This window comes from Callorhinus ursinus, unplaced genomic scaffold (genome assembly GCF_003265705.2).
Source record: "Callorhinus ursinus isolate GAN/ISIS: 27379988/994484 unplaced genomic scaffold, GSC_fseal_2.0 scaffold14, whole genome shotgun sequence".
Classification (NCBI taxonomy): Eukaryota; Metazoa; Chordata; class Mammalia; order Carnivora; family Otariidae; genus Callorhinus; species Callorhinus ursinus.
This window is the reverse complement of record NW_027397076.1, coordinates 36,590,115-36,662,203: the sequence shown is the minus strand read 5'-3', so window position 1 is coordinate 36,662,203 and position 72,089 is coordinate 36,590,115. Positions and strand designations below refer to the sequence as shown.

General features: G+C 40.6%; 1 long non-coding RNA gene across 1 annotated transcript; it reads left to right on the top strand.

The window, feature by feature from the left end:
- The first annotated feature begins 17,827 nt into the window (after positions 1–17,827).
- On the top strand, positions 17,828–38,835 carry LOC141374167 (uncharacterized). The gene is made up of 3 exons (XR_012380819.1): positions 17,828–17,932; positions 19,711–19,812; positions 35,385–38,835. It is a non-coding gene; the product is annotated as an uncharacterized lncRNA (long non-coding RNA).
- Positions 38,836–72,089: the final 33,254 nt, after the last annotated feature.

Genomic DNA, 72,089 nt, shown 5'->3' with positions numbered 1-72,089 from the left:
TTACCCTGTTAGCATTTTGTTCTCTCATTCATTTATTCTCCTCTGGACAAGATGGAAAAAATCACCTCAACAAAAAGAACAAGAGGTAGTACTGACTGCCAGGGACCTACTCAATACAGACATTAGCACAATGTCGGACCTAGAGTTCAGAATCATGACTTTAAAGATACGAGCTGGGCTTGAAAAAAGCGTGGAAGTTATTAGAGAAACACTTTCTGGAGAAATAAAAGAACTAAAATCTAACCAAGTCAAAATCAAAAAGGCTATTAATGAGGTGCAATAAAAAATGGGGGTGTTAACTGCGAGGATAAATGAGGCAGAAGAGAGAATCACTGATATAGAAGACCAAATGATGGAAAATAAAGAAGCTGAGAAAAAGAGAGATAAACAACTACTGGATCACGAGGGCAGAATTCTAGAGAGAAGCCATACCATAAGATGAAACAACATTAGAATAATTGGGATCCCAGAAGAAGAAGAGAGAGAGGGGCAGAAGGTATATTGGAGCAAATTATAGCAGAGAACTTCCCTAATGTGGGGAAGGAAACAGGCATCAAAATCCAGGAGGCACAGAGAACCCCTCTCAAAATCAATAAAAATAGGTCAACACCCCGACATCGAATAGTAAAACTTAGGAGTCTCAGAGACAAAGAGAAAATCCTGAAAGCAGCTCGGGAGAAGAGATCTGTAACCTACAATGATAGAAACATTAGACTGGCAACTGATCTATCCACAGAGACCTGGCAGGCCAGAAAGGACTGGCATGATACATTCAGAGCAGTACACAGAAAAATATGCAGCCAAGAATACTATATCCAGCTAGGCTGCCATTGAAAATAGAAGGAGAGATAAAAAGCCTCCAGGACAAACAAAACTAAAGGAATTTGCAAACACGAAACCAGCCCTCCAAGAAATATTGAAAGGGGTCCTCTAAGCAAAGAGAGAGCCTAAAAGCAACATAGACCAGAAAGGAACAGAGACAATATACAGTAACAGTCACCTTGCAGGCAATACAATGGCACTAAGTTCATATCTTTCGATAGTTACCCTGAATGGAAATGGGCTCAATGCCCCAATCAAAAGACACAGGCTATCAGATTGGATTAAAAAACAAGACCCATCCATATGCTGTCTACAAGAGACTCATTTTAGACCCAAAGACACCCCCACATTGAAAGTGAAGGGGTGGAAAACCATTTACCATGCTAACGGGCACCAAAAGAAAGCTGGGGTGGCAATCCTTATATCAGACAAATTAGATTTTAAACCAAAGACTGTAATAAGAGATGAAATAGGACACTATATCCTGCTTAAAGGGTCTATCCAACAAGAAGATCTAACAATTGTAAATATCTATGCCCCGAACATGGGAGCAGCCAATTATATAAGGCAATTAATAACAAAAGCAAAGAAACACATTGACAACAATACAATAATAGTGGGGGACTTTAACACCCCCCTGACTGAAATGGACAGATCATCTAAGCAAAAGATCAACAAGGAAATAGACTTTAAATGACACACTGGACCAAATGGACTTCACAGACATATTCAGAACATTCCATCCCAAAGCAACGGAATACACATTCTTCTCTAGTGCCCATGGAACATTCTGCAGAATAGATCACATCCTAGGTCACAAATCAGGTCTCAACCGGTACCAAAAGATTGGGATTATTCCCTGCATATTTTCAGACCACAATGCTTTGAAACTAGAACTCAATCATAAGAGGAAAGTCGGAAAGAACTCAAATACATGGAAGCTAAAGAGCATCCTACTAAAGAATGAATGGGTCAACCAGGAAATTAAAGAAGAATTAAAAATATTCATGGAAACCAACGAAAATGAAAACACAACTGTTCAAAATCTTTGGGATGCAGCAAAGGCAGTACTAAGAGGAAAGTATATAGCAATGCAAGCCTTTCTCAAGAAACAAGAAAGGTCTCAAATACACAACCTAACCCTACCTGAAGGAGCTAGAGAAAAAGACACCTTGCTTCCCTTGCCTTTGGAGCAGAGCCCAGAAAAGTTCTTGCACAATACACATTTAAGAGGGTTTCTTTGGGCAAAGATAGTTACATGGTGAATTCTATTCTCTACCCCAAAGATACAAATGTAGGGATCCGAAAGGGTACATGCACCCCAATGTTTATAGCCGCAATGTCCACAAAAGCCAAACTGTGGAAAGAGCCAAGATGTCCATCGACAGATGAATGGATAAAGAAGGTGTGGTATATATATACAATGGAATATTATGCAGCCATCAAAAGGAATGAGATCTTGCCATTTGCAACGACATGGATGGAACTGGAGGGTGTTATGCTGAGCGAAATAAGTCAATCAGAGAAAGACATGTATCATATGACCTCACTGATATGAGGAACTCTTAATCTCAGGAAACAAACGGAAGGTTGCTAGAGTGGGGGCGGGGTGAGAGGAATGGGGTGGCTGGGTGATAGACACTGGGGAGGGTATGTGCTATGGTGAGCGCTGTGAATTGTGCAAGACTGTTGAATCACAGATCTGTACTTCTGAAACAAATAATGCAATATATGTTAAGAAAAAAAAGAAGAAGATAGCAGGAGGGGAAGAATGAAGGGGGGAAATTGGAGGGGGAGATGAACCATGAAAGACGATGGACTCTGAAAAACAAACTGAAGGTTCTAGAGGGGAGGGGGTTGGGAGGATGGGTTAACCTGGGGATGGGTATTAAAGAGGGCATGTTCTGCATGGAGCAATGGGTGTTATGCACAAACAATGAATCATGGAACACTACATCAAAAACTAATGATGTAATGTATGGTGATTAACATAATAAAAAATTTAAAAAAATACATAAAGAGAGTAGGAGAGGTTTTGTTTTGTTTGCTTGTTCGGTTTTTATAATTGTTATGGTTGTGTAACTGTGATGAGAAGGAAGATAGGTCTCCTGGGAAATTTCTGGGCAGTGAATGCATGATCCAAAATTCTAATATTTTACCAATAGTGAAGATATAATTTTTTTGTGAGTTATGCAGACTGACTTGTGTTTCCTTTGAATGTGACTTTGTGAATGTGGCTGTCCTATCCCTTAGAATTTACTAGGACTACACATGAAAGGTCATTATCAATGCAATTAAATAATGATATGTAAGACACTATTTTAAGTAATGTGTGGGAAAGAGTATAAAGTCGACAAGTTCTTAAGCTATTGATAATTTAGTGGGGAACCTAAGAAATATATTTAAGTATGTTAACAGAATATCATAGCAGAACGTCATAGCTAAAGCAAGAGGCTTGAGAGCTCATATTCATGAAACTGGTGGCTTTATGACTTCTCTGACAGCATGAGTGAATGCACATTGACTTTCTATTTCTAGGGGAAGAGTAAGAAAAATGTTTGTTTGTTTTTCCTTATTACTCAGAAGAGCTCCTGATAGAGAAGAAAGGGATAAGACCAGTTGAGTAGAATGCTTTTCTCCTCTGCCTTTGCTACTGGACTGGTTTTGAATCTCTGCTCAATGAGAGGTAAGTTAAAATTAAAGAAAGTTGTTTTGTAAAGACCTTTCCAAAATTCTTGGCCCATGCAGTGCCACTTAGGGGCCTGAATGGCAGTGTATGGCCAAGATATGTGGAGGGTGCCATAGTGCCTGGAACTAGTGCCACAGGGTCTGGAAAACAGTGGGCTCTCAGGAAATACCTGATGAGCAAACCAACTCTGGAATATTTGGATTGTTCACTTCAGGACCTGTGGGAACTCGTGCCCTTGACCTGGATATTGCTGGTCACAATAGGCACCATTAACATTGGTAAAAAAATGAAAAGTTCTTAAATGGCTTTAGGGGAAGAGGACAAGAGGGATGGGGGGGAAGGAAGGAAAACCATCCCACATAGGGATCGGAGGTGCCAACTTGTTCAGGGAGCATATGAGAAACCTGGGAACTCAAAGAATGTGTGGTGATGGGTGGGAGGGAAAATGGCAGAGAGGAAGTTGATTAGCATATACCAGCAGCTGTGGGCAAGAGCAGGACACTTATTTCATAAATACTAAAATGATCTCATTTGTATCCACTTTCTGGCAGAGCCTGAAAATGTTTGGGGTACACAAGGTACAATGTCTTAGTGAACCTAAAGGTTTTCTGCGCGATGGAAGCAAAGAACAAAGGTAGACTAATTCAAACAGGAAGAAACATTACATCTGGTTGTGGTACGGTTGTGTTTTATAATGTTGTACAGGTTGGGATGTGGAAAAGTTAATGCCAAAGGGAATGGGTCAGTTTTCATATTATCGACTTCCAGTTTCAATAAGTGACCTCTTTTAACAGTGAGCACCATGTGTTTGGAAAAACGCTCACTCTGGGGTGGGGAAGGAGGGGCTGTTTTCATTGTGCTGGATAGCTCCTCCAGTGATCCAAGGTTCTGATTTATTGTCTAGCCTTAAACACTTGTCAGTGCACCCCATGAAAATCTAAGCCAATTTACTTTGAAGCAGAGCCCAGAAAAGTTCTTGCACAATACACATTTAAGAGGATTTCTTTGGGTAAAGATAGTTACATGGTGAATTCTATTCTCAAAGACATCCTTTCCTTCCAAGGTTATGTGGTGGTGATTCCACTTGGCAGTTCCTCTACACTCCGGATCAAACTCTAAAGTGATACAAAAGCCCAGGCAAAGAAGTCATATCACTTTCTTAGGAAAAAAAGAAGATAGCAGGAGGGGAAGAATGAAGGGGGGGAAATCGGAGGGGGAGACGAACCACGAGAGACGATGGACTCTGAGAAACAAACTGAGGGTTCTAGAGGGGAGGGGGTGGGGGGATGGGTTAGCCCGGTGATGGGTATTAAAGAGGGCACGTTCTGCGTGGAGCACTGGGTGTTATACGCAAACAGTGAATCATGGAACACTACATCCAAAACTAATGATGTAATGTATGGTGATTAACATAACATAATAATAATAAAAAAAAAGAAAAATGAGATACACAAATATCCTTAGGGCATCAATTAGAGAGAAGCTACACTCTCAAAACAAGAAACACCCAAACCAAAGTTCCTGCAGCAAAACTTATTTGTTTGTACTGTTATATTAATTATATAATAAAGTGTATTAAAATGGCCACACAATAAAAGCATGTGATATGCTAATAACACTTCAAGTGCTTTACTATGTGGATATGTGGGTGAGAACCTTATTTGGCTTGTTTCTCCTTTTTCAGATCTGTCGGTCTCCTCTGCCTTTCTTCACTTTATTTCCCTCTTTGTGTTCCCCCGGAACCATCTGAGTTACCTGACATGTGGTTCTCTGTCTTGCAGAGCCACAGAGCTGAAAAGCCACTGTCAATGCCTTCTGTGTTGGGACACCCAGGTTACATCTTCAGCTGTTGGCCAACTCAGCATGTCCTATTCCCTCAGAAATCTCGCTTCTTCCTGCTACTTTTGCTTCTGCACCCTCATCCTTTTTGATATGGCTTTAAAAACCGCCTTCAGGGGCACCTGGGTGGCTTAGTCAGTTAAGCATCTGCCTTCGGCTCAGGTCATGATCTCAGGGACCTGGGATTGAGCCTTGCGTCCATCCGGGCTCCCTGCTCAGCAGGGAACCTGCTTCTCCCTCTTCCTCTGCCACTCTCCCTGCTTGTACTCTCTCTCTCTCTCTTAAATCAATAAATAAAATCTTTTAAAAAATAAGCAAAAACTGCCTTCATTTTCCCATTTTTCATTGTTGTGAAAGTTCCCAGCCTGATGAAGGTGACTTTACTTTTAGAGTCCTTAGGATTTGGCATGCTTTATTCATTGCTGCAACCTAGATGGTAGATGGTTCTTTCTTGATTCTTATGCTCAGCAAGTGTTTAAATGGCTGTCTTGAAATAGGATTAAGTGGGAAAAAGAACTGGGATATACCTTATTGTATCACATCTGTGCCTTTATACACATGTATTTCACCCTCAGCTCTATTTTCTTTCCCTGTTACATCCTCCTGGCTGAGAGCAAAAGAATATCATGGATTAAAATGTTATATCTGGAAATTTATTTCTGACTGGCATTAAGCAAGCCAAGAACATGGCATCTTAAAAGATTGTTAATGAGTAAGAGACACAGTCTTTACGTTGCCAGTAATACAGCAATTGGTCTCCATTAAACAACAATCAGCAAATTAGTGGATCATGTTGCTGAATTGTTTGGAGGGAGGCTTCCTGAATCTCAACAATCATTTTATTTTGTTTTATTTATTTATACTTTTATTTAAGTATAACTGATATACATTATCCTATTAGTCCACTTGATGCCCAAAATTGTTTCTACGAATAATTTTTCAAATACATGGGAAGGTATAGTGGTAGAAAAAATAGCACAAGCAAGAGCCAGTCAAAAAAACAGAAAACAGAAACAGACTCAGGAAGCCCAGATATTGGAATTATCAGACATAGATTATAAAACAATGCTTGGTATATTCAAGGAGATAAAGGATGGACATACAACTCGGGGGAACAGAAACCATAAATTTTGGTAAAACAGGAAAGGCAATTCTAAAATTAAAAAATAAAACAATAAAAATTTTAAACTTAGTGGACAGGTTCAGAAGCAAATTAAGCAGCTGAAGAGAAATAGGTAAAAAGAAATTATCCATGAAGTGCCAAAAAAAAAAAAAAAAGGAAAACGTAGAATAGAAAGTGAGAGACAAAGGACATGTGAGAAAGTGTTTTTAACATATTTTTAATTAGAAGAGAGAAGACAGAAACATGGCAGAGGCAATTTAGGGATAATGACTTAGACTTGTCCAGAACTGAAGAAAGACATCAATTCACAAGAAGAAGTCTAATGAATGCCAAGTAGGATAAGTAAAAAGAAACCCAAATCTAGATAGTGAAATTGCACAAAGCCAAAGCTAAACAACAGCCAGCGAAACAAAAACAGATTCTCTTCAGAGGAGCAACAACTGGACTAACAGCTGGTGTCTGAACAGCAACCACTGAAGCTGGTAAAAGTAAAATAACTTTAGTATTGTGCAAGAACATAGTTACCTACTCAGAATGTCTGTCCCTTGAAAATATCCTACAGAAAGAAGGTGAAGTTATTTTCAGACAAGCAGAAACTCAGAGAATGTGCCACAAACCAATCTAAACTAAAGCACATTTTGAAGTTATTTGGGGGGTGGGGGCAGAAGAAAAATGATAAAGTTGATAAAATTAACAATTGCATAATTTAAAGTCCAATAACTGCATTAAACATAAATAGACTAAATGTTCCAGTCAAAAGAAAGGGATTCTCAAAATGAATTACAAATAACATCGTACACAAATATAGGCAGCATATAAGAAACATGGAAACATACCTAAAACACGAGGATATCGAAAAGCTGAAAGTAACAGAAGAAAAAAGATCTATCATGCAAGCATTAACTAAAAGAAAGCTGGTACAGCCATATTAAAAAAGAACAGACTACTAAATAAAAGGTAGTCACTTTCAAATGATTAGAAGTTCAATTCGCTGGCAAGATATGAGGATTTCTATTTGTACACATATATAACATGTCTAAAATGAACACAACTATAGAAAAAAATAGACCAATTCACAACCACAGTGAGAATTTTTTTAAACACAGTCTCTCTAAAATATCTAGAACAAGCAGACAAAGTCGGTGAAATACTGAAATTTCTAAAATGTGATTGGCAAAAACTTAACTTATCGGACATATTTAGAACACTGGTCTCAAAACTGTGTAGGACACTTTTATTTATTTATTTATTTATTTATTTATTTATTTATTTATTTATTTGACAGAGAGAGAGCACAAGCAGAGGGAGTGGGAGAGGGAGAAGCAGGCTCCCTGCTGAGCAGGGAGCCCTATGTGGGGCTCGATCCCAGCACCCCGGGATCATGACCTGAGCCGAAGGCAGCTGCTTAACGACTGAGCCACCCAGGTGTCCCAGACACTTTCTTTTTAAGAACACATAGAACATCACACAAAATTGGCTATATACTTGGCACTGGAAGACTGAAATTATAGTTAGTGCTATGACCTCAATACAGTTATGCTGAAAAATCAGTAACCAAGAGATAAACATAAAATCCTCATATATTTGGAGATTTAAAAATGTATTTATAAATAGCCTCTGAGTCAAAGAAGAAATTATAATAAAATAAAAAAACATTTTGAACAAGTGATAACAAAATAGTACCCACTAAACCTTGTGCAATGCAGTTAAAGCAGTAACACACAAAACTAAATGGCCTAAAATGCATTTATTGGGAGTAAAAAACAAAGTCCAACAAGAAAGGGGCTAGCCATCCTTCTCAAGTAGTCAGAAGAAAGAACAGCAAAATAAATCCAAAGCAAGTAAGACAAGGGTATATTAAATAAATAGAAAATAGATATATCATAGAAACAACAAGAAGGCAAGAAGTTGGTTCTTTGGCAAGATTGATCCAAGGAAAAGGGTAAAAGTACAAGTAATTGATATCAAGAATGACATATCAAATATTGCTATAGAACCTGCAGTTGTTGAAAAGGTAATAAGGATATTGTTGAAAAGGTAATAAGGATATTGTTGAAAATTTAGATCAAATGGACATTTCTTTAAAAGTACAACTTACCAAAACTAACACAAGAATAATTAGAAAACCCAAATACTCCCATTACTATTAAAATAATCAGTAATTCTAAAACTTCCCACAAAGATAACTCCAGTTCTTAGTTGACTTTATCAATTAAAAATAAGCAAACCAATGAACAGAAGTACTATCGTCAAGACCATCTCCTAGACAGCTTCAAGGAACGTAAGCGGTGTTCTAAAAGATGACAAAACTGTCAAAGGGACAAGACAGTAAAGATAAGTGACTCTAGCCACCAGGCAGCCCCTCTAAGTTTATTCCTTTAAAAGATGTCATCAGCTACATTTCCTCATCTGCCTGTTGACAACTGAGTCTCTCAGAATATGTGATGGTGGGGAGTGAGGGGGCAGAGAGGAAAATTGCTGCTTTGCACTTAACTCTATCAGAGGAACATCTTTGTGAAATGGAAATGAAAGAACCCTGTCTTTGAGGGCAGAGCCTGGCCTGGAGGTGGCGGGATCACCAGGGGGTAGGCAGAGAGCCACTGGCTGGGGTCTCCCAGTTGTGAATGACCTCAGGTTTAGACTTTGGATGTTCTGTCCAAATGAGGTTATCCACAGGCGTGGTAAAGTATGTGCTGAAAGTGCTAATTTGTGAAATGTTAACATATAAAAAGTACTAAAATTTTCATGGCCCTATTTTGGCAATAACTCATTTTTTTTAATAGACTTCCAAAAAATAATAATAAAGGAGAAAACCAAGGCCTAACGGGTGGGGGAGGTGGGTCTCCAGGTATTATACTCACCTAAATGAGCCATAATCAAAAGGACTTGGAAACCCCTGATTGCCCTAGGGAATTTTTCCTGTGTTGCTGTCTTCGTGATGGCTGTCATCCACCAGCTGCCCAAGAGAGAAGTCTGGGAATCGAGCAGACTCCTTTCTGATTCAGCTCATTCCCTAATATACACACTGCTTCCTTGTCCTGGAAGAGACCACTTCTTCACCTTTACCCGCAACACTTCTCACCCAGCCCCTGGATGGTGCTATCACCTCCTGCGCAGCTCAGAAATCACCCCCCTACAAAGCCACACCGCCGCCCACATCACCCCCTCAGGCTGATACCACAAGCCACACTTTTAGCCTCTAGTTTTCCTTGTACTGACTCAAAAAAGCTATGCATTCATTTAGGATTTGGATACATCATGCCACAAAGCCCTCCAGGAAAATAAAACCAATATTCACTTCCTCCAAGAGTCTGTGAGAGGGCCCAGTTTCCCAAATTGTTGACAACTCTGATTATTATCATTAAAAATAGTAACAACAACAGCAATTTGAAAAAAGTCATTAACAAACTGTGTTTTGTTTTAATCTCTGGATCTTAGACAACTAGCAACACGGAACCTGTTTTTTCTCTCCACTTTTTATTGAAAACAGTTTTTCTGAAAGTTTCAGCTTTTCCTTACTGACTTGTATGCAGCTCCTCATAGAGTAAGGTCATTAAAATGATGTTTGTAGTACAGATTGCAAACACTTTTTTCCAGTGTGATGCATTATAATCTCTGTGTGATGGTATCTTACTCATTTATCGATTTGTTTGTTTATTGTCTGCCTTCTCCCACTGGTATGCTGTTCCATGATATTGAAAACGTTCGTTAGATTGTGGTCACTGCTGTATTCCTAGCACCTGCTACAGGGAATGGCACATAGTAGATGACCAATAAGTAACTGTCAAGTGAATGTCCATTATGGGCCAGGCCCTGTGGTGGTAAAAGAAACAGTCCCTGATTTCACAACACTCAGTCCAGGGGCTGACTCAAAGTGTATTCTTAAAATCATGAAATTACAGGCTTCCAGAGCTTGTAGGACGCTACACAAAAGGGATTGAGACAGAGGGAAGCAACTTCTAAGATGGTCCCCCATGATCCCTGCCCCTGCTATTCATGCTCTTGTGAAATTCCCTGCTGTTGAGTATAAGCTAGACCTAGTGACTGGCCTCTAACAATAGAATACAATAGAAACAATGGGATACCACTTCCAAGATTAGGTTACAGAAAGACTGTGACTTCTCTCTTGCTCACTCTCTTTCACTCGCTGTCTTTCCCAGAGCCTTTGCTCTGAGGAGAAGCAAGCTGCCATGTTGTGAACTGCCCTATGGAGAGGGCCACCAGGTAAGGACCTGAGGGCGTGAAGCTGGGGAGGGGGGTGGGGGCACTGGGATCCTCAGTCCACCAGCCCAAGGAACTGAATCCGGCCATCAACCACATGAGTGAGTTTGGAAGCAGATCACTCCCCAGTCAAGCCTTCAGTGAGAGCAATAACCGGAATGTACCCTCACTACAGATCTTGAGCCAGAGCTACCCAGTTAGGGCTTCACCCTCATTCTTGAGCCACTGAGACTGTAAGACAATAAGTATTGGTTGTGTTAAGCCTCTAAGTTTGGGGTTAATTTTGTTAATCAACAATAGCTAACCAATACAGAGACCTAGAGAGTTCACGTGGAAATTTCCCGACCTCATACCCATAGTAAGGTAGTGTCAAGCTGTATCTAGAATTCACGTTCCTTAATTCCACAATTTCCCATGCAGTTATCTCCCTTGTGAAAGGAATGGAAAAAGACGCAAAGAAGTAAATGTAGGAAAGTCCCTTAGGACTGGATGCTCTCTTACCCTCTCTCCCTTTTTCAAGCACATTAAAGAGAAAGCATCAGTTCCATTAAACGGTGGTGGCCATCTTGCTACAACTTCAGGATAGAGAGAAGTCTCCAATATTTTTAGGGATTTTCAGTGATGACTGAAGAAGAGAGCACACACTTTGCCCACTGCTCCCCCCTTATCTTTCCGTGTGTCACACCTCTGACATTCTCCTGGAGGTTGTCATCCATGCAGAAAAAGCTGCAGAAGCAGAAGTGGAGGGAGGGCATGGGGGCACCGGGAGTGGTGAGGCGAGGGCAGAATAGGGCGGCAGAAGGGCCATCTCTTATTTCTTTTTACACATCAGTATAGTTCTTAGTGCAGCACCAACAAGCTAGGCACCTTGTAAATGATGAAGAGTTAATTACTCGGGCTCATAGAGGCACTCACTCAGAGTGAGAAGGACTCACTCAGAATCTACTTTTAGAATTATCAGGGAGACAAAAGGAAAACTGCCTCTCTGTGAGTTCTGGCTCTCAACCACATGGGAACACATATTGCTAAAAGGGGCCTTTTACGTATACGCCAACAAGAATGTCTCATCAGGACAGAGTGAGAGGATGCTGGTGGAGGCACTCAGCAAAGTTCAGACATCTCACCAGTACAATGAGCACCCGAGAGTTACTGTGATTATCGAAGAAAGGTCTGAATCATCACAACCTTCTGTCATACCAGAATGGGACCTTCTACTGAGTACCAATATTTTTTGGTGGCAGCCACATTTCCAGCTGGAAAAACAAAACAAAACAAAACCTTGATTTTATCTCTTTTTTTGGGTCACTCTCCAGACATTGGTGGCTATATAACAAAGTGTTGACCAATAAGATGAAAGATGAAATCTATGGTAGGGCTTTTAAGAAAAACATAATTAAAAAAGGAATGGGGTGCCTGGGTGGCTCAGTTATTGGGCATCTGCCTTCGGCTTAGGTCATGATCGTGCGGTCCTGGGATTGAGCCCCGTATCGGGCTCCCTGCTCCGCGGGAAGCCTGCTTCTCCCTTTCCCACTCCCCCTGCTTGTGTTTCTTCTCTTGCTTTGTCTCTCTCTGTCAAATAAATGAATAAAATCTTTAAAAAAAAAAAAGGAATAAACTTAAATGGCATTTGCTTTGTTCTTCATCATCTCCCCTTTTCCTTTTTGCTCACCTGGAATGCAGTTACAATGACTGCAAATGCAGCAGCCATTGTGTGACCATAGGGAAAATCTACTTGCAAAGGGTAGTGGAGACAGTCAAGAGAAGAAACCAGATTCCCTGATAAAATCCTTATGTTACTGCATTGGCCCTGGGCTCCTGCCTCTAGACTTCTTGTTACATAAGCAAAAGTAATTATTTTATTTAATCCATGATTATAAAGGTTTTCTGCTGCTCACAACTGAATGCAATCATAGCTGATTTATCTACCCCTATAAAATACATAATCAAATATATGTAATGCTAATAACAGTAAAAAATATGTGTTGAGTTGCAGGTGTCTAGTGGTTATGGGGCTCACTCTCTAGTTAAGTCATCTGCTCATACCTATAGCCTCACAGCACATGAGGTTCAAATTTGTGTTACAGCAAAATGGTAAATTTCTTCACGCAGCTGATGCCCCTTTCTTATAGGATGCTCACTTTTATGAATCATTTTGAAATGCTGGCTTCAAATACCATTGGAATCACAGTTTTCACAATTCAAATTTTCTTCTTTGATTTTTTAAAGATTTTTTTAGCCTTAAGTTGTTTTGCTCACCATCAGGAGAGCTTACAGACAACATCAGAGCAGCACTGACCGCTTTGCAAATTCAGTTACATCAAATCACTTCATTTCCTCTTCCTTAATTGAGACTGTTAATTGAGAATTTCAAGACTCCTTTCACTGTAGAAAATCCTGTGACTCTCTTCTGAGTAGCGGTGTTTTGTCTATTTAATGATATCTTTTTGAGTGCTATCTTCCCATTAGTTGGACAAACACTACTCTTGCTTATCTCTATCCCAAAGGGGAATGCACTGGAGTAACAAATCTCTTCTGCATCTCTGCAGAAGTATCTGACTCTCCTTTTGTCCAGAGTTGATGAGGGTTACAATTAACACATTTGAACTCTTTTAGCATGGTCTATAGGACTATGAAAAATGTCTGGGGACATGGGGTGAAATGTGGAGATCAGCTTATTCTCAACTTCTACTATAAACAAATCAGGCAGAAAAGGACGCGGACTCCTCCACAAATAATGTAAATAATACTACCCAGAGTCAGCCTACAGAGACAGTTGTTAACGTGGCAGATCAGAGTTAGAAAGGTCCTAAAGTTTTTGAAATTGCAAGAGAACCTGTTTCACAGAGTGGGCGGGGTATGTAGGAGAGCCTTTTTAACTAAATTTGTTGGGTTGGTCTTTCACTTACACACATTTTTAGGCAGACTGCTTTTATTTTATTAATTTTGCAAACATTTACTGAGCACCCACCTTTTGCAAAGCACCATGTCAAAAATTCTGATAGTGTGGGAGATGTGTTTTCCAGCTTGACCACAAAATTAACTTCCATCCCACATGCCCTTCTTAAGATGACTTTAACACGCCTGTTGGGAAATGTGGTCTCTATTCCCTCCTCCACAAAATTGCGTGGGCTTTTGTGACCAACAGAGGAAGGTGGAAGTAACACAATCAAGCTTCCAAAACTAGGTCATAGTAGGTGAGACAGCCTCTACCTTTCTCACTGGAATTCTCTCTCGTGAAACTTCTAACAGCCATGGAATCGGTTTCTGGCCTAAGGTTGTCATTCTGCGAGGAAGCCCAAAATAGCTCGGGTGGAGAAGACCACAGTGAGAAGCCTTGAGATGACATGAAGTTTGATAGCTGCCCAGCCAGCCCCCCAGCTGCTCCAGTGCCTACTTTTCACAATCTCGGCTCTGGCCACCATCTGACTACAGCTACATGCCACACCCTAAGCCAGAGCGGCTCCACCAAGCCCTCCCCAAATTCTTGACTCACAGAGAGCATGAAGCATAATGAAATGATTGTCTTAAGCCACTAAGTGTGGGGATGAAACTGTTACACCGGAACAGAGAGGTACAAAGAGAGTAGTTCATGGTCTTTGGGATTCCAGGAACTTGAAATCCAGGTGGGAAGACCAAATACACATATAAGGAGAACAAAAGAGTAGAAGGTCAGAGGCAGACCAAAAAGGCTAGCAAGGGGCTAAATATGGGAATAGACTGACTGAGGTTTTCAAACTGGTATGGAGAAGTCGCTTTCAAATATCAGACCCATTGCTTGTTGTTGCTGAGAGTGCCAACAGGGCCTGAAGACCAAAGAGCTGCCAAGGAACGGGGCAATTTTTAAATCCAACTTCTGATTTATAGTTGGTTGTAGAAATTCTTACAACTTTGAAGTAACGTGAATTCACATTCCCATTTTTATGGGAATAATAATAATAAGCATTTGCATGCATTATCTTATTTGATCATCAGAAAACCCCAATAGATTATCAATTGATCCAACTTTATAATTCTACTGGATCATTTATTTTATTTTATTTATTTATTTTTAAAGATTTTATTTATTTGACAGAGAGAAACACAAAGAGAGAGGGAACACAAGCAGAGGGAGTAGGAGAGGGAGAAGCAGGCTCCCCGCTGAGCAGGGAGCCCGATGCGGGGCTCAACCCAGGACCCTGGGACCATGACCTGAGCCGAAGGCAGACGCTTAACGACTGAGCCACCCAGGCACCCCTGGATCATTTATTTTAAAAATTTAAGAAATGTCTGGCTCAAATTAAGCAATTAAACATAACACATGCTTATTCTGGGCAGAGAAGCAATATATATGTCCTGTTTTCCAAAGGAAAACAGGACATAATTCATGCCATGAAATAGTTTAAAACCTCATTGGGCATTTGTAACATAGAGTCACACACACATATACACACAAATAGTTAACAACAGTAAAGAAGAAATGTTAGGTGTGCAACGTTAGGTACAAATGAAATACAGAGTTTAATATATTTGTCTGCCTTAAAGTAGTCTTTCGGCTTAGGCGACCCTTGCACTAAATGCTTTTTATGATTCTGACCCAGTCCTAATAATAAAAATCCAAGCTCAAGTAGATTGAATCTTGCATTCTGTATGCCCTGGCCTTTGCCCTAAAGATGATAATGAAACAGAAGCATTTCCTGGATCACATATTTTGCCTAGAAGGTCTTCAAATCACTAGGGTAGCATTTCTCAAAATGTACTTCATAGAACTTTGTTCCCATAAGATGTCTTACCACACACACACACACACACACACACACACACACACACACACACACGCACACACACACACAGAATTTTAGAGTGACCTAAGTTCTTCATAGTATATCCTTTCAATGCACACTAATGTATTAAAGGTTCTGAGAAGTCCGGCAGGTAAAAAGCCTACATAACTTTGATTAATCAAAGGTTTCCCAAACTTTTTTGAACATAGAAACTTCCCTCTCTTCCTCCTTCCTTCCTTTTCTTTTTTTTTTTTTTGTTATTGTTTCATGCAATACTTATTAAAACATTTTAGGCACTGCTACTTTAGGGACAAAGAGTGATAAAGTGAAGTGAGCTTTACCCCCTCTTTTGTGTCTTCCTAACTACATGGTCCTTAGGTAACTTATTAGTTTTTCTGAGTTATTCATCTGTAAAAGATAATTCTATAATAAATTCTACTTCACATAGTTACTGTGAGGTGATAGATAGATAATGGCTTTTGTTTTCCTTTCCTTGGAGAATTAATTTTCTTCCTAAAGGTGAGAACAGAACAGACCTCTCAGGCTTGCTGCAGTGCAGATCCTTGCCCTAATGTTGGACCAATCACACTCTGCTCCTACACACATACACTGGACCCAAAAGGAAGTAAAACTTGGCCAAAATATTCTCCTTGCTAGAGTCTCTGGCTTTGACCCTGGCAGTCATGGACTGGGTTAGATTTGCAGAAGCACAGAGTGATAAAACCCTTAGCATCTTCATCAGAGTGCCTGGGTTCCAATTCCGTTCCCACCATATATTAGCTGCATAGCCTGGGGCAGTTACTTAACTCTGTACCCCAGTTTTTCCATCTGTAACATGGGGACAATAGTAGTAGCTACCTCCTAGGATTGTTATGAATATTAAATAATTAATATATTTTTTTAATAATTAATATTTTAAACAGTGTCTGGAATATGACATGATGTTAGCTATTATTATAGCTTTATAAATATAGAGGTAGATATAAAATTTAATACCTGGTCCCACTTTAGATCTAAAATAGCCAAATAGTTGGAGCAAAATTTTTTTGGTACCGTACTGTACTTTCTTTTTGGAATTATGACAGTTTTCCACTTTGCTAGCTTGAACCTGGCCTCAGAAATGACACTACCACTATGATCTTCATGAATCACTGTAACTTCTTTGTCATGCTCTTTAGGCTCTCAAGCCTTGGGAGGTTCAAAGAAATCAGATAAATGTTTCTATATTACTCAGACAGACTCTATTAACCCTAATGGAACAAGGTGATGTCTTTTTAATGCATAATGATTGGGTTTAATAAGAGGAAATTTGGCTCAGTGTGGTTATCAGCATGGATTTGCGGCATAAAAAGTTGGTGGGCACCATGAAAATTTCACAAGGTTGAAATGAGGGCAAAGCTCAGCATGTGGGGTGAGCTGGAAGAATGCTCTTAGCACAGTGGTTATTAATATCTGCTAAAGAACCTGACCTTTGTTGCTGTAAATAAGACCAGATAATTACATGTTCATTCTAAGAGCAACTTTGAGATGAAAATTGAAGCATTTGTCAAAGGAAAAGGAAAGTAATTTGTACTAAAATGAAACATGGAGCTATAGTGTTAATGTCTGACAGCTTTGGCCCTTGTCATTAAAGATTTGTGACTTTAGGTAATGATTATAATTAGCATTCTTGTCCATGAGGGCTCCTATTCTCTCATTTTCTGGAAGAGAAGGCTGGAAGGAACGTGATATGTACAAATAATCTTTGGGAAGGACATATTTTCCCTCCTCTTTTTCCGGATGAGTTTGCTGTTGTTCTCCCTACCTCAATAATTTATTCAAGATGAAAAGAACTTTGGGGTCATAGATTCACAGGCAAATAAGGTGGCCACCCTTGAGCGCTGGAGTCACTTTCTCCACCGCTGACTCACAGGCAGGTGAACAAACCAACCAACCTTCAAGGAAGTGTCAAGCCCAATTTGTTTATAGTTACAGTGTCCCCATGGCGCCTGGATGCCCCTGTCCGCTCCTGAAGGTAAGATGTGTTTTCAGGGAGGCAGTTCATCAGAATGACCAAAGTTTAAAGGAATTCTTTTAATCCAAAGGTTGATCTTTCCCCCGCATCCTTTGAGTTGCACCCCCAAACACACAGAGACTGATGGGAAAATGTGCTGTAAATAATCAAAATGTGCGAAAACGAGGACTTGTTTCCAAGTCAAATTTCATTTTCATTCTTCAGGGTTAGATCCTGTCTCGTTTCACCTTTCGCCCCGTTCTCACCCTTTCAGGTTAAATGGAAGTTGGCACCGTATCAAGGACCGAACTGTGACTCTCATCCAGGCCACGCGGTCAGCAGGCAGTTGTCTTTGCTCATAGCACTGACATTATTATAGAAACATGCCTGAGCGGCTGGAGCTCTGATGTACTGCTGTTACAGAGCCTGTGCCCGAGACCCTCCGTGACTGCTGTCTGCCAGGCCACACATTTTGTGCTGCACAGGTGAGATGAAGGGGCGTAGGACGGAATTCCTTTCTAGTTGGGATGAAATAAAAAAGTTAAAAAGCATGCTAAGTTTTAAGTAGTGTATCAAGGCCCTGAAGTGGATAGGCCTCTAAGTCATGCACCTTAATTGGCAAATGAACTATCCTGAAAATAATTGCTATTAGAGTATACGGTTGAGAGTCAGTACTTCAGTACGAATTTTCCAGATGATTTGGGAAGTGAAATTTGAGCTGGGTTCAATAGGAAGGTGAGTGGCAGCTTTTAGACTAGGCAGAACTGGGCCGAACTCAGGCAGTGGGCAAGCACCTGGTGTTTCGTAAAGAAAGTAAAACAGAAGTTTAGTGAGAAGGTGGTTAGGGATAAAAAGGAAATGGGGGCTGTCAGATTGTGGAGGCCTTCACATTTGCAACAGAAGCATTTGGATGTCTAATTTCTGGGTAATGCAGAGCCACTGAAAGCTTATTAACATGCAACAGTGAGGGCCACAGAGTTTGCAATCAAACCTAGTATAAGAATGAAACAGAGGATTTTCAATTATTCAATTTAATCACGGATGGGAATTTGATTGGTCCCAAGCGTGGACGCTCAAGGCCAATTTGCCAGGCTTCCTTCCAACCTGGCAGGCACAGGAGAGGAGCAGCTGCGACACAGTGGCTGGTCTGTGGTTTGTGTGCCCGCAGACCTGACTTCTAGTTAGTTTTCAGCTACATGCTTGCTGCTTGGCTTTGGGCGGTTAACTCCTCAGAGTCTCAGTTTTCCCATCTGCAAAATGGAGATACAGTATCTCCAATGGTGGTCACAGTAATGAGAAATGATACGAGTTCCTGGATCATAGCTTATACTCAATGAAAGGTAGCTGGTTTTAGTTTTATTGTCATTATTACCATCCTCAAGCCATCTCACATACAAGCTTGAAAACTGCAGCTGGATTAATTCTGATTTATTAACCCTGTTATTTGCCCAAAAATGCTTATTAAAGCTGTCTGATTGGGGTGCCTGGGTGGCGCAGTCAGTTAAGCATTGGACTCTTGGTTTCGGCTCAGGTCGTGATCTCAGGGTCGTGAGATCCAGCCCCACGTCGTCGGGGATGGGTGCTTAAAGGAGAGTCTGCTAAAGTTTCTCTCTGTCCCTCTCCCTCTGCCCCACCCCCTCCCACCAAAATAAATAAATCTTTTTTAAAAAATGTCTGATTGGCAGGGGGCAGCAAAGTCATCTTCACATCTGAATGTCAACACCTTCCAGCTAGCAGAGTGTGCCCTGTTTGCAAGTGCTCTGCCTCCCCAGAGGAAAGTAGCAGGTGGGAGTCCAGGGTTTCACTGAATCTGGCTCCTCGTTTGTCGATTACCCCTTAATGGCTGAGACTCTGAGAGAGGAGAGCACAGGTGAGGGAGCTTCAGGAGCCAGATTCACTCTCACTCTCACCATGGGGGACCCAGCATGGAATGGTGGAAAGCAACTGAGTGTTGACTCACACAGACCTGGTTTCAAATTCAGACCCTGCAACTTACGAGCTGGGTGTCTCCGTACAAGTTGCTTAGACTCTCGAGCCTCACAAGTTCCATCCGTAAAATAAAAATGATTGTCCTTGGCCGGGTTGTTGTGGAATCAATTGAGCAAATCCTTCCTCCCCTCCTCCCCCCGCCGAAAAGACCATGATCCAGTGTAGCCCGTGAGAGTTGCAAATGAAGGGAGAAATTCTTGCTTCCTTCTTGCCCCCTACTAGGGCCTCAGTTGTAATCTGCTGACTAAAACAGTTTCTCTCCTTCCATCCAAAGGGGGACAGTCAAACCAGGCACTGTGCTTGTCACCCTGGATAAAGCCTTTGAGTGACAACCCAACTGATACAGGACAAGCAGAGTGAAATATTTGATAATGAGGTAAGTCTCCTTTGGTACCACAAGAGAGGTAAGAAGAAGTGAGTGGGTATTAGTGAGAGGTTAAGAGAAGAAAAAGTCTAAAAATGGGAGGAGAAAGTAAAAGAGAACAAATGTAGGGCAATGTTTTAATTAAGTGTTTATTCATTTATTAACTAGAGAACAGATTTTTTTCAGCCAATTACTCTTAGAAAGTCACCATATTATGAGTAATAAACCAGCCATATTCCTTATTCAGGTATCACCATGAAAGGGAAAATTTGAAAGCTAGCTATTTATTCTGGGGGCCTTAAAAGAAAAACTCATTTTCTTACCCAGAATCAGTTGCTGGGAAAAATTATATAAAATTACATTATAATTATAACTATATATAAAAATTTTATATATACACATACATATATAGTATATATATACATGCTACTATATACTACTATATATATATATATATAGTAGCAGGACCTTTCCCTTCTGTTGTTATTCAAATACAGCCCTGTTCTCTGGGCTGACTGAGGAAGAAGTTATAAGGAGGCAGTGAGCAGAGGATGGAGCAAGATGGCGGAGGAGTAGGAGACCTGGATTTCGTCTGGTCTCAGGAATTCAGCTGAATAGGGATCAAACCATTCTGAACACCTACGAACTCAACAAGAGATCGAAGAGGAGAGTAGCAACAACTCTCTGAACAGAGAAGCGACCACTTTCTGGAAGGTAGGACGTGCGAGAAGTGAATCCGAGGCGATATTCGGGAGGATGGACGGCGGGAAAGGGGGCCTCCGCCGGCCGCTTCTGGTAAGTGATAGAGCCGCGGAGCACAAAATCGGAACTTTTAGAAGTCGGCTCCGCTGAGGGACGTCGCTGCAGTGGCTAAGTGGGGGGTGGAACCCTCGTGGGACAGTGTGGTCTCAGGACCCTCGGGGTCACAGAAAGACCAGGGGAGCCTGAGTGCGCCAGAGCTCCCAGGTATCGGAGCGGGGAAGCCGGCTGCAGAGACGGAGCCGAGGCGCGGGCTCTCAGCTCGGGGTTGCCATAGACTGTTATCCGCGCCCAGTTGGGCCACTGCTCCTCCAGCAGGGACCCAACAAGCGGCAGAGCCGGGGAGACTCCCCCTCCTCCCCCAGGAGGAGCGGCGCGGGAACGCACCGCAGGGATCTGCTGGGTTTGGAGACTCCACACGGGGTCAGGTGCCAGAGATAGAAACGCTCGGTCACAGGCCGGGTGAGCACGGGGTGCGGCCAGAGACCGGGAGACGGGAGTGACTGACTGCTTTTCTCTGGGGGCGTACTGAGGAGCGGGGCCCTGAGTTCTTCCCTCCTCCGAGCAGAGAGTGGGAGGCCGCCATTTTCACTGTCGTCCTCCAAAGCTGTACGGAAAGCATGCAGGGAACAAAAGCTCCCAGGAGCAAACCGGAGCAGCTTGCTTAGCCCGGACTGACAAGGGCGGGGCAATTCCGCCTCCGGCAAAGACATCTGGGAACCACGGCAACAGGCCCCTCCCCCAGAAGATCAGCACGAACAGCCAGCAAGCCAAGACCAAGTTTACCGATCCAGGAAAACGGGAGAACTCCAGCGCTAGGGGAATACTGCACATAGAATTCATGGCTTTTTTTACCATGATTCATTAGTTTTTCAAAGTTAATTTTTTAACTGTTTTTTTAATTTCTCTTTTTCCCTTTTTCAACCAACATCAATCCCTTTTTTTAAAAAAACATTTTTTATTTTTCATTTTTACAGTCATATTTTATCCCTTCATAGTAGTTACCCTTATTTTTGGCATATATATGTAAGCTGTTCTCTCTTTAAAATTTTGAGATACAGTTTCTCTAACAGATCAAAATATACCCTAAATCACTAGTGTATGGCTTTGTTCTAGTCTCCTGCCTGATCACATTCTCTCCCTTTTTTTTTTTTTAAATCTTCTTCCATCTTTTTTCAAACAACTTCTTATCGTATCAATTCCTTTTATAAAATCTTTTATAATTTTCATCGTTACAGTCATCTTCCATCCCTTCATTGTATCAACCCTTATTTTGTCCATATATAAGTCTTTCTTCCTTTAAAATTTTAGGAGGCACTTTCTTCTAACAGGCCAAAATATGCACAAAAGCTAGTGTGTGGCATTGATCTATGCACTAGCCTGATCGTATTTGATCATATTCTGTTTTTTTTTTGTTTGTTTTGTTCTATTTTTGTTTGTTTTTATCTTTTTCTTTTTCTTTTTTTTTTTTTTCTCTTCTTTCTTTTGCTTTCTTGTCCCTGGTTTCAGGTCTTTTCTGATTTGTATAGAGTATATTTGCTGGGGACGTTGTTAACCTGTTAGCTTCTATTTTCTCATTCATCTGTTCTCCTCTGGACAAAAAGACAAGACGAAAAAAATCACCTCAGCAAAATGAACAAGAGGTAGTACCGTCTGCCAGGGACCTACTCAATACTGACATTGGTACGATGTCGGATCTAGAGTTCAGAATCATGACTTTAAAGATACTAGCTGGACTTGAAAAAAGCGTGGAAGTTACTAGAGAAACCCTTTATGGAGATATAAAAGAACTAAAATCTAACCAAGTCAAAATCAAAGAGGCTATTAATGAAGTGCAACCAAAAATGGGGGCACTAACTGCTAGGATAAATGAGGCAGAAGAAAGAATCAGCGATATAGAGGACCAAATGATGGAAAATAAAGAGGCTGAGAAAAAGAGAGAGAAACAACTACAGGATCACGAGGGCAGAATTTGAGAGATAAGCGATACGAGAAGACGAAACAACATTAGAATAATTGGGATCCCAGAAGAAGAAGAAAGAGAGAGAGGGGCAGAAGGTATATTGGAGCAAATTATAGCAGAGAACTTCCCTAATGTGGGGAAGGAAACAGGCATCAAAATCCAGGAGGCACAGAGAACGCCTCTCAAAATCAATAAAAATAGGTCAACACCTCGACATCTAATAGTAAAACTTATGAGTCTCAGAGACAAAGAGAAAATCCTGAAAGGAGCTCAGGAGAAGAGATATGTAACCTACAATGGTGGAAATATTAGATTGGCAACAGACCTATCCACAGAGACCTGGCAGGCCAGAAAGGACTGGCATGATATCTTCAGAGCACTAAACAAGAAAAATATGCAGCCAAGAATACTATATGCAGCTAGGCTCTCATTGAAAATTGAAGGAGAGATAAAAAGCTTCCAGGACAAACAAAAAGTAAAGGAATTTGCAAACACGAAACCAGCCCTCCAAGAAATATTGAAAGGGGTCCTCTAAGCAAAGAGAGGGACTAAAAGCAGCACAGATCAGAAAGGAACAGAGACAATATACAGTAACAGTCACCTTACAGGCAATACAATGGCACTAAATTCATATCTTTCAATAGTTACCCTGAATGGAAATGGGCTCAATGCCCCAATCAAAAGACACAGGCTATCAGACTGGGTTAAAAAACAAGACCCATCGATATGCTGTCTGCAAGAGACTCATTTTAGCCCCAAAGACACCCCCACGTTGAAAGTGAAGGGGTGGAAAACCATTTACCATGCTAATGGACACCAAAAGAAAGCTGGGGTGGCAATCCTTATATCAGACAAATTAGATTTTAAAACAAAGACTGTAATAAGAGATGAGGAAGGACACTATATCCTACTTAAAGGGTCTATCCAACAAGAAGATCTAACAATTGTAAAAATCTATGCCCCTAACGTGGGAGCAGCCAATTATATAAGGCAATTAATAACAAAAGCAAAGAAACACATTGACAACAATACAGTAATAGTGGGGGACTTTAACACCCCCCTGACTGAAATGGACAGATCATTTAAGCAAAAGATCAACAAGGAAATAAAGACTTTAAATGAAACACTGGACCAAATGGACTTCACAGACATATTCAGAACATTCCATCCCAAAGCAACGGAATACACATTCTTCTCTAGTGCCCATGGAACATTCTCCAGAATTGATCACATCCTAGGTCTCAAATCAGGTCTCAATGGGTACCAAAAGATTGGGATTATTCCCTGCATATTTTCAGACCACAATGCTTTGAAACTAGAACTCAATCACAAGAGGAAAGTTGGAAAGAACTCAAATACATGGAGGCTAAAGAGCATCCTACTAAAGAATGAATGGGTCAACCAGGAAATTAAAGAAGAATTAAAAAAATTCATGGAAACCAATGAAAATGAAAACACAACTGTTCAAAATCTTTGGGATACAGCAAAGGCAGTCCTGAGAGGAAAGTATATAGCCATACAAGCCTTTCTCAAGAAACAAGAAAGGTCTCAAATACACAACCTAACCCTACACCCAAAGGAGCTGGAGAAAGAACAGCAACTAAAGCCTAAACCCAGCAGGAGAAGAGAAATAATAAAGATCAGAGCAGAAATCAATGAACTAGAAACCAAAAGAACAGTAGAACAGATCCACGAAACTAGGAGCTGGTCCTTTGAAAGAATGAACAAGATTGATAAACCCCTGGCCAGACTTATCAAAAAGAAAAGAGCAATGACCCAAATCAACAAAATCATGAATGAAAGAGGAAAGATCACAACCAACACCAAAGAAATACAAACAATTATAAGAACATATTATGAGCAACTCTATGCCAGCAAATTAGATAACCTGGAAGAAATGGGTGCATTCCTAGAGATGTATCAACTACCAAAACTGAACCAGGAAGAACTAGAAAACCTGAACAGACCTATAACCACTAAGGAAATTGAAGCAGTCATCAAAAATCTCCCAACAAACAAAAGCCCAGGGCCAGATGGCTTCCCAGGGGAATTCTACCAAACATTTCAAGAAGAATTAATACATATTCTCCTGAAACTGTTCCAAAAAATAGAAATGAAAGGAAAACATCCAAACTCATTTTATGAGGCCAGCATTACCTTGATCCCCAAACCAGACAAAGACCGCAACAAAAAGGAGAACTACAGACCAATATCCTTGATGAACATGGATGCAAAAATTCTCACCAAAATACTAGCCAATAGGATCCAACAGTACATTAAAAGGACTATTCACCATGACCCAGTGGGATTTATCCCTGGGCTGCAAGGCTGGTTCAACATCCGCAAATCAATCAACGTGATACAATACGTTAACAAAAGAAAGAACAAGAATCATAGGATCCTCTCAATAGTTGCAGAAAAAGCATTTGACAAAGTACAGCATCCTTTCTTGGTCAAAACTCTTCAGAGTATAGGGATAGAGGGTACCTACCTCAATATCATAAAAGCCATCTATGAAAAACCTACAGCCAATATCATTCTCAATGGGGAAAAGCTGAGAGCTTTTCCCCTAAGGTCAGGAACGTGGCAGGGATGTCCACTCTCACCACTGCTATTCAACATAGTATTAGAAGTCCTAGCCACAGCAATCAGACAACAAAAAGAAATCAAAGGCATCCAAATCGGCAAAGAGGAAGTCAAACTCTCACTCTTTGCAGATGTTATGATAGTGTATGTGGAAAACCCAAAAGACTCCACCCCAAAACTGCTAGAACTCATACAGGAATTCAGTAAAGTGGCAGGATATAAAATCAATGCACAGAAATCGGTGGCATTCCTATACACCAACAACAAGACAGAAGAGAGACAAATCAAGGAGTCGATCCCATTTACAATTGCACCCAAACCATAAGATACCTAGGAATAAATTTAACCAAAGAGGCAAAGGATCTGTACTCAGAAAACTATAAAATACTCAGGAAAGAAATGGAAGAAGACACAAAGAAATGGAAAAACATTCCATGCTCATGGATTGGAGGAACAAACATTGTGAAGATGTCAATGCTACCTAGAGCAATCTACATATTCAATGCAATCCCCATCAAAATACACATCCACTTTTTTCAAAGAAATGGAACAAATAATCCTAAAATTTGTATGGAACCAGAAAAGACCCCGAATAGCCAGAGGAATACTGAAAAAGAAAAGCAAAGCTGGCGGCATCACAATTCCAGACTTCCAGCTCTATTACAAAGCTGTCATCATCAAGACAGTATGGTACTGGCACAAAAACAGACACATAGATCAGTGGAACAGAATCGAGAGCCCAGAAATGGACCCTCAACTCTATGGTCAACTCATCTTTGACAAAGCAGGAAAGAATGTCCAATGGAAAAAAGACAGTCTCTTCAACAAATGGTGCTGGGAAAATTGGACAGCCACCTGCAGAAGAATGAAACTGGACCATTTCCTTACACCACACACAGAAATAGACTCCAAATGGTTGAAAGACCTAAACGTGAGACAGGAGTCCATCAAAATCCTAAAGGTGAACACAGGTAGCAACCTCTTCGACCTCAGCCGCAGCAACTTCTTCCTAGAAACATCGCCAAAGGCAAGGGAAGCAAGGGCAAAAATGAACTATTGGGATTTCATCAAGATGAAAATCTTTTGCACAGCAAAAGAAACAGTCCACAAAACCAAAAGACAACCGACAGAATGGGAGAAAATATTTGCAAACGACATATCAGATAAAGGGCTAGTATCCAAAATCTATAAAGAACTTATCAAACTCAACACCCAAAGAACAAATAATCCAATCAAGAAATGGGCAGAAGACAGGAACAGACATTTTTCCAAAGAAGACATCCAAATGGCCAACAGACACATGAAAAAGTGCTCAGCATCGCTCGGCATCAGGGAAATCCAAATCAAATCCTCAATGAGATACCACCTCACACCTGTCAGAATGGCTAAAATTAACAAGTCAGGAAACGACAGATGTTGGCGGGGATTTGGAGAAAGGGGAACCCTCCTACACTGTTGGTGGGAATGCAAGCTGGTGCAGCCACTCCGGAAAACAGTATGGAGGTTCCTCAAACAGTTGAAATTAGAGCTACCATACGATCCAGCAATTGCACTACTGTTTATTTACCCCAAAGATACAAATGTAGGGATCCGAAGGGGTACGTGCCCCCCAGTGTTTATAGCAGCAATGTCCACAATAGGCAAACTGTGGAAAGAGCCAAGATGTCCATCGACAGATGAATGGATAAAGAAGAGGTGGTATATATACACAATGGAATATTATGCAGCCATCAAAAGAAATGAGATCTTACCATTTGCAACGACGTGGATGGAACTGGAGGGTGTTATGCTGAGTCAAATAAGTCAATCAGAGAAAGACATGTATCATATGACCTCACTGATATGAGGAATTCTTAATCTCAGGAAACAAACTGAGTGTTGCTGAGTGGTGGGGGGTGGGAGGGATGGGGCGGCTGGGTGATAGACATTGGGGAGGGTATGTGCTATTGTGAGCGCTGTGAATTGTGCAAGACTGTTGAATCACATATCTGTACTTCTGAAACAAATAAGGCAAGATATGTTGAGAAAAAAGAAAAAGAAGATAGCAGGAGGGGAAGAATGAAGGGGAGTAAGTCGGAGTGGGAGACGAACCATGAGAGACGATGCACTCTGAAAAACAAAATGAGGGTTCTAGAGGGGAGGAGGGTGGGCATATGGGTTAGCCTGGTGATGGGTATTAAGGAGGGCACGTTTTGGGTGGAGCACTGGGTGTTATGCACAAACAATGAATCATGGAACACTACATCAAGAACTAATGATGTATGGTGATTAACATAACAATAAAAAAATTTTAAAAAATCAAAATAAAAGGAGGCAGTCAGCACAGACTAATGCTTTAATTGGTTATTAATACATGGTCACTGCTATTCTTAGAGATTACTGGTGTTTCGATAGCTACCTCAAAAATAGAGTCCCGATTTCATGGCTGTGTTCTATCACACATAAAACCAGGGACAGTTGATGGGTAAAAAGTTGGACCACAGTGCCATTTCTGGAAAGCCCTAGTTAAATTTGTAATTGCTTTTAAAAGTCATGCTGGGAAGTCTCCTGATAACCCAATCCATCTTGAATATTCATAATTCATCCATTAAGAAACTGCCTTGACTGTAACTCAGTGTCAGGATTGACCGCCCTTCATGCGGTTCACAAAGTAATGGTGGTAGGGTTGGAAATAAATTAGTTAAATGTGTTAGACAAAGGACAAATAATCGAGTCAAGAAATGGGCACAAGACAGGAACAGACATTTCTGCAAAGAAGACATCCAAATGGCCAACAGACACATGAAAATGTGCTCGACATCAACTGGCATCAGGGAAATACAAATCAAAACCTCAATGAGATACCACCTCACACCAGTCAGAAGGGCTAAAATTAACAAGTCAGGAAATGACAGATGTTGGCGGGGATGTGGAGAAAGGGGAACCCTCCTACACTGTTGGTGGGAATGCAAGCTGGTGCAGCCACTCTGGAAAACAGTATGGAGGTTCCTCAAACAGTTGAAAATAGAGCTACCCTACGACCCAGCAATTGCACTACTGGATATTTACCCCAAAGATACAAACCTAGTGATCCGAAGGGGTATGTGCACCCCCGTGTTTATAGCAGCAATGTCCACAATAGCCAAACTATGGAAAGAGCCTAGATGTCCATCGACAGATGAATGGATAAAGAAGATGTATGTGTGTATACACACACACACACACACACACACATATACACACAATGGAATATTATGCAGCCATCAAAAAAGGAAATCTTGCCATTTGCAACGACGTGGATGGAACTAGAGGGTATTATGCTAAGTCAATCAGAGAAAGACAAGTATCATATGATCTCACTGATATGAGGAATTTGAGAAAAAAGAGAGGACCATAGGGGAAGGGAGAGAAAAATGAAACAAGATGAAACCAGAGAGGGAGACGAACCATAAGAGACTCTTAATCTCAGGAAACAAACTGAGGGTTGCTGGAGTGGAGGGGGGTGGGGGGGATGGGGTGGCTGGGTGATGGACACTGGGGAGGGTATGTGCTATGGTGAGCACTGTGAATTGTGTAAGACTGTTGAATCACAGACCTGTACCCCTGAAACAAATAATACATTATATGTTAATAAAAAATTGTGGTTAGAAAATAAATCTAAACATGTGTTTATCATATTTGGGAGGACTTTAGGTATTGTTAAAGGATAAAAAGTATGTAGTTTTAAAGAACTGAAATGGGCAATCCTTTCCTAATTCCACATAATATTTGTTAACTGATAACTCTGATGAACTCTCAGACTGAAAATTCATAGACCACATAATTAATAGGAGTATTTATTATTCATTATGGATGAACTAAGACCCTGGGGAGCTATTCAGTCCCATTTACGGAAGAATAAAATAGTCACCATGCATGAGATCAATACATGATGAGTTGTGAGTGTGGTATTTACAACCTGAGAACCAAGTCTCTGCCATTGCAGAGTCTCCCACTCTGAACTAGGAGCCCCCTAGTTGCTTGTCGAATGCCCACCTGCTGAGTGCTCATGTGGGAAAAATTCTAAACAATGGAAACCATTTGCTTCTGTGGAGTTTCCCTAGTGATACCTGGTTGAGCTTCCTCCTCTATGTGGATGGCGTGGGATGTAACAGAGGGAATCAGGACCAAAGACCATGGAAGATTTGGGAGTTAAAAACAAACACCTGGGTTTGAATCTAGCCACCCTTTCCCAAACACAGCTGGGTCCAAAATAACAGCTGAAAAGTGCTCCTTCCTCAATTTGGCCCCAATCCTGCCCAGACGGAGGACTCCTCTGTTTCCACTAGAAAGAGCCAAGAGCAAAAACTCCATCCATCTGAAAATGCTTGGAAGAATTTCAGGGTCAGGGGAGACAAAAAAAAAAAAAAAAAAAAAAAAAGAAGAGAAAAGAAAAGAAACCACACGGTTGGTCTCACTGATAAGGATTTAAGTGTAAGGATGGAAAATGGCATCCATCAGAGATCACCACCTCTATGCATCCCACGGGGTACCAGATACTTGCTAAGAAACAATCCAGACTCCACCCTGAACCCCCAAATGCCATGAATGTCAGAACATCTGCCCCTGGGGGAGAAGTTCTCTATGAAGCTAAAGAAAAGCCACTGTGCCTCAAATCCAGTGATGAAGGCAATGGGGCTTTAAATGATATAATTGATCACATTTGCATTATATTTAGAAGATAAACTGCTTCCTTGCTTGCTTGCTTGCTTATTTATTTATTTATTTATTTATTTATTTGCCACAACTGGCGTAGCATTTAGTAATTTGGTTGAGGATATGAAGTAACCAGTGGTAATTTATTATCTATTTTATTAAGACACGGTGTTCAAGATGTGTGATATATTTGTTCCTTTATCCAGAAGTGATCTCAATGGTGAAGAGTAGAGCAAAGGAAACCAGCAAAGAAGCCATCTAAGAGATATGTGAGCAACGGAAATACTTGTCACAAATCCCACGCCCTTCCATGCTCTGAGCTCCTGGGAGAGGGCCTGAGGGTACCCCTCAGTAGCTTTACTTCTACATTCAATGTAGCAATAGCAGTTTCCATAGCAAACTGGAAGCCAGTGATTGCAGAGAGAAAACAGATCCTGTTAAGAGTCCTGCAGCTGGACGTGGCCAGAAGTGACAGAGAGCCAACGGTGATAAAGGAAACTGATAAATCAAAATGGCAGGGAAAATAACTCATCAACCCTTTATCAGTATGGGGAAAAGAAAATAGTGGCGCAAAATGCAAGATTTGGTGTTTACATTAATAATGGTCTGATACTAAGGAAATGATACCTGTGCAAGGAAGACAAGCGATGTATTCTGGAAAGTGTTCCCGCAGCAAAGGATAAAGTATTTTCAATTCGGTCATTTTGAACATTCACTCATGGGCAACGCTCATTTCTCAGACTGGTCTGCATAGATAACAAAGGAGAGGTAGAAAACCATAGTTAAAGGAGTGGATATGGTAGCCAGCCTGCCTGGGTTCAAATCCCAACCATAACACCTACTCTCTGTGAAACGCTGGGCAACTCCACCTCTCTGAATCTCAGTTCCTAAACTGTAAAATGGGTGGCAGGGAGGATTTAATGAGTCATATGTGTAAAGCACTAGAAGAGCGCCTGTCACACAGTAAGCACTAGGTAAGTGTTCTCTGGAAAGAAATTCACATTTACTGAGCACTTACTGTGTGCCAGGTACTGAGTATGAGCTATCCTCTTTATCATTTTCTTCTATAAGCTGTTACTATATGAAGTATAGTATAATATCAGAATTTAGTCTTAAATATTCCTCAAGCCAAAGTAACTGATGACAAAGAATGATCAACTCTTAAGACAAGTCAGCAAGGTCTATTACATCTAACATTCACTTAATTGTTTTCTGCTATAGTAAAGTTTTTTCTTAAATTTTCTTAAAATTTTACATCCATTTAGTTTAGCTACTATTCTCTCTGTGAAGCGGCCTCTTAATTTTGCATGTATATTCATCATCTTTTCTGCAATGATTTCAGCTTAGTTACCGTTTTAGACCTCAAGGATCCAATTATCTGGGAATATGAGGCTAGGCATTAAATTCACCTGTGGGTATGCACTGCAACAATTTGCAAGATAAAAACAGTGTTGAAACAAGTTCTGGGTCCCTAATAATGTCAAGAAGAAATATGCAATCATTGCCAAGCAAAAGCCCTGGAAATCTGCCTTTTGAAATAGGCCTACAAAAATCAAACAGGTATAGAATAAAGTGCTGTAAGTAGAAATGTGACATTTTTGAGTATCAAAAAATTTATTTTCAACATCTACAAAATGCCTGACCAGTACTCTTTAAAACTATCAAGGAATGACTGAGAAACTGTCACTAATTAGAGGAGAAACAGGAAGCATGATGACTGAATGTAATGTAGTGTCCTGGACTGGACTGGATCCTGGAACAGAAAAAGTCATTAATAAAAAGCAGATGCAATTTGAATAAGGACTGGAGCTTCATTGATAGTAATGTACGAGTGATAACTTCTTAGTTTTGATAATTGTATGATCACAATATAAAGATGTCAGTAATGGGGAAAATGGGTGAAGGGTACACAGGAACTCTCTGTACCATCTTTACAATTTTTCTGTAAGTTGAAAATTATTCCAAAATAAAATCTTTACTTAATTACTTTCGTGGGGCACTGGGTGGCTCAGTTGGTTAAGCCTCTGCCTTCAGCTTAAGTCATGATCCCAGGTTCCTGGGATCGAGCCCCGAATCTGGCTCCCTGCTAAGTGGGGAGTATGTTCTCCTTCTACCCCTCCCCCTGCTCATATCTCTCTCTCTCTCATGTTCTCTCTCTCTCTCTCAAATAAATAAAAGCTTAGAAAAAATACTTTCACAATAGCAAAATATGGAAAGAGCCCAGATGTCCATCTACAGATGAATGGATAAAGATGTGGTGTGTGTACACACACACACACACACACACACACACACACACACACATGGAATACTACTCAGCCATCAAAAAGAATGAAATCTTGCCATTTGTAACAACGTGGATGGAACTAGAGGATATTATGCTAAGCAAAATGAGTCAGTCAGAGAAAGACAAATACCATATGATTTCACTCATGTGGAATTTAAGAAACAAAACAGGTAAACATAGTGGAGGGAAAGGAAAAAGAAGATAAAAATAGAGAGGGAGGCAAATCATAAGAGATTCTTAACTCTAGGAAACAAACTGAGGGTCGCTGGAGGGGGTGGGGTAGGGTGATGGGGTCACTGAGTGATGGGCATTAAGGAGGGCACTTGATGTAATGAGCACTGCGTGTTGTATGCAACTGATGAATCACTAAATTCCTCCACTGAAACTAATAATACAGAATATGTTAACTAAATTGAATTTAAATAAAAAATTTTTAAAAATATTTTCAGATCCTTGAGAACCTGGGCAGTGGAAATAGCTTGGATCTTAATATCAGAAGGTTGGATTTGAATCTTGCTTCCACCACCATCCCACAGGGTGACTTGAGGCAAGTTGGTTGAATATTTTGAGCCTCAGTATACACACTCATAAAATAGGAAAGAAAATTCCTACTTCACACAGTATTATTGAAAGAGCAAATGAGAACTCATAAACCCATATAAAAGGTGACCACAAATGCAAATATTTCACAAAACCTCTTTGAATTGCAGCTCCAGTCCAACCCTTAAACTATTCAGTGAATCGACACATGACTTTTCTTATTTTACTTTTAAAAAATGACCCATAAATGATCCATGACACCTTCAATACAAAAAAAATAAGAGCCAGATATTAATCTCATTAGAAAGTTTGTATTTTCAGATTTTTCTTTTCAAAAATGGCATTTAGTCTGTTGGATTTGGGGAAAATCTGTTGCATTGATTCTGGTGTGAGTTTCCCTGACTGTATACAGACTTGGACAAGAAATAGCTCAATAAAAATCAGTGGATTTGATGCGTTATTTTGTGGTTATCTGATTCTGATGATGAGCCAGAATCAGGTACAAGGAAATCATCACTGCAGAAGCTTTGAGGAAGTCCTGGGCAGAGAAAACAGGCAGTCAGGAGAACTCCGGTGAAATTTCCCTTCCATTCTCAGGGAGACATGGCTGCAAGTGGTCAAGAGTTAAGGGGAGGGTATGTGCTATGGTGAGCGCTGTGAATTGTGTAAGACTGATGAATCACAGACCTGTACCTCTGAAACAAGCAATACATTATATGTTAATAAAAAAAAGTCAAAAAAAAAGAATACATGAAAGAATTAGCCCTGCCCCTGATCACTCATTGTGAATCACTCCTCAGTCCAGCTAATTACTATTAGCTGTAATAATTTGTAGCTAAAATAATGATAAGTAACTTCCCTAAAGGGGTGTAGCCAAAGTAGTCTGAGGTGGTATTGGAACCTAGAACTGCCTCTTTGCATTTAGCACAGGGATTTGAAGAACAAGTTGATCTCAGCGGGCTGCCGTTTCCAAAGCTGCACAAGATCAAAGCAAGTGACAACCTTCTACCACTCCCCCTCCCTAATACTTTCCATTTGAAAACTCCAATGTCAATGATGACCTTTAGTCAGAGGATCTCAGGAAAGTCAAAAACACAGTGAAGAGTTTCAAAAGTACTTGAGAGTTAAGGAAGTTTAAACATCAAGTGTAAGCCTTCGTTTTCTTCAACGAAGGAAGAAGGCACTAAAGTGGGCACAGGTGAGGGGTGGAAGTGTGAGTCAGGTAAGGGTAGAAACCAGCAGGAAGTAGCACTAATGAGAGAGACAAGAGACAGTAACAAATGGAGGCCCTAGGCCTGAAGGAAGCAGGCTGGGACGTGACCAGAGTCGAGAAAGGTCCCCTCTTCCACTGAGGGCTGGAAAGGAAGAGGGGACAAGGGCAAGCATGGGGACGCCAGAATAGGGCTTTGAAGGGACTTTCAGCAAAGTCACAGGTGAGGTTAACTGGTTCAGTGGAGAGGAGAAAGGGCAGAGTGGAGATTTTGAGTGCATTGCTGAAGGTCTGAAATAACCACTGGGAGGGAACCGAGAGGAAGCTGACCGGAAGCTGCACAGGATGTGAAGATTCAAAAGACCACATGTGTGGAGGCCTCAATCTGCCTTGTGGTAGGGTTTTCTCCTGTATTGCTGAGCACATATGTAAGAAATCAGTAGACAAGGCTATGTTCTCATTGTATTTTGATATTTCTAAAATATATCCATGACTTAAAAAGCTTCAAGAACCTTAAACTAAAATCTGTGCACTTTAACGAGATAATCCCCCATGTGCACAGTGGAGCACTTTTCTGATGAAAGGGCAGCACTGGCACAAATTCTTTACAGGAGTGAAATCTAGAAGATTCTCTATCATGTGTCTTTGGGCTCTAACAATCCTCCTTCTCCATCCCAATTAAAATGCAGCTGATTCCATAATTATATTCCTGTCCAAAACGTGTGTTCCTTTATTAAGAGAATTAATTGAGTTATCTCAGAAGAGAATATTGATCACATTGAGATTTGACTAATAAAAAATTCTTGCCAGAACTTGTCTAAAGTGACCAGAGTCACTAGAGACCTAGTGACCAGAACTAGGTCACTGTCACTCATGAGAAAGCCCTCAGAAACCAAGATGAGAAAGAGGAAAAAAAAGTGCATTCAACATGAGGGTCAAGAAGCCAGGTTCAGGGGTATCCTTCAGGGGAGGAGTCAGTGATTGACAGCCGCCTCTAGAGAAAGTGGAAAATGTGCAGGCCTCACATCATTGGGTAGATTAAGGGGAAACAACCTGTGCAGGCGGAAAAAAACTGTGAAAGAAAGTCTGTACAACTGACTGAGGTGTTGAAACAGATGACTGATTGAAAGAATTTAGAGGGTGGGGGGCGCAGAGTGTTGCTTGTAGCTTCCACTTACGCTCTATGCCTCTAAGTGGTTCCCTGCGTGGACTTTGCAACCACTCACCAGCACGTTGAGTCTCTTTCTTTGATTCTCCATTCACACCAGCTTCTCTCATTTCCACCACATTTTAGCCAGAATAAATGACATCTCCATGCCTGCTCATTAATCCACACAGCCCCGTAAAGGCTGAAAGCATCTTTGAGGTGTTTGCATTTAAATGGGCTAGACGCAGGCAGGGTTTCCCTGCTTCTGATCCCAGAGGACTGAAGAAGAAGAGGCTGGATCATATTTCCCCCCTTCTTTTTTAATTTAGCAAACCTGCTTGGCGACCAGCAAGGAGCTGACAGATTGCATACTGTCATCATTTAATCTTAAGACTAAAATTCAATTTTCCTTTTTCAGGATCAGAATTGGGAACAGGGGGGAATAAACCACCCCGAAGACACAAGGTGACCCGTCTCAGTGGGGTGACCTAGTGCACAAGCCAGCTAATGATGCCCGTCTGTCAGCTGGGCCCCGGGAGCCAGAGCCCGAGGGAGAGGACACCAGCCCTGACAGATGGCGGCGGCTTTGCTGATTATAAAGCTCAGCTGGACCAAGGCTCTATTTCATTCCCAGCACCAAGGTCCCGTCTGAACATGGGCTGTTTACTTAAAACACATTCATTCCTGTTTCTGTTCATCAGATTCTGAGGATAAAAATGAACATGAGCAGCTGTTGGATTTTTGCTGCTAACTATTCAATTCTGCTTTGTGTTAAGGAAACTCACAATCCATTTTACCCCGTAATTATTCTTTATGAGCGAAAAATCAAATCGGAAGTGGCAAAAGAGAATGGACGCTAGGGAAAAAAAATTCAAATAGGCACTGCCTTTGGTTGATGCTCTTTCCCTGCATGGGAAATTCAGACTTTTGTATTATCCCACTAAAAAAAGAAGCAGCACCAAATTCAGCAAGCTGATGTTTTCAAGCACAAAACAATGTCGAACCAGGAGCTCTGCTCTTACTCTGCCTTCTGCCTAAGAGATCTCGGCTTTCCTTCTGGGAGTAATGAAGAAGTGGCTTCAGGACATTATGCCTCCCAAGTCACTGAACTTCAGACCCAGTCACATATAGACATTTAAGACGAGAGGGAGTAAATGCCCAGCGCTGCTATGACAGAAGGGTCCTGAGGAAGAAAAGCAGCGCTTGGAAAAGATCACCACCCTCTGCCACCCGAAACCTCAGGGAGGAAAAATGTTATTCCAGGCGGCAGCTGTGAATTACAACATGTCCAAGAACTTGCACAGGCCCCTTCAGGCCAGGTCTTATGCTATTTGGAAAAGTGACAAGGGGTTATATTTTCACACCCAGCTGTTGCTTTATGACTTCGTAGGCAAGAAGTTGTAGAGGTTTCTCTAGCTCCCCAACGCTGACTTATTTAGAACTCCTGTGGGAAGGAGATCAGGGCTGCACACAGTGGCTGATGGAGGAAGGGCGATGTGGCAGGTGTTCTTAAGCAGACACATATTCTGGAACAAGTTGCGTGAGGTAGGGTATGAGACATAGTCTCATTATCCAAGGCGAGGCTCTGTAATCCTGTTGGCCAGCTGTCTTGGGAGCCTCACAAGGCTGCTCCTTTTTGGCATAGCCTTAGGAAAACGGCCCCTCCATTTTTAATGAATGCAGCAGGAAAGGCATGGGTAGAGAGAGGAGGAAACTGCTCTCTGACTTCTTTTCCTGATTATCATCTAGGACAGGCTTTGGTAAATGACAAATGCTCAACAAAATACTGTGGCTGAGAGAAGAGCCTGCATAGGGAATCTGGAAATTCGTATTTTATTCTCGAGTCTGCCACCAACTGGGTGACTTTGAAAGAGTGACTTGATTGCTCTGGACTTCAATTTTTGCAAGGAATGAATTGCAATAGGTAATGTCCACTGTGCCCTGAGGTCAGTTTGCCTTTTCTGATTCTTTGATTTATCAATAACAAGGTTTGCAACTAGCAGATCAGGAGTTAATAATCCATCTCTGAGCACTATGGATTCATTCAAGAATTAATGGGTCAGGAACCTGTAATTCTGATGACCTATCCAGTTTGGGGAACAACGAACTAGCTCTCCACCACGATGAGATGGTTTCAGATCTCCAGCACCCTTCGCCAGTGCAAGGGCATCTAGAGAGCCAGGATAGTAGAAATTCTACTTTTCTCTCAGCATCAATAGCATGACAGGGACCTAGTCAGCACCATCCAATAGAACATTCCACCATGATGGAAATGTTCAACATCTGTACTGTCCTGTACAGTAGCCACTTCTCATATGTGTTCACTGATCACTTAAATTGCAGGTGATATAACTAGTAACTGAATTTTAAATTTTGTTTCATTTTAATTATTTTAAATTTAAGTAGTCACATGTGGCTGGTAGCTACCAAAATGGACAGCATAAATCCTACTACATTCTGCTGTAATAAACTCACAAGTGGTATGCTGTGGGGAAATGAAAAAACAGACCTTATTCTACTCCCATTTCCACATTTCTGGGTAGTATGGGGCAAGGGACAAGACTCTGTGACTCCATTTCCTTTTCTCTCCAATTAAGACGGTAATACCTACTTCACAGTATTGCTCCGAAGGTTTACTTACGCTGGATACACGAACTGCCTTTGAGAATCATAAAATGCTATCTATAAAAGCAAGGTATAATGGGGATCATTCACTGTTGAAAGAGGATCACTGCAAAACACAATGATGTCTGAGAACACGTGACTAAATTTGAGAAGAGGTTGGTAATACCAGATGGGAGAGATTGAAAATAAAGTGGAAAAACCAAAAAGTAAGGGTTAAAGAAGGTGGAGGAGAAGGGAGGGGATAGAGATGATGGATTTGGGAAAGTCAAGACGTGTGATATAAGGGCGATAGTGAGAAGGCAAAGGCAGACCTGGCTTTTGGGAAGATACTTTGGGGTTGAGAACTCCTGATGACAGGAGCAAAGACCAATGCCCATCCTGAGCTGCACAGACCTAGAAAATCACTGACTGGAATTAGGGTACATTTTCTCCCCTTACATGACGGCCTCAGAGAAAAAAGTCTGGGGGGATTTGAGCAACAGCTACATAGGCCAAGAGAGTTGATGCAGAAGAACATGTTCAACAGTAATGTTCGGGGCAGAAGGGGGTTGACAACACTGGATTGTTTGGGATGAACCCATAAGCCTCTTTATATTTAAAGCAAATCTGGAATAAAAGCATATACTCTAGTAAAGACCAAGAAAGAATTGTTTGATAAAGAGTTGCTGCAACCCTACCGGAATCATAAAATGTGTAGCGTGTTGCAGTGAAGGGTAATGATGTTGGGCTTGGCTTGGCACCATGGCCCCCCTGCTCAGGACAGAAAGAATAATGGGTGAGAGACAACAGGAGTTAAACATCCTAGAGTCCCCTAGCACTTACAAAAGTGCTCAAAGTGGCCATTTGGCATCCATCTCATTGAATTTTTCTGTCTTTTTATCTCAGTCCCTAATAAGCATTACTTCCAGAGAATGCCTGGGTTCAAATCCAAGCACTCCCATGTAATCACTGTGACCCTGGGCTGGAAACAAACTCTCTAAACCACACAACCCTCATCGCGAGAGTGTAATAGTACTTGCCTCAGAGGAGTACATATAGTACTTATGTGCAAACTAGCACAGTCTCTGAGCACTCAGAAACCACTCAAATATGTAAGTAATTTTTATTAAATACTAGATTATGTGTCTCAAACTTCCAAACATATCACTGGGGAAAAAATAGCCTTTAACTGGATCAAATTAAACATTACAACCAGAAACATGGCTTTCTATGAATCAATGCTTTTAGTTTTATTTTTGTAAACATAGTCAATTAAGTGTTGCTTTCATTCATTCATTCAATCAAAAATTTTTCCCCCTCATTTTGAAAATGAGCAGTCTTTTTTTTTAAAGACTTATTTATTTATCTTAGGGGGTGAGGGGCTGAGGGAGAGGGAGAGACTCTCAAGCAGACTCCATGCTGGGTGCAGGGCCGGACATGGGGCTGGATCTCACAGCAACCCCCACACTAAATCATGACTTGAGCCAAAACCAAGAGTCAGAAGCTTGACCAACTGAGCCACCCAGGCACCTGAGGAGGTCATATTTGAATGGAGTGAGGAAGTGAACCATATGAATGCTCTGGGGCAGATAAATGCTGGCCCTCCCTCTGGGAAGGCAGTGTCCCTGAAGCTGAGAGGGCAAGGGAAACAAGAGAGGAAGGAATCTGTGTGTAGAAAAGCCAGGAGCCAGGTCATACAAAACATAGTTTCCAGAGTAAGTAAGGCCTGTGAGTTTTGTTCTAGGTGCTATGAGAAGCTACTGGAGGGATTTGAGCAGGGAAATGTCTCAATCAGATTTACATTTTAAAAGAGGCTCTCAAGCAGTCGTTTAGAGAATAGACTCCAAAAGGTTAAGTGTAGGAACAGGGAGACCAGTGAGGAGGTCAGTGCACAGGCCCAGCTGAGATAGAGTAGAGGCTCAGACCTGCAGTGGAGTTGGTGAGAAAGGATGAGATCACAGGAATATTTTGATGACAAGATTTCCTAATAACTGGATATGGGGCTTGAAAGAAAGAGAAGGATCAAGGATGACTCCAAGGAGATTGGCCTGAGTCACCTTAGGCTGGGGGGCAGAGAGGGAGGAGGGTGGTTGTTGCCGGGGGGGGGGGGGGTGGAGCAGGCTTGACAGGGGTGGGGAGAGCATGAAGCAAGAGCTCTGCGTTTGACATTTTTATTTTAGATGCTTATTAAAAGTTCAAGTGGAAATTGCAAGAGCCGTCCATTGTATGTACTCTCTTGAAAAATAAAGGCTTTGTAGTGGAGGATTTAAAGGGCAGGCAAAAAATGTTCCTAGAAGCTGGGATCAGCAGAGCTGGGGGCTCTGCCTGAAGTGTGATGCATAGGACTCTGTATTACAAAAGGAGAGCAAAGCCTCCAAGACTATTTGCTAAAAAACCAGCTAGACAATGAATAAGGCAGAGAATATGTGTGGCAAAAATTATAGTTTGTCTTATCCCTTTAATGTGAGAATTTGGGAGGAGCGTGTTAGAGAGAGAGTTCTGATGACCTGATAAACTGATGGGGAAATAAACTAAGCATCAGATATCCTGAAGGTAAGAATGGAGAAAGAGCTGTTTGAAAACAAATACCCTCTTGCTGTTTATTGCAAGAAAACAAACTAGACATTCACAGCATGCAGGCTACAGGATTATTTTTCATTTAACACCAAGAAGCACTTCTTGAATTTTTTAAAGTTTTCTCGCTACAAGATCCAAAGATGGCTGTTAAAACTGGGTGTCTTTTGAGAAGGATTAAGTGTATTTCAGTATTTGTTCATTTCTCAATCCAGCAGTTAAGTCTTCAAGACAGATCTGTACTTCAGAGTATAACTTCAGTGGTTTTCAACTGCTAGGAGCTTATTTATCTGGAATGTCAGAGCTACAATTTTTCTTACTCCTTTCCTTTCAGGGATCAGCTTCCCCAAAGGTTAACCGGGAGAGCTGACAAATGCCTCCACTGAGTGGATGAGTTTAACAGTAAGATCTATACAACATATAAATATTCAACGGGACATCAGAAGTTCTTAACTATGTTTATCACCATATATAGCAGTCCACATTATTCAAGTAAGAGAATGCTATAGGATCAGAATTTCTGTGATGTATCACCTGGAAGGGTGGGGTGGGTTCAGGCTTCTCTTTAGTCCTTATGTAGTTGGGGAGATAACTCCCGAATCTTAACTCTTTATGTTAACCTAAAGATGTGGTTCCAGCCAATCAGAAAATATGTTCTGACCATATGCATTGGGTGAAGCATTAGTTGACACTTATTCGGAGAACAAAAGAGGATTTGTATAACCCCTCTGTATACTTCTGTGACCCATCTAAACAGTATACTGTGTGTACTTGTGTGATTCCATCTTTAGATGGAAATTGGCCTTCTCTCTAAATATTAGACTAATGCATGTCCTAATACAGTAGGAAAATAGATTGTGAATGATTATGCCAAAGCGATCTATGGTCCTTTCAGGAATATGATTAGATGCTTAGACTTTCTTCTTTTCTTCTTGGCCCTCATATTTATATTTCCAAAATATTTAATCTGAAAGTAATGGAAAATTAGTGGATTTTTAGCCTCCATAACTCATTTCATTCATTAGCCTTCAATGTCTTGACCTTTTAATTTCCAAACGTTCTTCTGAGATTGATAAGGTCCGCTCCTCTCATTACTCTGCCTAGGAAACTTAAAAACAAACAATATAGCCTCCTTATGTAATACTTGATGCACAAAGTAATTTTCTGCCAGTCAGCCTTGAAAACCCTGATCAGTCCACTCCCCAAAGGAAAGAAAACACTGTAGTCAAGTATCAATTATTTATATACATAAAATATATATTAATAAATATTAAAACATTCATATAATACGTATTAAAACATTTACTTGCTTCACATGGATGTATATGGATATATATTAAACTGATTTATATAAATGATAGAACATTCAACATTTCCTATAACTTGTGTTCTACTCTCATTATGCTGTGCCTTTTATTCCCACATGACTTACTCATTCCATAAATGGAAGCCTGTATCTCCCACTCCTCTTCACCCATTTTGCCCAACCCCCACCCCCTTTCCCTCTGCCAACTATCAGTCTATTCTCTGTATTTATAGGTCTGATTCTGCTTTTGTTTTATTATGCATTTGTTTTCTTTTTTAAGATTCCACTTATGAGTGAAATCATATGATATTAGTCTTTCTCAGTCTGACTAATTTCACTTAGCATAATACCCTCTAAGTCCATCCATGTTTGTCTCAAATGGCATGAATCTCATCCTTTGCATGGCTATGTAATATTCCATTATATATACACACACACATACATACATATATATACACACATATATACATGATAGGTATATCACATCTTCCTTATCTATTTGTTTATTGATGGACACTTAAGTTGCTTCCATACTTTGGATATTGTAAATAATGCTGCAATAAGCATAGGGATGCATATATCTTTTTAAATTAGTGTTTTCATCTTCTTTGGATAAATACCGAATAGTGGAATTATTGGATCATATGGTAATTCTATTTTTAATTTTTTGAGGAATCTCCATACTGTTTTCCACAGTGCTTGCCGTACCAATTTACACTCTCAATAACCACAGAAGACCCCAAATAGCCAAAGCAAACTTGAGAAAGGAGAACAAAGCTGGAGGTATCACAATTCCAGATTTTAAGATATACTATAAAGCTGTAGTAATCAAAATGCTATGGTACTGGCACAAAAACAGACACATAGATCAATGCAAGAGAATAGGGAGCCCCCAAATAAGGTCATGATTATATGGTCAATTAATCTATGATAAAGGAGACAAGAATATACAATGGGGAAAAGACAGTCTCTTCAATAAACAGTGCTGGGAAAACTGGACGGCTACATGCAAAAAAATGAAATTGGACCACCTTTTAACACCATCCACAAAAATAAAATCAAAATGGATTATAGACCTAAATGTAGGACCTGAAAGCATAAAAATCCTAGAAGAGAGAACAGGCTGTAATTTTCTCTGATTCTGCGATCTTTCAATGTGATTACATACGAGTGCACGTCATTCTTTTATATATTGCATGGCATTCTGTATTTGGGTGCATCATAGTTTGTTTCACAATTCTAGAAATAATGGATATTGTTCCTGCCAGTTTATTATTAAAATGATCATGTCATGAATCGCCCTGTATAAGCCTCCCCGTGCACACGTTTAAATACTTTTCAGGGTAAATATGTGTAGCTCACATGTGCACAGACATACACATATAAAGACACGGTTCTTCAATCCATCAAAAATTTATTTTTGTGAATGGATTATCAGTTATCTCAATACCATTACTGAGCTGTTCATCCCTTCCACAGGGAGTTGAAACTCTATTGTTTTTCTAACAAAATCATATATGTAACTAAATATATGTGCACCCATCTGGACCCTCTAGTCTGTTCCATGCTTCTATTTATCTAATTTTAAGCCACAATTACATTATCTTCATTATAATACTTCATAATATCCTATTTTGAAAATCATCTTTGCAATTTTTGCACGTACACTCTTCTTTGACAAATGTTCTGGGAACTTTGGGAATGCATTGTATCTGAAGATACCTTTGAGAACTTTTATCTTTGTCATATTGAGTCCTTACATTTGTACTCTTGTTTCCATTTATCCAAACATTCTCTCACTTCCTTCAGGATACTTTTATAGTCTTCTCTATAAAGTTCCAGTATATTTTAGTTGATTCTTGAGTACTTTATAGTTGTGTGGCCCCTGTGAGTGGGAGTTCTTTTTTTAAAAATTGCATTTTCTAATGGCTATTGCTGGTGGGTAGAAAAACCAACACTGCTATGTGTACTGCGGCACTCAAATAGCCAAGCTGTAGAAGGAGAATCTCATACCTCCACGACACAATCTCTATAGTGATTAGAAGGACAACAGATTTTAACACAAATGTCAACAGCTGGGATATAGGAAATAATCCTTAAGGTTAGTTTCTTTAACTCATCCCTTTGTCTTAAGATTGTAATAATAAGACCGAAGGGAGCAGAGAATTGTGCCTAGGAACATGCTGTGTGCAATTAAACACATATTCTGACACAGAATTGCCATATGTGATTAGGCACAGCACTCTGCTCACAACTCCAGACATTCGTTTGAAACAGCTTTACTTTGGAGGTGGGATGGAGGGAGGAGAGTTTTCCATTGAAACTCTCATGTACAGTGGCATCATCCAATATCCAAATTCTTGATTCTTTTACCCAAAGATTATGCTTTTGCAGAGGCCCCATCTTTTAAGGTACTTGTTAAGGTAAAGGCTATTTCATAAACATTTATTCTAACTCTCACTTTAAAGACTGAATTGCAAAGGAGTAGCTGGAATTTTAAAATAATTTATTGGATGACTGCAACATTTTGAACTTTAACATACATATCAAAACAATGGGATTTACGATTATGACTGACAACTCAGTTGCTCTTATAAGTGCATCTATTTAGAAGCCAATTATATCTCTCTAGCTTTTGAAGAACCAACTTCAAAGTCATCTCAGGGGTCTGAGCATACCCTGGCTGCCAAGATGCAGTAGAAGTTTTGATCTTGGTTTCCCTGTTTTCCTCTTTCTCATCCACCTGCTGAGCTCAAGGCTATATATATACATACATGGCACTAACCTGCACCTGGCAGGCAACTTACCCTGTAATTATAGCAAATTATCTAAAAGTAAATAAGAGCCTGGGGTATTTGAATTTTAAAAATGTAGCTCCATAAAGTGATGCTGCCATCACACCTTCTTGGATTTGGCACTGGATGTCACTGACCCCCATTACTTGAAATTCTCAAAAGTATGTCTTTCAGTTGACCAAAAAGACAAAACATTTTTAGGTGTTTTCATACTTTCCAGTGGTATGGCTATGCCTTATCTGATTATAGTGATATTCAATCTGTTGGCTTTCACCAAAATGTACAAAAAATAATATTATGTGATCCCATCAGACTTTCTGCAGGTTTAATAATTTTGATTGTGCTAAGCTACTTATATAAATCATATTTCAAAAGCATAAATTGCAATCTCTCAATTTAAAAGAGATGAACCTGGTATTAAAACCCCAAATGGCCCTGAAATGAGGCTCTTTAAATAGAAAATCCACCAGCTAATATAGGTCAAGAAACCAGTTTGCTTAAGCATGAAACATTTATAGCATTTCTCCCCTGTACAAATTCTTGCATGTTGGAAAAGGTGATGATTCTGGCTGAAGGCTTTCCCACATTCATTACTTTTATAAGGTTTCTCTCCAGTATGAATCTGAATTACATCATGGGAAAGCTAGTTTCATGACTCCTTTGGAATAGTTGTGGTTTTGAATACGATAAGTCAATTAATCTGTAGCTTAAAGCATAATGGTCAAGAAATCATATGTGCAAGTTCTTTGTGAACATGAAAGTGTTAGGCAAACATCAGATATGATCATCCAGAATGTGACCTCAGACTGAGCTTATTCAAGGGAAGAACCATGTCTTATTATTTTTTTGGTACCAGCTTTAGTTCCTGGCACAAAATAGAAATCATACATGTTTTTGGCTGAACAAATAAACATTGAAAGTAGTAAGGTGATAGCTAAAGCTAAAAGAATGTTTAGAAATAACATTTACAACAAAGGAAGTATTTGTGTCCTACAATCTCGGTCATTAAAACTGAGGTTTGGTGGATGGAGGGAATCAGTCAGATAAAGCCTGACCCAGAAGGCCCTACAGGGTTGGAAGAGAGTCAGATGAGACCAAAGTATTAGACCACAGACGGAGATCCTAGAGAGACCCAACAGAAGATTGTGGGCTTCCATGAGGCAATCTGGGTTTTGGGGAAGTTCTCCTATCTCTAAAATGAGTAGGAGGGAAAAACTAAATCTCAGCAACAAAAGAAGTCATTAGTGACCAGCAAACCAATACAGGGACCCAAGCACAGAGGCACAAGATAAGAAATCAGTTGTTGGAATCCCCACACAACAGGGCTGATTTAATATGAACCTGTTACATGAATGAGAGGATGGGAGTTTATTATGACTGTGTTCTTGACCTAGAAGAGTGTCCTTGACCTAGAAGAGTCAGCAATAACAGCAACCAAGAAGTATTCGTTCACAATGAGAAAGCCATGAGAACGTTGGCTGGAACCCTGGGCTATATCAAGGGTCCATGCAGGGACAGCTGGGACAATATGTTTGGTCCTAAGTTTTCTAATCTATGGATCTTATCTGAATGATCAGAGTCATCCAGAAAATGGAAAACAGAGAGTGTGAATCTCCCACTCTTGTATTACTAAGTATTAAGGCCATTAAGGACCAGTATACTGGACCTTGACCTCTTCTTCATGTATTACTCAAAATGCCTTATTTTTCTAGAATTCCAGCTCTCTCAGCACTCACATTCAAATGCCACACCTTCTCCTAACACCACACACAGGCAGTGATAATTTTGTCTTGATTTTTTTTTTTAATTGAAATGAACACTTGGCCTCTTGAGATGAATGAACTTATTCACTACCATGCAGGGACTATTTTAAAAATGACTTTCCCATGTCATCTGGTTTATGACACATAAAAAAGAAAGCAGTTCTCTAAGCCCATTGGATAGGGATTACGTATGGTAAATGTAGCAACTGCCCCTCTTTGGCTGTTCTGTCTATGCATCCAGTAGAAGAGCAGCTGCACCATTTGTCATCTGGTATTATACAAGAAGGGGCTTTGTCTGGGAACAACAACACAGAATAGACATTTCCCATTTAGGAAACAAATTTCTCACATTGGCTTTGAGGCACGTGTGGATAAATGATTTTGGATTGCCTTAGGATTTCCCTGCTGATGGGAGACCATTGCGTGTTGACAACATTTGGTATCCCTGATAGCATCCCTCAGTGCCCATGCATTCATGCTCCGTGGCAGTCATGGAGCCCGAGGGTGCCTGCCAAATGAACGTGTGACAGGTCACACGTTTGTGGCTGAGTTGGAACAAAAGTTCAGGCTACTTGATTCTTAACCCAGTGCACTTTTCACTTGCACTGGTCACATTGCAAGGTCACACTTGCAATGCCCATGCGCAGTTCACCTCTGCAGAGATTTGCTTTCCTGGAATGCTTCCATTCCTGGCTATTATCAGAATTTAATTACTAGCAGGCACTGCATCCTAAAAGTTGCCACTAGAAGTTAATTTTAAGAATTTGAGAAGCCCCAGCATTATTCAGGAAGGCCCATTTACCTGAAGTTCCTAAAATAGCTGCAAGGATCTCACGTGAGTATTCACAGTAAGAGAAAAGAGTGCATGGTAGCCACGTTAGGAGTGGGGTGGGGAAGCCCGCCTCTAGTTCTTGGAAAATAAAACAACACAGCAGGCTCCTTTGTGCACAGCAGCATGGAGTAAACCGAGGACTCCTTCTCTGCCTTTAGAAAATGTTTAGTGCTGCCATTATAGAACTCTTTTCAGGCTTCCTGTTATGAATTCTGGTGAGAGAAATGAAAGCATCATTTCCTGACACGTTAGGAGGTGCCCAAGGCACACAGACAGAACAGGCTGCTTTTAGTCTTATTTCTTATCTTCCCCCAGGTTGTCTATGCATCTCCTGCTGAACACACCTTATACTCTCTCCTTTCCCAACACTTGCTTCTTTTGATTTCTGCCAAATTAAATGACTGTCCTACCTCACCCCACAACCTCCACCTTTCCAGATCTTCCCAGCCCTTTGCTTTGAGGCTTCACTGTCCCTAGCTTCTTCCTAATGCCATGGCCCAAAGTGTTCTCTACCTTTTTATGAAAACCTCAAGTTCTTGTCATCTGGCAACTCTCATGTAATGGTGTGGGTGGTAATTTGTTCACATGGACAGCTGGTGACTGAAACAGCTAGCCTGGGGAAGTGAAAAGTGCACTGGGTTAAGAATCAAGTAGCCTGAACTTTTGTTCCAACTCAGCCACAAATACGACCTTAGACAATTCAGTTAATGTCATCATGCTTCCATTAGCTCATCTTGAAAATGAGGTGATGGGACCAGATAATCTCTTTTCTCCCCCTTCCAACTTCAGTACACCATGAATTGGATTTATTAATGGCAAAGTATGCATGTATCTTTTCCTTGTTGTTGTTACAATGCATAATATTTAGTATTAGTCGTTTACATAGAAGGGGCTTAAAAGCAGCACCTGCTATGTGCCAGGCACTATTCCCATTCAGTTATATCTCCCAGTATTCCCAAACCGTCTTGCCCAGGATTAACTAAGTGTTGATGCATTAAAGAGATAAAATAGAATTATGCTGAGACAGAAAAAAGATTCTGCACGAGGTGAATTTTGAAGTGAACCTTAAGGGAAGTAAGACATAATCTGCCAGAGAGAGGTGGGAGATACGATATATGCAAAGAAAGAAATGAGTCAACCATGTGCTGGGACAAACAACACACACAGATTAGATTGACAGACATGAGTTATAATAGTGAAGACTGCAGAGTTTGATTGGAAGTTTGGAATGTCAGGCTATGGTATTTATATGTGATAGGTCAGGCAACATGGAGCCTCATGAACAAGGAAAGTAACTGAATAAACTGTATCTTTTCCCCCCAGCTTTACTGAGATATTATTGACATATGACATATGTAAGTTTAAGGTGTGCAACATGATGATCTGATACATATATATATTGCGAAATGTTCCCCACCATAGGGTTAGTTAATACCTCCATCTCCTCATATAATTGCCATTTTTATAGTAATAATGTTAAAAATTGCTCTCTCGACAATTTTCAAATATATAATACAGTATTGTTCATGATAGCATGTTGTAGGTTAGCTCTCCAGAACGTATTCATCTTATAGCCAAAAGTTTGAACTTTTGGCCAACATCTTCCCATTCTCCTACCCCTCAGCCCCTGGTAAGCACTATTCTATTCCCTATTTCCATGAGCTGTGAGGAAACTCTATCTTAAGAATAAGGTTCCATCCTGTAGCATGATGACATATCAATTGGAGTGGCAGAGGCTAAGAAGAGAGATTGCATGATACGATGGGCCAAAAGAAGACAATGGAAGAGAAGCCAGAGGGATAGATATGGGGAGAGCACCTCTCAATGACGCTCTTACTGTTCTAGGGATATTGACAGATGTGCTACAAAATGAACACAACCACCACTAAAACCAACAAAAAGTTATGGGTGTAAGCACTGTGGTAAAATAAGAAGTAAACAAAATTCTTTTGCTTTTAGTGCCTGAACTTCTAACCTATTTCACATTCCATAGTCAATATATATGAATTGCTGCCTGGCCTTATTATTTCTTTCTGTCAAGCAATTATTACATTACCAAAAAAAGAAATGAGGGTTTTCAGTAGAACCTATAGCAGAAGAATGAGAAAGGTGTTCAGTACAACAACAAAATCACATTAAAACTGTGTGGTAAATCCTCCTCCCTTTAAAGATGTTTGTGCTATAAATAATGCTATCCAACAGAAATATTATGAGACATATATGTAATTTAAAATTTTCTGGCAGCCATATTTTAAAAAAATAAAAAGAAGCCAATGAAACTAATTTTAACATTATATTCAACTTAACCTGATATATCCAAAGTACTATCATTTCAATATGTAACCAAAATTAAAAAAATTCTTAATAAGATCACTCAAAACCCAGTGCATACTTTACTTTTACATTTTAATGCATTCTACCCATATTTTAATGTGACTACTGGCTACCATATTGGAGAGCATAAATCTGTAACATAGGATATGTCTTTCAGGAAGCTTTTTTGGTGAGCCTCCATCTATAGTACTGAAAAATTTTAAGAATGAATAGTTATTGCTAAGAAATCAATATTCAAATTCTGGAGAAAGTTCCATGTGCCCTCAAAAAGAATGAGTATTCTGTTGTTTTAGGGTGGAATGTTCTGTATATATCTATGAGGTCCATCTGGTCCAGTGTGTCATTCAGAGCTCAAGACTGAAACAGGAAGAAACTGACAACCTAAACAGATCAATAACCAGTAATGAAATTGAAGCAGTGATCAAAAACCTCCCAAAAAACAAGAGTCCAGGACCTGATGGATTCCCTGGGGAAAAGACCCCATCAAAAAGGAGAATTTCAGACCAATATCCCTGATGAATACGGATTCCAAAATTCACAACAAGATCCTAGCTAATGGGATCCAACAATACATTAAAAGGATCATCCACCACGACCAAGTGGGATTTATCCCTGGGATGCAAGGGTGGTTCAACATTTGCAAATCAGTCAGTGTGACAGAACACATTAGTAAGAGGAGAGAGAAGAACCGTATGGTCCTCTCAACTGATGCAGAAAAAGCATTTGACAAAATACAGCATCCTTCCCTGATTAAAACTCTTCAGAGTATAGGGATAGAGGGAACATTCCTCAAGTTCATAAAATCCATCTATGAAAAACCCACAGCAAATATCATCCTCAATGACGAAAAACTGAGAGCCTTTCCCTTAAGATCAGGAACACGACAAGGATGCCCACTCTCGCCACTATTGTTCAACATAGTACTAGAAGTCCTAGTAACAGCAATCAGACAACAAAAAGAAATAAAAAGTATTCAAACTGGCAAAGACGTCAAACTCTCTCTCTTCACAGATGACATGATACATTATGTGGAAAATCCAAAAGACTCCACCCCCAAATTACTAGAATTCATACAGCAATTCAGTAATGTGGAAGGATACAAAATCAATGTACAGAAATCAGTTGCTTTCTTATACACTAGCAATGCAACTGTAGAAAGAGAAATTAGAGAAACTATTCCATTTACAATAGCACCAAAAACCATAAGATACCTCAGAATAAACCTAACCAAAGAGGTAAAGGATCTATACTCTAGGAACTACAGAACACTCATGAAAGAAATTGAAGAAGACACAAAAAGATGGAAAAACATTCCATGCTCATGGATCGGAAGAACAAACATTATTAAAATGTCTATGCTACCCAGAGCAATCTATTCCTTCAATGCCATCCTGATCAAAATTCCAATGACATTTTTCAAAGTTCTGGAACAAACAATCCTAAAATTTGTATGGATTCAGAAAAGACCTCAAATTGCCAAGGAAACGTTGAAAAAGAAAAACAAAGCTGGGGGCATCACGTTGCCCAATTTCAAGCTATATTACAAAGCAGTGATCACCAAGACAGCATGGTACTGGCACAAAAACAGACATATAGACCAATGGAACAGAACAGAGAGCCCAGATATGGACCCTCAACTCTATGGTCAAATAATCTTCAACAAAGCAGGAAAAAATATGCAATGGAATAAAGACAGTCTCTTCAATAAATGGTGCTGGGAAAATTGGATAGCTATATACAGAAGAATGAAACTCGACCATTCCCTAACACCATACACAAAGATAAACTCAAAATGGATGAAAGGCCTCAATGTGAGACAGGAATCCATCAAAATCCTAGAGGAGAACATAGACAGTAACCTTTTTGACATCGGCCACAGCAACTTCTTTCAAGATTCATCTCCAAAGGCTAGTGAAACAAAAGCAAAAATGAACTTTTGGGGCTTCATCAAGATAAAAAGTTTCTGCACAGCAAAGGAAATAGTCAACAAAACAAAGAGGAAACCCACAGAATGGGAGAAGATATTTGCAAATTACACTACAGATAAAGGGCCGGTATCCAAGATCTATGAAGAACTTCTCAAACTCAACACCCAAAAAACAAATAATCAAGTCAAAAAATGGGCAGAAGACATGAACAGACACTTCTCCAAAGAAGACATACAAATGGCTAACAGACACATGAAAAAATGTTCATCATCATTAATGATCAGGGAAATTCAAATCAAAACCACACTGAGATACCACCTTACACCAGTTAGAATGGCAAAAATTGACAAGGCAAGAAACAACAAATGTTGGAGAGGTTGTGGAGAAAGAGGAACCCTCTTACACTGTTGGTGGGAATGCAAGTTGGTACAGCCAAGCACTTTGGAAAACAGTGTGGAGTTTCCTCAAAAAATTAAAAATAGAGCTACCCTATGACCCAGCAATTGCACTACTGGGTATTTACCCCAAAGACACAGATGTAGTGAAAAGAAGGGCCATATGCACCCCAATGTTCATAGCATCAATGTCCACAATAGCCAAACTGTGGAAAGCATCAAGATGCCCTTGAACAGATGAATGGATAAAGATGTGGTCCATATATACAATGGAATATTACTCAGCCATCAGAAAGAATGAATACCCAACTTTTACATCAACATGGATGGGACTGGAGGAGATTATGCTAAGTGAAATAAGTCAAGCAGAGAAAGTCAATTATCATATGGTTTCACTTATTTGTAGAACATAAGGAATGGCATGGAGGACATGAGGAGAAGGAAGGCAAAAATGAAGGGGGGGAAATTGGGGGGAGAGATGAACCATGAGAGACTATGAACTCCAAGAAACAACTGAGGGTGTTAAAGGGGAGGGGATGGAGGGATGGGTTAGCCTAGTGATGGGTATTAAGGAGGGCACGTACTGCATGGAGCACTGGGTGTTACACAAAAACAATGAAGCGTGGAACACTACATCAAAAACTAATGATGTATTGTATGGTGACTAACATAACATAATAAAATTAAATTAAAAAAAAGAAATCAATATTCAAATTCTAAGTAAATATCTACCATGTAGGGAGAATTAGAGAATTGATGTATTGATTGATTACCCTGTTCATTCAACAAATATTTACTGAATCCTGAAAATGTGTAAGTTAAGATGCTTCTAGATTCTTTGAAGGCACAGTCAACAGTTACTTCCTGATTGTTTTACAAAATAACAATCAGCTTTGCCTCTTCTGAGTATATAGATAGGATACTTTAGTCTTCCTTGTTCTTCTGTGTAGAAGGGGGAAAGGGGGGCTCCGAAGGCCCTGGAGCTTGCTGGGTATCAGGTTAGAAGCAGGCATCTGAGAGCAGACAAAGGAATGATTCACAGAATGGAATAATAGGAATGATTCCATGTACCGCAAGACTAGGAGAGGCTGCAGTGTCACCAAGATTGAACAGTGCCTAGGGGGCTAAGGCCAAACGTAACAGATAACTTTTATAAGATGCTGCTATTTTAATTGTGGAAGAAATTGCACATGACTTGGAAATTACAAGGAAAAAGAAAAAGAAAAAAGAAATCGCTCAGCATTCAACAACTTATATGTATTTCTATTCCACATTTTGATGCATTTCCTTTCATCCAGTCTTTTTATCCATGTCTACTCCCCACCACTTAATGTCCCAGGTGGCACAAGTCTGAAGCATGACAAAATGTTACACTTTTTATATCTAACTTGTCAGAATGTGAGCCCCCAACCCTCACCCCCATAAGCTTAACTCCCAGGAACTAGCTGCCTCCGGGGGTCTCCTGGCAGGTTTTCCGGGCAAGTGTCCTGCAGTCCCAGGAACAGGCCAGCTCTCTCCCTGTCCAGTGTCTCCATGCTGGCTTCTATCTTGCCACTTCACTGTGTCTCAAAGCCCACCCTCCTTGTGACATCACTGCTCTTCAGGGACACCAGTCCGTAGCAAATACATGCTCAATCTAGCCCAGCTGAGGGGCTTCTGCACATTCCAGCCTTCAGTTGCTACTAGATGTGGTGACTCTGTGGAGACCAGTTCACAGCCAGGGTCCTTCCTTCTGTGGTAGGGACTACCTCAACCATTAGCCATCAGAACTCTCTAGACATTTCCACATCTTACAGTTTAGGTTCAACTTAACCCCATGTTCAGATCCAGAATTAGCTTCTTCCCAAGATGGCTGACAGTGGGAACATGTGTTCTTTTATGGAACATGACTTTCATATAAGGGTGTGGTCTGGCCCTGTGACCTTAACGAGATAATCATAGCCACCCAACAACATACTTCTCAAGGTCTGGGCTAGTCTTTTTCTTGTTTTCTCTTCTCTTCTCTTGTCTTCTCTTCTCTTTTCTTCTTTTTCTTTCTCTCTTCCTTCCTTTCTTCCTCCCTCCCTCCCTCTTTTCTTTTTTCTTTCCTACCTTTCCTTTTTTGTCTCTTTCTTTTCCCCCCCTTTCTTTTTTCCTCCCTTACTTTTTCCTTTTTGTAACTTCATTTATCTAAAATGGTATTAAAAATATCTTCCTGTCATAAAAGTACAATATGTTCCCATTGTAAAAAAAATGAGAAAATTAAAAAAAAGAGAAAATCCAAATGAACAACAAAAAAGAAAACAAACAGACTCATAAACTTACCATTTCGGAGTTTTGCCAATCTAACACATTGGTATATCTTAAGAAGAAACTTAAAACTAAAGTGACCTCAAGTATAAGAGACTTAGGCTACCTTAGAAAGGAGAATGCTCCATGTGAACCAATAATAGACTAAGAGGGTGCACCTGGGTGGCTCAGTCGGTTAGGTGCCTGACACTTAGTTTCAATTCAGATGATGATATCATGGCCCTAAGATTGAGCCCCGCGTCCAGCTCCTCACTCAGCACAGAGTCTGCTTGAGAATCTCTCTTCTTCTCCTTCTGCCCCTCCCACCACTCACTCTCTTGCTCTCTCTCTTGAGCAAATAAACAATTCTTTAAAAAAGTAGGCTAAGAGGGGAAATTCTAATAAAAATCTGGAGAAAATTTGAGGGCTAAATTAAGCTATGATTGATAATAACTTATTATTATCAATTAGTATTATCCAGTAAGTCCCAAAGTGTAGCTGAGATTAATTTATGTAAAAGTTTATTTGTTAAAATAATTTCTTTTGCTTCTTTATTAAAGGAATTTTACATTTTAAAAAGTTATTTATCACTATGTTAGACTACCAAAACTATCACCAGAAAACGATCTAAAAGAAGAGAAGTAATTTGAACTTGAACCCCTAAGCTATCAGTAGCATCTTACCCACACTTGGGAAATGTGGACCTCGGCCAGGACTTTTCAGCTATTACCATTTCTTTTTCCTTTCTTTTAAGAGCTAGCAAAAATAACACCAAATGGGGAATCAAAACATCTAGAATCTAGCCCTATCTTTCTTACTACCCGGCATCTGTTTCCTTGATGTCAAATGGGGATGGGAAAATCTGTCTTAGACAATTTTGTAAGGACAAAATGAGATATTTGATATGCAATAATTCCAAAATGCTAGAGCAATTGTATAAAATATGATACTTTTAAGAAAAGCATACCTTTTAAGGGCTTATTTAAAAAAAAAAACACAGTTGTTGCATTCATTACAAATCTTTTTTGGGGAAAATGACACCTAAAGGAAAGAATCACTTTGCACCACTTTTTTTCTTATACTTTAAAATGTTGGCATCTAGATGCTTGAGACTGAAGATATGTGAGTGATAAGCTCTGTCTTTCCCATATGCATCTTTAATTCCAGCCTTCTAATTTTAAGCTAACACCATTAGCTTCGTTTTAGCTATCGTGTTTTTAAAAATGTACAAAACTCTCTTTTGTAAATATCTTAGACAGAACGCCACACTCACACCTCCATCACTGCCACCAATTAATCTTAGAGATGATTCTCAAGACTTCAGTTACAAAACTTCACGCAAAACAAGCAAACAAAAAAAAATTGCTTCATGCCGTTTGAAATGAAATAGATTTAGTGTTTTCTAAACTTTGCAGGGCACTTGACTAAAGAGCTGATGGCTTCCTCATATCAGGCAGTGGTATATTCAACATTTAGGTGAGCACACGTGACAAAATCCTTTGCAGCTCCACTAAATTTTGGACGATGATAATTCTCTCGTGCAATGTGCAGGACACACATACTACCAACTGGCAAAGGAACGAGTGTTTAGCAGCTTCACAAATGCCCCTTCTGCCGCTGCCCCAGCTCTGGGGCCAGTGCGTCAGGAGGCGTAGAGCTGGAGGCACCTGGCGTGGGAGTGGGTTGGGCACCTCAGACCGCCAACCCGCTGCAAGCATCTCCAACCGTTTTCTTCCTCCTTCACCGTGTTCACGCCTCAGAACTCACCACCAGGTTAAAATAACCTTCACCTAGTGCCTTCCCATGACGGATTCTAAAGTTAGGTGGCACGATGGTGGATATGGTCCAATCTAAAGAATGCCCAAAAGCCTTTGTTTTCTCCTTTCCTGTCTCTCAGTTTCTCTCTTTCTTTTACACACACACGTACACATACATATATGCACACGTGCACACAGGTGTACCCATACACAGAGACACATGTGCGTAACACAGAACCCAGGGTGCCTGCTTCAATCTGCTGCTCTCATTAGCCAACTCTCTCCTTAGAAACCTAGTTGTTCACAGAAGGGAATACAAACTAAATGAGGCCCCTCTGCCTTCCATGGAAAAAATCATGAAGTCCCAAGTAAGAGTCGATTTCTGGAAACGAGAACACCAAGAGCTATGAGCTGCTGTCAAATACATTTCAGCAGAGCTTCCAGAAAACAAGACAGTTGATAACAATTTGTTTATCAAAACCAAGGTAAAATGCAAGCCATGAACTTGAAGCAACAGCAGGACAAGTCCGACAGAAAAACACTGCTCACCTCCCTCCTTCCTCCACACACTGGTCTTGCTTTCTGAGTAAAGTTTTATTACCATGGGGACTGTGCTAAGAATATATGAGAGAAAGCGAAAGACGGCTGTCACAGGGGGGTAAATTATTTGGCAGATCTGCATGGAAATGTTGCTTATGAAAGTGTGGTTGAAGTTGTACCTGGCTAGACAATACGCAATGAAGATTTTTGAGGTTTTCACTTCATTTATTAGCTGCAGGTCTGAATTCATATGAAAGTAATTTGCTCTCTAAACTCCTGTTTCCATATTAATTTCAGCTGAGAAAACTCAGCAGCTACTATATGTAAAAAACTGCTGAGATGCTGGAAGAATCTCTTGTGGGTCTTCCTTGCCCCCATGTCCATCCCACTGCTTGCCTCCCAGACATTCATAAGCTGCTTGCTGTGTGTGTCAGCAGCTATGTCAGATACTTTGGGGGCATCAATCAGACACATCTCTATTTTCAGGGAGTTCCTGATCTAGAGAGGAGCTGAGCAGATACACAAACGTGGTATCAAGTAGAAAGCGATATGAGCCCTCAGGAAGGCAGAGAGATGGGGCTACAGGAATTCACAGGGGGCACCCCTGAGTAAAGCTCTCATGAAAGCCTTTATGGAAGAGGTAGGCTGAGTCCTGAGAGCGATAGGGTCCTGCATTCCACTCAGAGGGGAGAGAATGAATAAAGCACCCACCATGGTACATGCGTCTATGCAAAAGCAATTCTGTCTAGCTAAAGCAAATGCTATATGGAAGATGGTCAAGGAATAAGAGTGTGAGATTATAGTTTGGGGACAGATGTGAAGGACCTTGAGAGAGATGTAAGGATGTGTGGACTTTATTCTGAGGGCAACGGAGACCAATGAGGGCCCAGAAGCCCAGGGAAGTGCTGGGCCTTAAGAGTTTATGTTAACAATGATGTTGACATGGAGGAGAGATCCTTCCAAGGCCATTACAAGAACCCATACAAGAGGGATGACGGCCTCACTGAGGAGGAGTGGGGGGAGAGGAACAGAGCAAGAGATAGAAGAAACAGATCAATGCTGACTGATGCATTTCTGCATCATGGCCTGATGTTCCATGACTCAGAAGCCCACAGCTGAAGGGGCCAACATGAAAGATTTTCTCCATGCATCTTGGTCTTCTCCAGCATATTACAAATAGCAGCAGTGATGTGGGTAACCAAGGATGATTGGCAGCACCAGGGAATTTTCCTTTTGTTCCAAGCAATCTGCTTGTAAATATGCCTGGAGGAGGTGAGGATGAGCAAAGCAAAAGAGTGGTTCTACTCTCCCAACAAAAAGGGTAAGGACTGACAAAAAATACGGTGAAGTTGTTTTGAACGAAAAAAATTATATGGAGTGCCATATCTTACAAATGTTTAGACAATGGACATGTTCAGAATATTTGTGTCTTTCAGAAATAATGCTCAAATTAATTGCACCAGAGAGAATAAGGCTCCTTTTCATGGCTTCTTAACCATACCAGCAAAGTATCAGTAGTGCAAGGGGGGCCTGGAGCCTGGGAGACTTTGAGAGCCAGACACAGGTCTGGGAAACTAAGTTGCTTTAACACACTAAGTCATGATATAGATGCTCCTTTCAAGCATCATCCGAATGTGCCATGAATATAGAATATACACTCTCAAGAGAGCTTTTGTGGCATCTAAACTCGTTCTCACTGTACTGGAGAAAAAAAAAAAAAAAGCAGACACTATGCTAGATGAAGGATCTTGGTATCTCTTCAGTGGTAGGAATGCCCAAGGAAAGGGAACTCACCTTTTGGAGATGCCGTCGACCTGATGCACAGAGCAAGGCATTTTTTTGTTTGGCAACCCTGGGCAGATCAGTCACCATGTGAAATCCAAACCAAACAACCTGGAGAAAGATTCATGAGGTGTCAAAGCAGATGTTTAATTGCCACAGAAAGTACAAGAGGGGAATATTTTGAAATCCTGTTTCACAGCCATAATTCACACTCTTTGTACTTGTATGTTCCCACAGGTTTTCAGTCACATGAAGCAAATATGGAATTTAATGAGCTCTATACATAGAGGGAGACAAGAGCAGCCCCCCAAGGTGTCAGCTTTTAAATGATGTAGTGCATCTAGGGAGTAAATTGATAACAGTCTAGAACCCCTTTGGCATTATGTGGCCTGTGCACATTAAAGAGGTCACGATGATGGGACTTTTTATATTACTATTTACATATGCATGCATGTATGCCCACTGTGTGCTTGGAATTTATGTACATAATCACATTTAATCCTCACAGCCACCCTGTGGGGAAGAAGTATTACCCCTATCTTGCTATGAGAAACATGAGAAGCACATGAGTGAAGTGCAAAAGTCAGAGCTGGGATTTGTGCCTCCAATTACTTGCCCTCAAGGAGAAATCAGCTTTGCAGATGCCCCCATCTCCTGCTCTTCCCAGACACTGTATTCTCTTCCTACTTTCCTGGTTGATCCCCCTGTAGTTCTTTTTCTGTAGTTGTCTTTTAAACGCAGGTTCTTACGGGTTGAATTGTATCTTCCTCCAAAATTCTCTGTCGAATGTCTAACCCTCAGTACCTCAGAAAGTGATGGGGCCTTTACAGAGATAAGCAAGTTAAAGTGAGGGCATAATGTAGGCCCTAATTCAATAGGACTGAATTTGGTGGCATAGAAGAAATGTGGACACAGACACACACAGGGAGAGCATCAATGTGACATGAAGAGGAAGGCAGAGATCCGGACAACGCTTCTACAAGCCAAGGAAATCGCCGCAGATGCAAGAAGAGAGGCCTGGAACAGACTGTCGCTCGTGGCCCTCAGAAGTAACCAACCCTGTTGATACCTCGCTTCTGGACCTCTGGCCTCCAGAGGTGTGAGATAGTAAATTTCTGGTGAGCCACCTAGTTTGTGGTACTTTGTCCCAGCAGGCCTAGTGAATTAATACACTGGTATTCTTCATTAAAAGGCCTCTCATGGCAAAAACAACTGCCTACCCCCTCAGGACTGCTTCGGTCCTTCCTCTCATATGCCCCCCACACACTCACTCCACCAAGTAACTAACTCCTTTAGTTTCCTGGACAGCTCATACCATGCTATGCCTTTTTCCTTAGTTATGGTATTCCCCCTTTCTGGAACACCTCTATTCCTGTTCCAGCTCAATTATCACCTCCTACAGGAAGCCTTCCTTCATTTCCTCTTATGCCCATGGACCAAGAAGAGTTAATCATGCTTTCCTGCATGCTCTAGCTGTTTCTTGTACCTACTCCTATGGTTGTACTTATACCACAGTGTAGCCTCGGTGTTATGTGCTTACCTGTCTGTGTCCCTTACTGGGATGCCAGCCCCTAGAAGGCAAGTGCCCAGCTTATTCCTCTCTATATCACAGTACTAAGATGGTGCCAGTTGCTGGTCCTCCTCCGAAGCCTTAAAAAGGTTTCTCCAACTGCCCTCCCCAACTGCAATCTAAGGGACTTTAAATGAACAGAGGGTGAGGAGAGACAGAATGGCACCCTGATTACACATGTGGACACAGCTAGTGAGACAATATGTCTTTCCAGTGGGGATGGAGGTGGAAAAGAAGCATCTATATGAAAGCATGAAAAGGAGAAACAAGAAGTGGTGGGACTGATCTAATAGAACTCCCAAACAGAGAATCTTTATCAGACTTGAAATCTTCATAGTCACATTAGGAAAGTGATCTTAAGAGATGGATGCTTCCAAATACCCTAGCTCTTTGCCATTAAACCTTGTTTCATCTCATTGCTCTTGATCTGCTTTCATGCTTACCAAACGATGTTCCCATTCATCTCTGACCCCCATACAGATGAAGAATGTGTACTGTATGAACTCCATGTGTTTCTAGTCGCTTGTGGCGAGCAGGTAAAGTGACTTTGGATTAAGTTTGGCTCTCGGGGAGTCTGACAGGGAGAGAAGACCTGCATCACACCAATGGGAGCCTTCCTGGTCTGCCTGACAGATACACTTGTCAATTTGAATGAATAAACTGGCATTCTGCAAGCTACCCCAGTCCCTCTTAGGTTTTGGGTAGTGTGAGCTAGGGAGTCTAATCAATCTTCGTTTGTATTGATTAGGTAAATAATAACATTCTCTGCCAAAACAGAAACACCTTACACATGGATGATTTAACAAGAAAAGTGTCACTTCTCACTCATGGCCTCCTGTTGGCTGCAAGTTGGGGTGGGTGAGAACTCTCCCCCACACAGTCACTTAGACCTAGCTCTGAGGACACACTGAGGTGTGTCTTCCTTATTAAGCTTGCAATTGTGGAAAGAAAGCAATTTTGCTTTTATGAGGAAGATAAAAGGAACCTGAAAGACATATATGGGGCTAGACTGAAATGATTTGAATATCATGACATATAAGAGAGAAAATGAAAAACACATTTTAAAATATTCTTAAATGTAATAAACATTTATTAAATATCAAACACTATTCTAAGAGCTTTTCAAATATGAATTCATTTCATCCTATGACAAGTTCAGTATCCTGAAGTGGGTACTATTATCATTCCCATTTTAAGCCGAGGCATAGAGCAGATAAACAACTTGCCCCAAGGGCACAGAGCTTAAGCTCAAACTCAGACAGGTTGGCTCTGGAATACATCTCTCTCTCTCTCTCTCTCTCTCTCTCTCTCTCTCTTTATTTATTTATTTATTGACAGAGAGAGACACAGCAGGAGAGGGAATACAAGCATGGGGAGTGGGAGAGGGAGAAGCAGGCTTCCCGCGGAGCAGGGAGCCCGATGCGGGGCTCGATCCCAGGACCCTGGGATCAATCATGACCTGAGCCAAAGGCAGATGCTTAACGACTGAGCCACCCAGGTGCCCCCCCCTCTTTTTTTAAAGATCTTATTTTTAGGTAATCTCTACACCCAATGTGGGGTTTGAACTTATAGCCCCAAGATCAAGAGTCCTGTGCTCTACCAACTGAGCCAGCTAGGCACCCCTAGAATAATCTTAATATTCTTATTCTTAGCATATTCTTAATCACTATGCTAAGCTGTCTATCACATTCATTTTATATTTTCAAAACATTAGTTCTGGTTGACCTTGTACCCAAAAGGACATTTAACTGCATGTCACATTTTTCCAAATGCAATAAGGCCAAGATATCAAGTGAAGACTCTCTTGCCCGTTTGCATTTTCTTTCCTAAAGAGGAGAGAAGGGAGAATTCCCACCAGTGAGGCAGGAATGGCACGAATCTCACAGCCTATCTCTGCCACAGGTCATTGAGCAACCCTTACTGCTAGGTTCTTCAAGTCCCAAGAATTAAATTATTTCTCTGCTAAAACATCATTAGGCCTAACCTCCTCACCAAGAATGTGGACTCTGGTCATAGTGCCAGGTTACTGGACCTTTCCTGAAGATCTTTAGTTTTTGGTTGGTATGTGCTCCTTAGACATAAAAGCTGATGATTAGCTGATTCCATTAGCCTTTTCCAAAATCGATGTTTGTGGAACTATCTAGGCCCATAGCAAAGACTTCTTGGATGAAATAAACTCAGGAAACTATTTTCTTTTTCCTTTGAAATTTCACAATATGCATCATCTTACTAAAGGCTCCAGAAACAAAAAAAGAAACCTGATTATTTTTACATAAAGTGCTGTTCTCCAAATTAAGATTCGATCAAGAAACCCTTAAGTTTTTACTATGCATATTATCATACCACAGAACTAGTGTCCCATTGAGTGTTGAGAAATCTTGCTCTTAATTTCCAAAAGAGTCTCTCTTTGATGTTGAGAATTTTTCCATGGCCCTTGAAAAGAAGTCACCTTCTCATTGTATAGACCCAGAGACACAATTTGTACTTGTTTGGGGGGTTGTTAGGCAGGTAATGACCCAGCCCAGAGAAGAAAATGAGGAAACTGTGCATGAAGATTGGATGTCTTATGTGATCAACACACAGAGAAGACATGGAAGCTTCCCCCTACCTTTCCAGCATTCAGAACTCCTGCCGCTCAAGAATTCAAGTCCAGTTGGAGGAAGTAATAAAAGATATTTATATAAAAACCCTCGCTTACAACATTTACCATTTACTCGGCCCCTCCTTCCTCCAGGTGATTTGTTACTGCTGTTACTAATGAAGATGTTAACAAAGGATAAAACACTTGGCTACCACTTCTTACCACAGAGCTGTGCAGTATCAAACGAAACCAAAGACTTCTGAAACCGACAGCTGGAGAAAACCCTGTCACCACAGTCACAATGTCAAGTGTGGTGTGACACCTCTGTGTGTGTTTCCTCTGTACCTACGAACTCCTTTGCCAGTGTGGGTCAAAATAATGGAAGAAAAACGAGTTTTGCCGGCACAGAGGATTAGCTGTAGTGTTGAGAAAACTGTAGAGATATTTGGCATGGGATTGTGATTAGAAAAAATTTTCCCCCAAGAACTCTGCACAAAGTATTTTTCAATGAAGGGTTGAAATAGAGTTACTTTTCCTCACATTGGTCATGGAAGAGAATTAGGATGTTAACTGTTGATCCAATTTATACTGCCATTTGATCCCATAAGTGCTATACAGGACTCGGTTACTCATGGAAAATGCCTTCTGCCAGAGCAAACACACCCCAGGCCAAAGTCACGGGATTCTGACTTTACATGCTCTGCTCTGCCTCCGTTCATTTTGCCTCTTGGAGTGTCATGAATTCCCTGAGCAAGGAGATCATCTACCATGCAGTCTAATCTCTTGCCATGAGAATTAGTATTCAAGCGATTTAGGTTTGGGCAAGAACTTCCCTCACGAGGACCTTCCTGAGTGCAGTCAAACCAGTGCCTTGTATCCTTTTCCCTTCTTGTCCTATTTTTTCATACCTTGGAACAAAACTGAAAGCTTAACCCTGGGCAGAGGAAGATCGATTCCTAATGGTATTTGTTGTATCTCCAATCGTGGACAGGGCTATGTGTGCATGTCCACGTGTTTCTTTGGTTCTTGTATCTAACAAACATCCTTCTTTGTGAAATGCCTTGTGGACTATTGATATTTGGATGTCATCTCAGATTTAAAATTTCTACAGGGCGGGATAGATGCCGTTAGGTCTAACAGGCACTGGATCACGTTTCCCTGTGTTCTCTAGAACATTCGTAGTCATGGATGCTAAAGTTTTATGATGAAAGGGCTCATTTTCAAATAAGTTTGGGGAACATTGTATTTTCAGCCCTTTTAAAGAGGCATGAAATTCTTTAATACTGAAAACACCTGTCATACCTATCATGAAAAATCAAGTTTAACTTTGACTCAGTGTGTCTCTAATTTATTTGTCTATGGAATTCAAAATTCTTGTAAAAATCCATAGGCCAGGCAAGACTTGCCAACAGTCAAAATCTTTGAGAAAGAGACACATAACTGGGTAGCTGGGTGGTCTCCCTTCTTCCAGTTTCCTTGCCCATATTCTCTCCTCTCTGCCATCACCAGCAGGATCTTTCTAACGCATCCCTGTTCTTACTCCTCCGCTAATTAAGGTACAGGTTCATTGCTCCAATGGAGATACCAAATGGCAGTGGCTCGAACAAAACAGAAATTTATTTTTCTTCCACATAACAGTCTGTACATTAGCAGTCTGGGATTAGAATGGTTTCTCCAAAAAGATAGAGACCCAGGCTCCTTCTATCTTATTCCTCTACCACATGCAGGGTGTTTTCCCATCCATGTGGCCCAAGATGTCTCATCTCTATGTCTACATTCCAGTCAATAGGAAGGAGAGAGGGGCAGGGGAGGGAATTGTCCCTTTCAAGAACATCATCTGAAAGTTGCACTTATAACTTCTGCTCATCCCATTGACCAGAACATGATTGCTTGATCACACCTATGTACAAGGGAGGCTAGAATAAGTAGTTTTCCTTAATCTGGTGACAACTGCTACACTACAAAGTTTCTATGGTATAAGAGAAAGAAAGAATAGCTAACAGTCTCTGCCACTTATATGACATCCAATTTGAGGCTTACAATGATTTTTTGAAGTAAGGATTTTCATCCCAAACTTACAAATCAGAAAATTAAAACTCAGAAAGCATAAATAGTGTTGTAGGGAAGACAAAAAGGCTAGAAAACATAAATAATTTGCATATCACCACCATGTCAAGAACTACTAATTTTACCCATTTCCAAACTAACAAGATAGCTTGCCACAGTGGCATGGATTCTTGCAGAAGAGACAAGACTCTAAAGTCAAAGACAAAGGGCTTTATGACTCATGGCACAGCAGACAGCATAAGCTTCATGTTCCTTTGGTTCTTCTTGGCCTCCAAATCCTAGAGAGCAACACGGAACAGTCCAGGTAGATGCTGCACACACAGTGGGTCTGCATCACAATCGAGGAGACTCCAGCTCAGGAAACACCAATCTTTTAAAGAGGCAGCAAGGAAACCTGCCCAACCTTTGCCTTGGAAGGAAACATTTTCTTTAATATCCTAGTAAGGAACAAATCTCTCTACTCTGGAGGGAGAAAACATCTCTAACCTCCAAGGTGTTTGCTAGCTATGCAAACATCCTTGAAAGACAGTTCAAGGTAGTTCAATCAAAGGCTCAATATCACTCATCATCAGGGAAATGCAAATCCAAACTACAATAAGATATTACCCCATACCGGTCAGAATGGCTAAACTCAAAACCACAAAAAACAAGTTTTGGCAAGGATGTGGAGAAAAAAGGAACCCGTGTGCACCACTGGCGGGGATGCAAACTGGGGCAGCCACGGTGGAAAACAGTATGGAGTTTCCTCAAAAAATTAAAAATAGAACTATCCTAGATCCAGGCACTACTGGCTATTTACCCAAATACAAAAACACTAATTCAAAGGGATACAGGCACCCCTATGTTTACTGCAGCATTATTTACAATAACCAAACTATGGAAGTAGCCCAAGTACCCATTGATAGATGAGTGGATAAAGAAGATTATATATATAAATATATATAATGGAATATTATTTAGCTGTAAAAAAGAATGAAATGGATAAAGAAGATGTGCTATATATACATATATAATGGAATATTATTTAACTGTAAAAAAGAATGAAATCTTGCCATTTGCAACAACATGAATAGAGCTAGACAGAATAATGCTAAGCAAAATAAGTCACTCAGAGAAAGACAAATACCATATGATTTCACTCATATATGGAATTTAAGAAAAAAATACAAATGAGCAAAGGAAAAAAAGAAGAGAGAGAGAAAAACCAAGAAACAGACTCTTAACTATAGAAAACAAACCAATGGTTACCAGATGGGAGGTGGGTGAGAGGATAAGGGAAATAGGTGATGGGGATTAAAGAGTATAATTATCACCATGAAAAATAATAATAATAAAGCAAAGGTCTCTCTGTTGACAAAGCATGTAGAAAATGAGAGACCCATGGAGATTTTCTCCCAACTCACAGCCAGCCTTGCTATTTCAATTACAGTAAAGGCACTTCGTCAACAAGTACCCCCATGGAATACTGACCATGACTCCATCATGGCAATTCTCACTTTTTATTATAGCTGTTCATACCTCTGGCTCTCCACACCAGAATGTCAAGTCCTTGAAAGCAGGCGCCATGCTTTTACTTTTATATCCCTAGCACCAACACACTGTTTGAAATATAGAGCATGTTTAATAACTATTTTGAGTGAAGCTTTATGACTACAGTATGTTAGGATGAGGTTTACTTAAGAGATAGAACAAATCAGCAAACATATGTTATTGAATTCAGTTAAAGTTCCTTTTGCATAGATCTCAGGATAGATAGCTAATTTTCATGACTCAGACCTCAAACCACTTGCCTGAACGCTCTATTGAAAATATCACTCTAGATAAGTCTTCACAGCATTTATCAATATCTGTTATTCTTCTGCTTGTTTCTTTACCTGTTTATTGTCTGGCTCTTCCTCCTGGGTTATAAACACTAGGATTGCAGGCACTGACCTATCTAGTTCATTACTAGACCCTTACAAAGCTAAAACACTGTTGGGCCTATAGTAGGAGTTTCATAAATATTTTTGAATGAGTAAAGGAATGAGTAAATTCATCAAACATTTACTAGGTTTATACCACTTGCTAGGAATAAAATGCTTTACAGGGTCTTAGTGACCTACAAGGAATGTTGTCACTTTAGGTGGCTGAAATAATTCTATACTAGAATTGAGTTAAGTGGCAGCATCGATTCTGTTGGGGCAATGAGCTCTCAATCCTCACTACAGGCTTTCCACGGTCAGGTTGGGCTCAGCTACACACATTGCCCTTTCCCAATCTTGCTGGCTACTGTGTCCTATGCCAGCAGGACACCTTCTGGCTCCTCCCAGGGCATCTTCTGCCTCCTAGGGTGGCCATCCTTCTTAGTGGGCACTCTCAGCCCTAGTCAAGTAGTCTCAAGAGACCTTCCTGATAATTCTGTGAGTCCCACAGATCCAAGGAAACTGAGTTCTTGCCACGGGGATTAGCCTCTCAGTGATCTCCTGGAGCAATCTTGCCCATACATTTTTCCTAGGGATCCTTTGAGAAACCCTGTTGAGTGTCCCAGCACCCTTCTCCTGAAACAAAGTGGCCGATTTGTTTCATAAGGATGTATTGATACTCATTTTGTTCATTACTCACCCACTTCCAAAAATGATATGAAGCAAAAAAATGTCAATAATGAACCACAAAAATAGTAAAAACCCTTGGTGAGGGAAAGATCATTATAATTTGTTTAAACACTGACAAATATTGATATCAATGGTGAATGTGGTGGAGACAGGGCATGAGGGCAATGACCAGAGGGAAATTACAGGTATATTTAATTTTTCAAGCTGCCATTGATTCTAAATGATAGTAGAGCTTTGTATAGAAAATTAGATTAAAGGCTTCATGATAATAATAAACATCAAGCATTTGCCCACTTTTATAGAAGAAGAAATTATCTCAGAGTCATCAAATAATGTACCGGGAGTCAGAGGAGAAGCAAACGATAGAGCTCAGGTTCTCTGACTTGGTGTTGGTAGAATTGGCTGCCTCAGAGATTAATGAAGCGCTGACAAGGTGCAGACTGGAAGTGCTGGAAGCAGTGAGTGTAAAGCCACATCCAACTGGAGGCATGAGGAAGAACACAGAGCCTGGCTGGTGGGGCATTTTTGGTGTATTTTAATAACAAATACAGCAAGGTTGTACTTGAAACTGAATATACCCCAAACTGTCTCAATGTATGCTAATTTAATTTTTTTAAATAGAAAACAGTTCAGGCCCATTTTATTTTAAAACTGTGCCAGTGATAAGAATCATCCAAATTTCAGTCACAGACAATTCACGTCAGAGAATGAGCGCATCCGGAAAAAAATCTCCAGGAAAAGATTCTTGCAACTCAGAAATACATTTCCTCCGAAAGTTACCAGGAACTAGAATTAAAGGGGAGAATTTTCTTTTAAAGAAATAGAACCTGAGTAAAACCCTGAGTTAAATGACTTTTTAACAAAATTCAATGGACTCACTTTGCACTCGTGTTTGCCTATGTAATGAATCAAGTGTTATTGATGACAACCTACAGGTGAAGAGTTCTCAGGGGTGGGCTTTACTACAGCACATTAATTAAAATTAATTTGCCATCATTCGCTACAGTTACTCTTTAGTCTTTTCCTGAAGATCTTCAAACACACACATATGCAAACACCCACATATAAACCTTACACACTCCCCTGCCAGGGAGGAAGTGTAAAAAACATTTTATCTCCCTATCCCATCACTGAGAAGAGGACTGATACCCGGTTTTTCCATCTCATCAAAAGATGAGAAGGAAAAGGGGCACGGCAATGGAAAATGTGTGCTCAAGGCCCATGCAAAATAATGTCTACAGTTTTCAGATATTTGGTCCCTCTCTGGGTTTTTCATTTGGGTGTTTTAAACTATATAAAAAATACATGACTCAAAAGCTCAATATCCAAAGAGAGATACTAGTTCAATTTAAATAGAGCTTCAAAAATAGAGGCTCCTTTGCTTCTATTTCTGATGCAATGTTGAGATTTGCATTCTTTTCCCATTTAATGGCAGTCTTGCCATCAAAAAGTCAGAGTCCACTCTAGCATTGTTACTAGATGTATTCTGATAACGCCTTTTACAAACCAGCCAAAGCACAGAATGTGTGTGTACTGGTGTGTGGGGGGGATTATTTTGTTTCAGCAAGAACCATCCTTCACCTGGTATGAAGTGACAATGCTGGCTTCTGTTTCATAAGCAAGGAAAGTTATGATAGTTGGGCTGTGTGTACAGAGTTAGCCTTGATTACTCTCATCTGCCAAGCGAAGAAATTACCCCAAGCTTAATTTGGCCCAGATGATAGGACCTTGCTTAAAATCATGAAGAAAATAGTTATAAATTTATTTTCTAATTATCAGAAAATATCTGAGAAGGAGAAATGACTCCAGAGACATAAGTAGCCTAATGGAATAATTAAAATTATAATTAAATAAAACTAAGTCATCCCAAGCCTATTTAGCTCTATAATTCCCTCCAGGGTTATTGTGGCATTTGAGGGAGAAGGGAAGAAGAAATCACTTTTCAGGATTTTCCGGTGTGAGGGAGCCTTCCAGACTTTCAGAGCCTGAGAAAAGGCCAAGAAGAAATAAATCCCAGGGTAGATGAGGCTGACATTACATCCCTCCCTAGGCAGTTCTACTTTGTCACTATTAGCCATGTGTCCAAGGAAAATGACCTTATACTCTTCACCTTCAATTTCCTCGTATCTAAAACTTCTAGGACAATGACAACATGCATCACAGGGCTGTTATAAAGATTAAATAATAGCATGTATAATAAATACTATCGGTATATGTGGTATTTAGCTTCACTATTAATATGAGTAACACATCAAATGGAGAAGTAAAGAATATTCCAAAACAGCTGAAGAAGATGATTATAGTAAATACATTAAGTTGAGTGTTAACAGTAGAAGAGTTTCTGTAGAGAGGTGGAAGTTAAAATTGGAGAAGCGTCCATGTATACCGGGAAGAGAGAGAGGAGGTGAGGCCTCCAGCAGCTTCTTCTCTCTTCTGTTAAGTGCAGACACTAGAAGAAAGACAGAAGTCTAGCGAGGAAAGGGGTTTCTGTTCCACGGGCCACATAACCCACTCTCCTGGCTTAGAAAATGACCCAGCATCTCTGCCTGCATATCTTTTTGTTATTGTTTAAAAATCAGTAGCTACCACACTGACTAGGATGGCTATAATAACAATGAGAGACAAAACCAAGTGTAGGCAAAGATGCAGAAAAACCGGAGACCCTCATGCAGTGCTGTGGGGGTGTAAAATGGTGCAGTCTCTCTGCAAAAACAGTTTGAGAATTCCTCAAAAAGTTAAGCACAGAGTTACCATATGACTCAGTAATTCTGCTCCCAGGTATAGGCTCAAGAGAATCCAAAATGATGTATACACAAAAACTTGTACATGAATGTTCACAAAGGGCATTATTCATAATAGCCCCAAAGTGGAAACAACCCAAATGTCCATCAACTAGTGAATGGATAAACAGAGTGTGGTATATCCCCATCCAATGGTATATTATTCAGCCATAAAAAGAAACGAAGTATTCACTTTGAAAATAGCATGCTAAGTGAAAGAAACCAGACACAAAAGGCCACAAATTTTATGATTCAGTTTATATGAAATGTTCAGAATAGGCAGATCCACAGAGACATAAAGTAGATCAGTGGTTGCTGGGGGGCTGGAGGAGAACGGGGTAAGGGGATCAGCTGCTAATGAAGATGGGGTTTCTTTTTGAAGTTGATAACAATGTTCTGGAATTCGATAGTGGTTATGGCTGTACAACTCTGTAACTGTTAAAAACCAAACTGTATACTTAAAAGGGTGAATTTATGACATGGGATTTAGATTTCAATAAGTTATCTGAAAGAAAAACCAATTGCTGATTTAACACATTATACTTTATTACACTGAAAATAAATGGGGGTGACGTTTTACAAAGGCTTTAGTGAGCCTGCATGAGTCACGTAACTCCTTTCTGCTTCTGCATTTTCCTCCCCTTGAGGAAGAAAGAAACAACACCTGCCACCCACACTCGTGATAAGACCAGAGTATTTTTTTTGAAAAAAACTGTGTTTTCCAGCAAAAGGTGACATGCAAACACAAGGCAACGAATACAGGCAACACCAAACACTGGGTAGCTTTAAATAGAGTCCCAATGTGGGAGCTGCATCTCAAACATATGGGTAGGTATTCATTTCTCACAGCCAGGGAGTGGCCCCTGTGATGTACCTTGGTTTTAAGTGGATCACTGTTGAGGGCAAAGCCTGAGACACCCACTCCCCCCTCCCTGGCACACACGCACACACACACACACACACACACACAAGTGCATGCACACACGCATTCGTGCACACACACATACATACAGACATGTATGCGCACACACATACACACATGCACACACATGCATGCGCGTGTGCACACACATGAACTGCTCTGAGATTTAAGCTCTAAGGTATTACTCTAGTCATCATGGCATTCTGAATATTCAATTCTGTTTTCAAAATAGACAATCGACAAAATTCTCAACTCTGATGACTCTTCTAGAAAATAACATTTTTCAACTGGCTGGGAGGGAAAATGATGCTTATGAGGTGCTGTTCAAATCACTTTTGGTGCAATGAAAAGGATCTTAATCCTCTTCTTTTTTTTTTAAGATTTTATTTATTTATTTGGCAGAGAGATAGAGAGAGAGAACAAGTAGGCAGAGAGGCAGGCAGAGCGAGAGGGAGAAGCAGGCTCCCCGCTGAGCAGGGAGCCTGATGCGGGGCTCCATCCCAGGACTCTGGGATCAGGGCCTGAGCCGAAGGCAGATGCTTAACGACTGAGCCACCCAGGCGCCCCTCTTAATCCTCTTCTTTCAGATTTTGTTTAAGACAGCAGACAGCGAGAATAAGATACTGAAATAAGGAAAGGGTACCTTACCCTATTCTGGATAGTAAACATTGTTAGCTTAACCTTCTATAAAAGGGAGGGCAGTCTAGGAAGAGCCGTGCCTTGAATCCTGAGTTCCAAACAGCCATCGCAGACAATGACTGCCTTTCCTTAATTCACTATAAAATGCAAGGAGACAGGACCATGGCACATTCTCCCCACAGAGCCCTTTGTGCACCCCTGCTCCCCACTGCTACCCAGACACACACGGGAGAGAGCACGCGCACCAGCGCTGAGTAGTGCTTGCTTCCTGCCTGCTCCCTGCATCCCCTCGCTCATCCTCAGAGCCACCAGCTGAAGGAGACCTAAAGCTGGGTGGCACGTTGGGCTGAAAGGCACTGGATCCAGTGACCCAGCTCTTCACTCCAGTCCTTTCCTCCCTTTAAAAACCTAGAGAAGTAGAAATGACAGACAGGCCAAGACTGATGTAGAAATTGAAATGTATGTGATGAAGTTGAGGATTTGTGTCTTTGGGGATGTTTTCTCTTCCTCCTGCATTCCCCTCTTATCCTACAGAAGAATTTCCACCAACACTACCCTCTTAGAAATAATATAAAGGAAATATCCACCCTTCTTGATTTCTCTTTAATTGCTCTTCCTTATGGAAATGGAAGTGATTATCAAGAGATAAGATCCTGCTGCCATCCTGGATACCTAAAAGCACATGGGACTCTAGCGTTTACAAATGCTGAATACCTACATTCAGTGATGGTAGATATCCTCTGTGCTTCCAGTTCTCATGTGTTAAGCAGGTCAAGGACAGGGTTTATTATTTATTAGTTGGAGATGAGAAGCTAAAACCAGAACAAAAATTGGGGGTGGCAGGGTATAAAGTGGAAGGGAAAAGATGGAGAAAAAGAGTCAGGGTGGAGCTATTTCTGATTAGGTGACTTACATATTTTTTTGCAACAGATTAGGTTCTGCATTGAACAAAAATCCAAGTGACAGTGGTGAAAAAGATACAAGTTTACTTTTCTTCCTCCCAAGTAAGTGTGAAGATAGGTAAGCCAGTACTGATAATGTGCTCCACAATCATCGGGGACTGAGGATCTATTTTCAACTCCACATCCTTAGCTT